This window comes from Strix aluco, chromosome 1 (genome assembly GCF_031877795.1).
Source record: "Strix aluco isolate bStrAlu1 chromosome 1, bStrAlu1.hap1, whole genome shotgun sequence".
NCBI lineage: Eukaryota > Metazoa > Chordata > Aves > Strigiformes > Strigidae > Strix > Strix aluco.
Window position 1 is genome coordinate 39558266 of NC_133931.1, and position 72089 is coordinate 39630354.

Below are 72089 nucleotides of genomic sequence, written 5' to 3' on the forward strand. Positions count from 1 at the left end.
TGTTACTCCTTCCTCTCCTACCTTCACCTTCTACCTGTTACCCCTCTCTTCCTTTGGATTTGAACTTTGCATATCATTTTTATCCAACAAGGATGGGAAAGTACATTCCCTCCCACCCCCCACCCCCCTTATTCTGTTAATTGGAGTGAGGGCTAAGGGTATCTGCATATTTGAGACACACACATATGCTTCTATGGGCAAACTTTTTATTCACAGGTAGGTTTTAATGGGGAATAGAAAAATAATGCTCAAATTCTTATTTCACCTTGGATGCAGTGAAATCATTTGCACTTTAAGTACAACATACCTCCTTCTCTGTAATACACTACATAAATTCTCTCTCAAAATGGCAGCGCCATCAAAAATTAAAAGGCATAGTACAAAGCAAACAATATTGGAGCTACATAAGCATGCTGATAATTCACGTGAACAGTTTTCACTATTTACAGAAAGCATTGACTGATACAGTTCGCTGGCCCCATGAGCACTATGTTAAATCATTAAAGCGTGAGTAGCCTTTATTTGTATTGCAATAATATTCTGTATTCCCAGCCTAGAATGCTGGTGTGCTCAGTGCTGTACAAACAACAACCAAATCATGATCTGTATTTGAGCATGATTTTTTTCCCCTTAAAAAACTGATTTAATCTTTGACAACTCCTCATTTTTCTACATATTTTCAGTTATTTTGAAGCATAAATTGACTTGCAGGCTACCAAGTCGAAGTCAGAATTCCTCCACATAAGTCCTGCAACAAACATTGAAATAAGTTGAAGATACTAACTATTGCATATTTCAGAAAGACCAGTAACCTATATAAATTTCACAATACATAAGCAATTACATGCTTGGCTTTAGCTGATAAGAGATATGTGGCAACAGGACTGTTTGGTGCCTCTTGCTCCCCAGGAAAATGAGTGTGAAAAACATTTTCCTCAAAAAAAATTCTGAATTCAAGACCAAAGCGTTTTTTTGTAGCAGCTGGTACTTATCACTGTCTCTCTAAACATGATAGAAGTTTAAAAACAACAACAGAAGTAACAACAGCTTCTTAAGTTTCAGATGCCAGTATGTACTAGGACCAGTGATTCAATACATCCTTTCTGTGGATTGCCGTCAGTTTAAATATTGTGGCCACACAGCAGTGTCATAATTTGTATTGCCATAAGAAGCAAACCCAGAGGATAAAGACAAGACAGCAAAACTAAGTAAAATTAAGGTTCTCATGTCTAATGTGGAGTCTCTCAGAAGTATTTTGTCTCATATTTAATTACACTGTCCTGGTTTCAGCTGTGATAGAGTTAATTTTCTTCTTAGTAGCTAGAATAGTGCTGTGTTTTAGATTCAGTATGGTATTTGGTATGAGAAGAATGCTGATAATACATTGATGTTTTCAGTTGTTGCTAAGAGATCAAGGACTTTCCAACTCCTTATGTTCTGCCCTTATGCAGTTGTACAAGAAGCTGGGAGGGAGCACAACCAGAGCACTGGACACAAATTGGCCAATGAAATATTCCATATCATGTAACATCAAGCTCAGTACATAAAGGAGGGTTAGCCAGGAAGGAGGGGGCATTCACTCTCGCTTCCAGGATTGCAATTGCAGGATCTTGGTATTTTGGGATCACTAGCCGGGAACAGGCTGGGTATCAGGTGGTGGATGGTAAGCAATTGCATTGTGCACTACCTGTTTGTACTTTTTATTATTGTTATTGCTTTATTCTATTTCAATTATTAAACTGTTTTTATCTCAACCTATGAGTCTCCCTCTACCCCTCCAATTTTTCTACCCCATCCCTCAGGCAGGGGAAGGTGAACAAATGGCTGCATGGTGTTTGGCTGCCGGCTGGGTTTAAACCACAACATACACTTAAAAGTAAATTATATTTATATACTTACTACAATTCAGTCAGAAAACAGGGTTAGGCTAATATATAATACAGAGAAATGTGCACTTGCAATTTGTAGAGTGAATTTTTCAAGCACCTTTTCCTTGCAGATAAAATCAAGGTATTTTTTTGGCATGTGAAGGAAGAACATATCACCTGTGTCATCTTCTGCAGAAGGTAAAAAGAATACTAGTCATCTCAGCCACCTCCTACTTGAATTCCTTGATAACACCACTCACTGCTTCCCTCCCTACAGAGCCAATCATTTTTCCAGTTCCTAAAATCATCTTCTTGCAAATATTCAACCACACTCATTCAGTGCTTACCTCACTGACTTTCTGCTGAACTCTTGTCCCCTCATTTAAACATCTTCCCTAATTTCCCCTCTCCACTTGCTTTATTCTTTTCCTTTGCCTCTTTCTGCACTCCTGGCAATAAATTCAAAAGTTCATCTACAGTTAGAAATTTATCCACTATTTTCATGTTTTCATCCATACCGATAATTCTGTGCAAGACCTCCCACTTGAGTCAATTACTTATTCAACTGCCTGCCTCTCAAATTCTTTCCCAAATGAGGTTTTTTTTCCCAAATTAACTCTAGGACTATGACACTACGTGTTTGTTTTCTTCACTCAAACACCTAGCTGTGGTAGAGATTAATATCAGCTAAATTTAGCCAACAGAACAAAAAGCCTACACTGAAAGTCTAGATGCAGTACTGCAGTAGGCTAGAGACTAGTCATTTTAAACTTCTTTACACAACAAAAATGAAAAAGCCTCTGGGAGTTGTTTCCATATTCTTAAGACCCAAGTCATGACTGGAGACAACCTGTCTCTTTCCCTCATTCAACTAGGAAGAAAATTCCTCACACAGGTGTGGTGAAGTTGAGCTGAAAAATTCAAGAGCTTTTGAGAAACACTTGGAGCACTTAAGAAATAAGGTGTTATATAAAAGAGAGTCATCATGATATCAGAGTTCAGCTGCACTAAAAAGATGAGCAGAAGCAACAACTGAATTTATGAAGCACCCTATTCTGTCAGTCTTGTGTCTCACCTACTGTGTCAGGGACGTAAGCAAAGAAACACTCGATTTTCTGAATCCTGAAAAGCCTCAAGCACAAATAAGGCACTGTGATGCCTGGCACTTGCAAAATTAAAACAGTTCTGGCCTTGCATTGAACGCAATTTTAACATTTTTAATTAACATCCAAAAATCAATAAACTTTTAGAGTGCAGGTATATTCAGGTTTAGAAAGCAGCTGAGTAGGGGGTTTCAGTGTGAGGCCAAAATACTTACTTTCTGGCATCTGTATGTTGACAGGCATGACTGATCACCAAAGCACACTAGTGAAATGAGAACCCCCCTCCAGTCCTGACCTGAGTGGGAGGAAGCTGTGGAGTCAGGACCACATCACAGGAGATGAATGCAAGACCCATATCCACTCATACAAACAAGGAGTTAGCAGCTCATTATATTGCCTTCCAATAAAGCCACTCCTGATAAATGCAATGATGCATCCTTAGAAATTAAAAGTTATCAAAACAAGTTGATTTCAAATCCTGCATCACGATGCAAACAGATTTTTTTTTTTTTTAAAGACTAATTTACAAATCAGACAATGTTCACCTGGCCATTTCTAAAAGTAAAAACACTTAAAGGTGCTCAACGCTCCTGTGTTACCCGGGAAAGGCTGTGTAATAAGTATTTCTGTTTATTGTATTAGCATCCATTTTCACTAATGCCCAAGATGGTATCACTTCACACACTAGAAAGTAATTGCCAAAAACACGCTTTCAAGAATGTATCAATTGATCAGAAAATGCTGATGAGATGAATCAATTTATGCAGACCAAGGAGAAATATGTTCATAATCCCCTCGCAGCTGGAAGAGACTTAGTACACAGCAGCCTGCAAAGAGTTGTAGCAAGACCCTTTATTTTTTTTTTTGATTATTATGTTCAAACACTCCTACACCACTGCCATCTGCTGGCAAACACAAAATGAAAGTTTTAGTTTAAAAAAAAAAAAGAAAAAAAAAATTAGAAGTGTTTAACCACTAAGTTATAAGGCTGGAAAAGGAAGCACAGCTGGAAATAAAGGACTTGCAGGGTCCAGGGATGCAGCAAGGCACCCACCTTCACCATACCGCTGGAGACACCCCAAGCTTGGAAAGCACATCACCTTCCACCAGCGGCATCAGCAGCACTGAGAAACATTGCTGGTCCCTCTTTAAAAGTATTCTCCTTACTACAAGAAAAATCAAGTCTTAAATATTCCTTCATCAAAGGCAATGACAAAGCTCCTATTGACTATTACTGGAGCTACAGGTGACATTTAAAAAGCACTGACCTGTTGGATAATACTTTTTTTTTTAATATGCAAAGTCAATACACCACAACACTTTCTTCCTCTCTAGTCAGTTTAGGTTTTCCATGGAATGCAGAGGAGTCTCTGGTGACAGGCACAGCAATACATGACAGAGACCTTAACAGACTTTCCTGGTAGCTTTTTTAGTGCTGAAGTGCTACATAATTTACACAAAACATTTTCAGTGCAAGTGCTTTATGATTTGCCCTGGCCAAAGGGTGTGTCAGCTGATCAATACAGATTGAAACACCAGCAGTGAGCTTTTCTATACATTTCTTTCGGATTAGCTAACAAGAAGAAAAAACATTCAGTTCTGAAAACCCAGTTATTGCCCCCAAAACAGAGCATCCTTCATAGCTCTAGAACAGATTAAAATTTTACAATTAAAAAATTAACTTTTAGATAGGATAGAAAATTAATGATAATAACAATTATTATTATTATTAGCAAACAATTTAAGGCCAACTCTGTGACTCTCTTTTGGGAAAGGATGTAGATTTTGTGATTTAATTAAGTCTTGGGGATTTTTTAATAGAACAAGATTGTACCTTAGGAAACAACCAACCACCCTGAAACTTTTAATCTGTAAACTGACACATCTACATTATTCATATTATAACAGGATCTAGGAGACTTGGTCATGGACCAGGACTCCTTTTAGTAGTAGAACAATATAAAAACCCTTAGAAAAGAAAAAAAAAAAAAAAAATCCTTGCCTTACCATGCAGGGTTTCTAAGGTAACAGAAGAAGAAATACAATGAAGTCACAAATGGTGATTCCATCCATCAGTTGGCCAGTTAATCATCCTGGTAGCAATGGCAAGAAGTTTCTCTGAGCTGCCTTGGGTTCACATCACAGAATGCAGCAAGTTGTCCCCATGCCTTGCCATGGACAGTAGTCACTACTTATGGATGACTACTTTAAACTAGGAAGCTGTATGAAAACCAGCTGAACCTCAGCTCATGTCAGGGGAAGTACAAGGAGGTGAGATGCTGCTGGTCAGCATCAGCCTTTCTGGACACATGACCTAACAATCCTTTATAAAGGCACAGAGAAGATGAAGATTTTTGAAGAAGGGTACAGAGATAAGTTGGTAGCATCAGAAAGAATGATGGTATTTATATGAAAAAATAAAAGATAGAAAGAAATTGGCATCTTAAGCTATTTCAGAGGAAGAAGTTGGCATATCAACAGTGGAAGAAAGAAGGTGGGTAGGCTGGGAAGGAACTGTGAAATGAAGCTTGTGTCTGATGTGCTGAAGAAGTGATAGAGTCTAAGCAATGTCCTGAAAAAAAGAAGTCTTTTCAGCTGTGTCCTGCACATTTGAATAGAGTGAGGCTGCAATTCCCATGCCCAGATAGATGTTATAATAACTGACACAGAAAATCAGAAAAATTTTACCTGTGTAATTGGACTGAAAAGACCACCTCTCTCAGATATACCAGAAAAATCTGCAACAATTGGCTGTAACATGCAAAAGAGGCAAAGATGACAGCCAAAAATATACCTTCTTTTATAGGTCTGAATGAAGTAAGAAAGCAAAGTTGCCTTCAGAGATAAAAATGGGATGTGGATGGGTGAATATTTAACAGAAAGGAAAGTTTGTCTTCTTTTTATATATGTATGCCTTATATATGTGTGTGTATGTATAAAACATGTTTGCATTTATACAAATATAAAGGGTATAAATAGAGACCCTTTGGAGACGAGTTAATGATTGGGAATTCCTGACCTATCACAAAGATGGAATGAAGGGGGTTTTTTGAGTGGGGAGGAGAAGGTAGTTTGACAACGGAGAGTAAGTTTGTGAGTGTAGAAATAATTGTAGCCTCTGACAAACACAATTCAACTAAGACACCATTCTTTTCTTTTTTTTTAAAAAAAAAGGGGAGAGAAGGAATAGAGGAATAAAAGTTAAAATCAGACTGAATTTCCAAATTACACGAAGTCAAAGTCAGTATTACCACTGCTAAGAACTAGAAAGAAATCATCAGGTGCTCATGAGAGTCAGTTACAGTGAGTACAAGGGAAAGAAGCAGAATAGGAAATGTCTTAGCACAGAATTGGAAAATAAAAGCAAAACCAATAGCAGGTAGAACTTCCAGTGACCTTGGAGAAGCAAAAGTGAGAAAAAACCCAAGAGCTGAAATCAATACTGATAGATTGACAGTCATAGAGCTAGCAAGGGAGACGTACCCAATGAGCTTTGCTAGAGAAGATACTGTGATGGCTGGAAAGAGGAAATGAAGCAGTGAAGACAGAGGGCAGTTTGCTAAAGAATAAGTTAGGTGAATGATCTCTCAAGGGAAGTTTGAAACAAGATTGTAGATCAAATTAAAGTGTAAGAGAAAGAAAGCATGCAGCCAGTAGAATGGGTATTTGATACTGAAATTAAATCTGAAGTATTAATTCCCATTCAAGTCAGAGGAAAGCATATCTATGGCTTAGTTTTTTGGCCTATGATCTAGGCAGTCTCAAGAGATCAAACCCTCTCTTTGTCCAGGAGCCTGGTCTCCATGATCAAATATTAAAGCAGGTGTGTTATGGAATATAACTATATAAAGGGAACATCAGAGATAACTAAACAAGCAATATGGCCTTGAGCAGAGATCTTGCAAATGAGGGAAGAAAAATACCAGTATTTTCTTTCAGTTTGGGTCTGGAGTCAATCCTGAATTTGAATTAAGTGTCAAGATCAAACATGAGTGTAGCTAATTATTTAAAGATATGATGCTTTGGGGGAAAGCCTTGGTTTTTTGATATTTGTGACTAACTTTTAATCTTTTTTTTTTTATTACACTTTATTTTGAATAATATTTTAAGCAGTGCATCCTCTAAAGTTCCCAAGAGCTCCAATTTGACTGTGGTAAATAACATGCTTTGGAACTCAGAAATAATCTTCCATATTCCAAATATTACAAACCTGAAAATGTTGGAACACTTTTTCCTCCTTTGTTCAGTTTCTTTTTCTTCTGATAACCTTGGGGAACCATTTTGGATGTGACAGAAAATACTGTATCTCACTTCTTGTCCACTCATGCCCCTAAGCTCTATGCCCAATAGTAAAACAAGCACAAAACTACACCCTGTATTTTGAAAGTGTAATAAATGCTATAAATGTTTATTTGATTAAGTATATTTTTTCCTAATTTCCTTATCAGTGTCAGAGAAAGTGTAGCTTTTTGGTTATTTATTTATTTCTAATGTTGTTCAGAAGGATTAGCTCACTCTCCAAACTGTGAAGCACTGACATTCCCATTCAGAATATGGCTAACCTAAGGCTAAAACAGTTGAGTAATAACATGATAGCAAATCTAATGTAGAAACTGCATTTCATGATGCTTGAGCTTCTACTCTGTCCATCGGACTATATAACCTCACATTGAATGCAATGCAACCGACTGCAGCCCTTCCATCCCACTTTTCAAAAAGTAGTGCTTTACTATTCTAGTAAAATGTCCCTGGATCAAGCATTTAGAAAGCAGTCATCCCAACTGCATATCAGTATTCTTTTTCAAGTAACATGAGACATCTATCACAAGTATGAAAGCAGTAAGTAACATCAGAAGCATGATAAACTCTTCAATAGTAACTGTTTAAGACCTATTATTTGTAGTTAGAGAAAGAAAACAAATTTCTGAAGGCAAGAAGTCTCATACTGTGCTTGGCCAATGGAAAAATCTTTTAACTTAGATGAGAACTTTATTTCCTGCTCATTGTTTTTATATCTACAAATGGTCATAAAATGATCCAGCTTTTTGAAACTCAGAATTCTTTGAAGACAGAATGAATCGAATTAAACCAAACTTGACTATAACCTAATATTTCAATACTGAAACTAGTAGGAGCTACATAACCCAAACTTTATGTAACTGCATCTGGAATTGAGGTAGCATTCAGCCTTATAGAATCATAGAATGGTTTGGGTTGGAAGGGACCTTAAAGATCATCTAGTTCCAACCCCCCTGCCATGAGCAGGGACACCTTCCCCTAGATCAGGTTGCTCAAAGCCCCATCCAACTTGGCCTTCTTTAATAACATTAAAGTTGAAGGACATTGAAGATCACACAGCCAAAGTCTCTAAGAAATCAAGCAGTAGGCATCATCAAACTTTGATGCCACTGACACAGGTGACATACCTCAGCCTTTCTGAGGCACAACACAGGTCTCCAAGCACCAGAACAACCTTTTATTTTGGACATGAAGATCTAGCTCAAGATGTACCTCAAGGAGCTAACAGCACACACTAGCTCAATATCTAGAACAGGGACCACGGTTTATGGACCACAAACTTGTTCCATGAAGGACCACACCCCAGACTGGACTGACACTTTGAGCGCTTAACACCAGTCAATATTATTCTGAAGATAGCTGCAAGTTGGTTTGTTCAGTTCTTTGGTTTTGCATTGGGTTTTTTTAACTTTTTTTTTAATGCTTTGTTAATAAGCAGCTAAATTGTCCAAGTTTGTTTCCAACCTGATGATCTCATCAGTCCACATCTGCCCAGAGGAATAAAAGTGCCAGCAAGATGAGTTGTTTATCTCTGGGTCCCAATGGCAGAATACAGCTATGAAGGTCAGACATTACATTTGCAAGAAGTGACAGAGCTTCAGCATCAACTCCATAATTTTAGCAGCCGTAACTGAAAACTATCTAGACATGTGAACAGCAATAAGGAAGCACAATTGCATATGGGAAGATGAAGGTCATTGTAGTGTATAATACTGTGTCGTCGTGTATATTACTACATGACAGCTGGAACCTAACAAGGTCAACCTGTCACCAAAAAAAACCAAAAAACCACTTAAGAAAGTAATTACAATGGACAGACATGCCAGAGCACCCCAGGTTTTATTTGATGCTCTTTCTAGGAATTAAGAATTGCATGATTAGTCTCCAGAGGAAAAAAAGGAATGACATCAACAAAAGTACTGAAGTAAAAAGAAAGGTTAATTCTACTGTTGTATACTGTAAACCTGTGTATTAACCCAAATGTTGCCTAGAACACTCCTCAACCTTCTTTTCTCCACAGTTATGTTTTCTTCAAAGATTTTTTTTTTAAAATTTCTATGCTTTAGATGTGTACAGATGGAAGTATCATTTATTGTTTAGAACAAAGACTAATAGATTAATTGGAACAATAAGAATTTTTATAATTTCTGTTTAAAGAAAGCAATCATCATTTTTGGGTACAGAAATATTGCAGGATCATACCTAACAGCACACATCTCATTAATTGTATTAGAATCCTGTTGGAAAATACGAATTTCCTCCCTTCCCCAGTGATTTGTTAACAGAGATGTCAGAGCTGGACTTCTGGATTATTTTGACTGCACATGACTAATGCCCACTTTAGAATCTCTTCATGTGAGAGTGTGTGAAGCTAATTTAGATGTACTCAATACAACAGATACTACAACACGCAATATCACATTTGCACTTCTCAGATAAGGCATCACAGACATCAACATTGAACCAAGCACTCAGCTTCCCCTCATCACAATTTTCTACACACATGTCTTTTACAAGGGGGACTTTCACTCCTACCAGTTTCACAGGACAACACGTCAGTTTATTCACTTTTCTTGAGTCTGGCCAGCCACCAGCCCTACCAGATACAAGCACGGTACAGTTATGTTGCTTATTTTTTACAACTGAAAACCATTTTGGTGTCTTCCTCCATCACCTTATGTTAATTCTTACATTAACCCTTTGGTTCACGCTACAACCAGAAATCCCTTGTTCTGCTTCTTCCAAATACAATACTACACAGCTGAGCACAGATAACCCCATGAGCTCATGCCTACCCATTTAACATTTGGTAAAAATCACTCTCAGACAATCAAGACTCTTAGGTCCTCAGTATAACAGTACCTGATGTTTGTCTTCATCCCTCTTGCTATTTTCCTGTTCTTGAAAAACTTTCTAAAGTAAATTTTGAGCTAAATCTATCCTCAAACCACAAGGACTCAAGGAGCTGCTTTTTGAGCAGCATTTTAGTGCATAGTTAATAATATCCAAAACTTACAGAGGATGCAGACCTCCTCTTTAAAAGAAGTCTGGTGTACTGGGTCTGGCTGAGCCAGAATTGGTTTTCCCCTGTAGCAGCCCTCATGGTGCTGTGTTTTATGTTGGGATCTGGCAGGGTGTTGATAGCACACTGGTGGTGTGGCTACTGCTGAGTAGTGCTTACACAGCACCAAGGCTCTTTCCGACATTTCTTCCCCCAGTGGGACGGGGTGGGCAAGGTCTTGGGAGGGGACACAACCAGGACAGCTGACCCGAACTGACCAAAGGGATATTCCAGACCATACGACGTCTGCTCAGTATAAAGCTGGGAAAAAGGAGGAAGGGGATGGGGGTCACCCTTGGTCCTCCGAGGCAACCACTACGCGTATTGGAGCCCTGCTTCCTGAGAAGTCCCGACATCGCCTGTTCATGGGAAGTAGAGAATAAATCTGTTTTCTTTCTTTTGCTTCTGTGCGCGGACCTTTGCTTTGCTTATATTAAAACTGCTTTTGTTTTACCCACAAGGGTTGGCTATCTTATATTCTTTCCCCTCTTTGCTCTGTTGAGAAAGAAGGGGAAGGGGGGGGAAGTGATAGAGCGACTTGGTGGGTACCTGGCATTTAGCCAAGGTCAAACCACCACATCTGGTTACCACCTTCTTGCAGACCTTTTACCTCAATTAGCAGCGACCAGACAAGTTAACCTTATCCCTTCTAGGGAGGAGGTTTGCTGCAGCTCAGGAACTGGCATAAGCAGGACCCTGAATGCCAATACAGACCTTCTCCCAAATGAAACGCAACACGTCACAACACCACAGAGGCACCATAAGAACAACTCAGGGACAGTCTAAGGAAGATCAGACACCAGAAAGCAGAAGAGGATTAAGACAACACAAATGCCATTTAAAAATGCTCCTCTTCTCACACCACCTCTGTGCAGCAGCTCTTGAAGGAGTACATACCACGTCTCATCTACTGCACGAGGGTTCTTCATAGACCTGGAAGTCACGTACAGCAGATTTGGTTATACAGTGCACTCCAAGGAGCTTACCCTTCAGCAGCTTACTTTCCCATCTAACTTTCTATGTTTTAAAACCACTGCTAGAGCTGACATACAGAGGTTGATCACTGCACAGAAGTGGTAGAGTCAGCAAATTTGTCTCTCCCTTGCAATACCTTCAGCTCTATAGATAGAATAGAAGCAGAAATGTTAGCATGAAAGCAATATTGAGCTGTCTGGCAGCAATCAGGGCTTCTGGCATGTCCATGAGGTCTCACTTCCACATGCATTTAAATTCTGGACTCTCAATTTTTTGTGTGTATATACGAGCCTAGGTTTTCTAAACTCAGAACATAGACGTTGGACCTGAATGCATTTTTATCTCCCATTAAACCTTTTTCCACTGATGCCTAACTGATCTTCAGTTATATCTATTATTGAAGAAACACTTCATAATTTTCACTGAACTCTGGACTGACTTCAAAGATCTGACAGATCTATACAGATTTCTGTGCACTGGAACAATGACTATTAACCATTAAGGGACATAGTGACGTTTCCACTCTTCTTATACAAACACTGAAAAGCTCCAGTGCCCATTGATAACAAGACAGATCAGCATGCTGTCTGCCCACATAGGCAAATGTTAAAAAAAAAAATTAATTGTCAAAGTCCATTCCAACATCCACACTTGTTGAGAAACATTCAGTAGCTCTAGAAGGTACCCCAGAACAATTGTGAAGATAGGATGGCAAGAAAAGCACAGAAGTCTTCCCTCACTAAGACACTAGTAGTGTTCAAACATCGAATCAGCATTGTATCTTCGATGTTTTAAAAAAAAAAAAAAAAACAAAACAAACCACTGTGAAGAATAGTATCTGCTTATGAGACTGATGTGCATTCAGGATATAACTAACCAGGAGTCATCATGAAGAGTATACATGAAACTCTTACTGCTGCTATTCAAAACTAGAGAACAGGTATTGCATGATAGTGGAGTCCTGACACAAACAAAATGAAGTAAGTGTCCTAAAGACTACCATTCTAGGCAAACATTATCATCTAGCTCTAGTTTACAGGAACTAAGATGCCTGGAGTAAAATCTCAACTGGCATCGATCTGCTCTAGGCAGCTAACTTCATCTTTCCACCTCTGCTTTCTCCTCCCCTGCCACAGTTTATGCTGCACTGTTTGATTCAGGGAGCACACACCTCAATATGTGCATCGGTGCATAGCACGATGAGCTGACTTTTTTTTTGTGGTTTCTAGCAGGTAGTAAGAAGAGTCAATAATAGACATTTAAATGCCTTTTTCTTCTGACCTGTTTGCCGCAGTCCATCTGTTAATAAGTTCTTTTGAAAACATGGAAACACATTTTGTGAACACAGAGTTTGCTTTTGGAAACTTCTGTTAACATTCTTGCAAAGCCCACACAGCTCCAGGCACTGTGCAAACATATGGGAATATATAGACTGAAGTAAATACAAAGCAGTAGAAAGAAATATCGGTAGAGATAAAAATGAGGCCAGTAATAAATACAGGTTAAAAATAACATAGGTTTATAGTACAGATTTTAATAAACAATATTGCACATTCTTGTAGACACTACACGCATGTGACAAACTAATGTCATTGATTGTTTCACAGTCATGTTCTCAGAATTTCTTTACAAAGCTGCCCAAAATGCTAATATAATCAAATATCTGGAGCATCTCAAGCGACACTAGTGTAAAATGTATTGAACTAACATGAATTCCCCTCCCCCCCCCCCGCCCCTCCAAATTCTCATCTGTCTAATCAGTTAAATGTTAAGGGAAAAAGCACCCTACAACTTGAAAATCCAAGGGTTTTTTTCCTTTTAAAAAGAGAAGCAAACAAACCAAATCTCAATGGCACCCTCTGCTGTCATGTCTTAGAATTTTCATTATATTTGTAAATTCTTATTTTTTCCCCTCTGCCCCAGTCAGTGAGTATCGGGTATTTTCACAGTGTTCCAGCTCTGAAGACTCAAAGAGACCTTTTCCAAAAGTAAATTCCTCAAAGTGCGTTAAATACCTGCTTATCAAGGCTGGAACAGTAGTATCCCCAGTACTAGTAGTATATCCAGTAGTATCGGGCAAAAATGTTTATGAATAGTTTATCATCTTCACCATCAGCTTTGAGGTCAAGCTGGATTTAACAGCAGAGATATGGATTTTGTTTCTCATGAAGCCAGATCACTTTGCATGAATCAACTGTATCAAAGAGAAACAAAATTTTAAAAGCTATGGGAACCGTCCTAGAGACATTTCTAGAACACATTACTCCTAAAACAAAAAATACTCCACAACCAATTAAACAAGCTGGAGAGCTATACCACTCTGGCAAGCATTTTGCCTCACTCTTTGCCAGCCCCAGGAGACAGATGATGGAAGTCATTGAAGTTACCTGGCACAGGTGAGTAGCAAAGAAGGAATATCAAAGTGTCTTGCCAAACAGCTGACAAGGACTTGTCTGACTCTCAGCATCATGATAGGAGGCTGAGCAACAAATACTTCATTGGAGAACTAACTCCAAGCCACAGGAGTCAACAGGTCCCTCAGAAGAACCAGACCCAAAAAATTCTCTCACACTTAAAGGAAAGAATAAAGAACTCTGGAAGATGTCATCTATTCCCAGCAACATATAAAAAGCAAGGGTAGTAAAACTCAACAGTTTTCTACAGCATTCAGAAGTGTAAGTTTAAGAAGAAAGCAAAATACTTGAGTACTTCACTTTCCTAGACAGTCTGTGAAAACCACCTCTCCAGGCACATGACGTTCAGAGGGAGGCAACCACAGAGGGACTCACTTAGCAAGCACAGCGCTTCCCCGCAAGTGGTGCTCCCACCACCTTGGCCACCAGGCAGAGGCACGTGCTGCCAGGTGATAGATTCCCCTAATGCTTCCCTGAAGTATATTTGGTGCCTGAGGTTAACAGAATGACTGCAGCAAATATTTCCATACCAGTCACAGAATTTGCCCCGATTGCTTCTGTCTTCCTTCCACTCTGAACCCAATACCTCCCAAACCGGGAGCTATATTTACCGCTCACACACTGTAATGTTTGATGGTCTTATGGTTCTAAATTAAGCAGCTTCTGTCATGCCCAGGACCAGCTGTAACCCTTCTCTGTCAGGTCTCGGCATCAGACTTCTTGGTGCATTTGTGGCATCCTGTCTAAACCATACTTAGATGTACACACAAATAGTCAGTGGTCATCTCACTCATCTGGTAGTGAAACTAAGATCGCTGGATGTTCCATGCTATACTTACTCCACTTTTCATTTTGTGTGCATTTGAACTGGTGGAAGAAAGTCTCTCTCCCCAAACTGCTAAGGTAGCACTAGCAGCTACAGGCTAATTTTGCCTAAAGGTTATACCCAGCTGCATCTATCTCAACCACCTTTCTCCAGGAAACATGTTAAAAACTGTCAATGTTTCCACTCTTCCCATATCCTTGGCAGAGCTTCCCATATCCTCTGGATTTCAACTTTTATTTTCTTTTTACTTTTTCCCAGTACATTTTTACCATTATAGTAGGCTAATTCACCTACAGGAAGCAAGTCTATTTTACTCTTTGTAAAGCAATACAAACACTCTGATTTATTACTAACGACCTCTTAGCATGAAATGGCTTTGCTCTCTTGTTTTACTAGGCTGGGCTGATGCATTAAATTCTACACATTCAAGTATCAATAATACTTCTAACATCCCAGATTTAGCTTGGAGATGGACCGTTCTAATCTGACAAGAAAAAATCTGAAAGAGCTTTTGAAATATTTAAAGTGAAACATGCCAAGATAATATTAAGATTAGCTCCACATTTAAAATCTCCCAAATGCCTTCAGTTTACAATCATGGCTCTTTGCTATAAAAGTCCGTATCTGGTAAATTTAAGTCTGGTCTCATTTACCTAGATTACAAGAACAAATTACTTAATCAGTTTATTAGACGCATCAGTGGAAAAAGCCAACTAGAACGTCCAAAAAAGTTAAAGCATGATTCCTCATAAGGCACCTTGTAGCGTTATCAAATACACAGATGTAACAGAGTGGTCTGCACATTTACTTACCCCCTGGATTAAATCTTTTGACACTCGCGTTTGTAAGGAGTTGTACCTTTATTTCCTCCAGTTTAGTCCAACCGCTGCACACTTTCTGGCCTACTGGTATGACTTGCCTGACTGGCAGGTTTGGAAGGAGCAATTTTCATACAAGAATTGCTGATATTACATAGCCAAAAAAAAATTGGCAAACTTACACCTGCCCCTTCAACATATCTGATGCTGGAAAGCAAGGGGGTAGAAGAGGAATACAATTAGTTAATACAAGCAGTTAGCAAGCCAATCCTCTGTGCTTTTTTAGACAGGAGAGGGAACACAGCCTCCCAAAGCTCCTCTTGTATCTATTCCAAACTCTGCCTACAGAGCTGGAATAATTATCCTGACTTGGGATCAACTGAGTGTCAGAAAGTCTGAAACAGAAGTAGTTCATGAAACTTATCTTTACAGCACTTGCATGCTCAATTATTTCATTTTCTAACCCCTGCTAGATCAAGAAGTGCCCACGACTGACATGAATCCAAGGCATGAAGATTAAAGGATGTTTGCTGTTCAACAGAAAGTCTGAGGTGCCAAAACAGTACTAAAAAAAAAAATTAAAAAAAAAATTTAACCCTGTCCCCTCCTTTTCTATAGTGCTGTTAATCAGTGAATTAAGCCAGAAAATTGTGGATACCAAATCTTTACATCTCACCACACTGCAGATGCACTTGCTGTCCCACATACGTATCAGATGAGGTGGTCATTTTGTTTGCTGGCCCAGTGAAGGTAGGTAGACTCTTGCACATTTGAACTGATCCTGCTTCAAACTCACCAGACATGATCCAGCTGTGAGTCAGAAGCCTGCAGCAGGCCGGGGTGCTGCTGAGCTAGTCGGTCTGGCTGAAAGTAATCCAAGTAGCAAAGCTCATCACTCTGGCCCAGAACCGTGCTGATGACACTGCTCCGCAGGAGAAGCAGGCAGGCAGGCAGCAGAGGTGCAGAACAAAGTTGACAACTAGATGAGCACTTGCACAGATAACAACCTATGACCACAATGTATAAAAAGGACCTTTTCAATCCTAGCTCTCGCTCTCTCATAAATAATAAATTAATTTGGGTAAAGACATCTTTATACCAGCATTACAATAACCTGAGCTCTGTGTAAGTTTTGATACATTTGAAATTCAATCTCTTACAAAAGGGTTCTACCTCTGTAAAGGCTGAATACTCAGGTTAGTCTGTAGAATATAAGAGGTAATATCCAACAGCATCTCACTCTGGTTCTGGAAACAGAAGTTGCTGGGAAGAGAAGCTGGATTTCCAAGCACCACTTCTTTATTTCCTCCATCAATTACACTTCACCTAAAAAGGATCCAACTTCCACCTGGGAACAGGTTTTCCTCTGCTAACTCCCACAGGCCCTGACATGAGCATGAGGGAAGAAATCAACAGGAAAGAGCAAACCCAAGCCAGTAACTAACCCAACATCAAGCACATTTTGTCTTTGTACAGGGACAGAAGCACTTGATTTAGTGGGAGTGCAGCACCTGCCCCCATCTAACTCCTATATTTAGTTCTCCTGTAGGTTGCTGTAGTATGCTTCCTCTGGAATACCGAACACATTTAAAGATGGAAACTTCAACCAAATGCTCTTCAAAGGTAACTAATTGCTGGAGCTCTGAAGTGTTTTTCCAAGGGAAAACTGGAGTGTGGAAAGTCTGTGCAGTCCTTACAGACACATGTAGTAACTGAAACTTTCCAACTGCATTTCTGTCATGTGCAGTATAGACTTAATTTTGTAAAGTAAACGCCATTTTGCCTGTAGAATAACATTCCATTTATCTCAATAATTTTTCGTATTTGGTTAAACAGAGAAAATCCATGTTTAACAAGTCTTTTTGAAAAAGTTCTCAATGGACCCTTTTGTTCTTGGCTGTCAAATGAGTTATGTTTCTACTGATGATACAATAAGAATTTTTTTTAAAAAATTGAGGTTTTGCTATAGAATTCTACTTCTTTTTCTGAGCCTATTAGAAGTGCAATGAGCTATTTATTATATAACTCACAAACCATAAAGCAACTGAACTAATTCATTGAAGTAAAAATCCAGAAAGGTCCTGATTTATAAAGTCCCAGCTAGCTGGAGACTAGAGAGCACGCCAGAGGCATCTTACGCTTGCCTTGCTCTTACACTGTTCTTTGTGTTCACAATTGGTTGTGGTCAGAGGCAAGATATCAGATGAGCCAGATCTCTGGTCTAACTGGCATATCCACTCTTGTATGACACAATTTGTGGGAAGATTTTGGTTGTAAAATATCTGCAAAAAGGGCTGAGTTGAAATTTCGAACTATTTTTGCAATTAACTTATTGTACTTGTTAAAACTTAAGACTGAAGTATCTTTCTGTATTTTCTGGATCTCAATTCAGGCAATAAAATGAAATTTGGTTTTATTTATGTATGTAATGTATTTATTTTTAGGATCTTTTTTGAGCACAATGTTATGAATACTAAGACCCATGAAAGTGTAAAGTACTTTGATTTAGAAAGAATCAGGAAAAAAAAAATCAACCGAGTGCAATTTAATATGTCTTTTTTACATCCCATATTTGGTTCTTCAGAGTTCGTGGGGTAAAAGACTCCTACACATTTTTTGGGGACTACATTACAGTAAGATTTTAATTTGATCTGTATTGGGTGTTAGCCTTGGTAATATTACTGACCAAGGACTTTGGGCTAGACTTAAGTCTGTGAAGCTTTGTGCTTAAAAAGGACCTGGACCCAGAACTTTCCGCAGTATCACAGTGTCCCATACAGATTGTGAGAATCACAAAATTGGATCCAAATCAGCCAACAGTGAGCCTTTTATTATTAGTGATGCGAGCTAGATGACAGGGGAAGGCTAAAACTGTCTTAAATCTCTCCTACAAAATTTTATACTCAGAGGTTTAGTCTCCCTTAAGACTCAGCACTTCTGTTTCTTGTCTTTGAAAATCTGCAGAGAGCTCATCCTTCTTCAAATTTTGCTAGCAGATTAGTGGGTAAATTACTTACCAACCTGAATGTTTCCCCCTTGACTTCCCTCCTCAGGCAGCAGCGATTCAAGGCCAAGCTCTTACCTTTAGCAGAAAGTTGCAACCACTCAAGAACTGTTCTTTCCTCCTACCTCTATGATGAAATACCTGTGCTACAGTTCTTTTCTCCCAGTTCAAAGCAACCATAAGACTGAAAAAATCCCCATTTACTATTTATTTCAAAGACAAATTTATTTCAAGATCCGTTTGCATCCATTTCTACACCTTCTCTATCCATGATTCATCCTGTACCTCCCTCACTAAAGCCTTCTCAGTCCCTAATTCTCCTCTACCTTCAGTGTCTTTTCCCTAGTTTCCATGTATCCTGCCACTACTGATTTCTATTTAGCCCTTTTCCCACTTCATGCACACACAGAAGTAATGTATTTGCTGTCAGCACATTCTTCCCTCAACTTCCCTGTTTCCTCAGTGTGTCTTCATTACAAGCTTTCAAGTCCAGGGACATCCATTTGTGAAGAGTCTAGTGCAAGTCTCGCCCTTTGTGTGTCCTTCAACTCTCCTGTAGAAAATGTCATTTATTATAATAAGATTATTACATTATCAGTTAAATATAGATGAGTTGACGCCTGCTGATGGTTGACTAGGTATTAATATAACAATTACTGCATTACATTTGTGCATTCTAGTTAAAGATCTATTTATCTAAAACAAAGGAGAAATTTGCACATACTGATGTTTGCGGAAATAAACATTTTAAATATCACATTCAAGATTACCTTCTGACTGCCAGATTAATAACAAATATCACATTCAAGATTACCGTTTTACTGCCAAATTAATAGCAATTTCTCTTTGTCCAGCAGTATTTTGATACCAGGATTTAAGAAAATTAACTAGCTTATTTACACAAATCTTACCACACTGAACGACTTAAAAGTATAGCACAGTAAGTAGCTATTCTGTTCTGTACACCTCATCATACTATCGTCCCAGTGCTTCATTAAATCATTAATTCCCAATCCGTACCCACAGAGTGTTTTTCTCCCCTGTTGTTCATGCATCAGTTGAAAGACAAATACCCTGCAGCAGAGATGGTCTCATTTGGGGTCTCTGGTAAGTTGCTGCCTCAGTGGTACCTTAACTTCTGAGGAGCACAATTATTAAAAAGAAGCAGCTCATTTAATCCGATATTTGATAGACGTAAGCTGTGTTTCAAGTCTCTTTTCACATGCTCATCTTGAAAAGTCAGCTGCATTATCTTCCAGGGTCACCCAGGTAGCAGCATCTCAGACTGACGCTTCTCTTTGCACACTCCTTCACGGGTTGGTAGATTGCCTCTAAACTCCCAAACTTCAAGATTAATTTGCTCAAATGTCTGCTGTACATAAACTTTTTCCTGCACTGCTTGTAGATCTTTCTGGGGAAATTGAGGATGGAGGAGTAAGGAAGGACTGAGAAGTACCTGAAACTGAATTTCTCCCAACTGAAAACCAGCTTTTTATTCTTTGTTATCATTAGAACTGTAGGTTTAAGATCAGCAAACTCCTTCAATTATTAAAAAAAGCAACAAAAAACCCAACACAAACTTCACTTCATACTGAACCAACATATAAATGCATAGCAAAACAGAGTACATCTGGACAGCGTTTCCTCAATTTCCTTTTACCTTAGGCTTTGTTGGTGTGTTTGCGCCCTGCAGGTGGAAATATCACACAATTCCATCTGCTTCGCATTTTCTTGAAATATTTCCCATTATCCCTCCCACTTGTTCCAACCGAATAAACCAACAGCTCATTGTTCTTTTACACGCCATAGGTATGATTAATTGAATTGCAAGGAATGGGAGGAAAACATCAAAAGAAAAAGAAGGTAGAAAGTCAAAGTGTCCTTTCAAGTGAATTTTCTGTTGCAGAGAAAGGAGGTAAACTCACTGAATGAGATTCAAGTTACTCAATAGTCACAATCTTACTCCTAGATCTAAAGAAAGACACTAAGTGAGAAACTCCATCATGGTGCAATGCTGCAAAAAAGCTGTGTCTCAGCAGAGACTTATTCAGTCTACTTAAAAGTCTTGAACACCATTAAGGCAGATTTGGCACAGAAAGCTAACTAGAACTTTCAAGAGAGTTAAACAGTGGAAGTGTTCAAAACACAGCTTGTAGGGAAACCTTCACGGGTTTTTTTAATCTGATTTAGAACTTAATCATATTTCACTGTCTTGTCATTTAATCAGTATGAGGATAAAAAATGATGCAACTTACCAGTATAGCCTTCTCCAAAGACTAACAATTTTTCACAGAAATAAACTAGTAAGTGAATAACTTCTTCAGATAAGCAACTTAAAATAAGCAAGACTAGAAAAAGCACTGACCAGGAAATCAGCTGGGGAAGTCTAGTAAACAGCAACAATCACTTGGGGCAGGGGAATGGCCTATGCATTGCACACAACTAACCTTCGAAGCCTTGGTAAATATATGGGTTATTTAAAGAAAGTGTGAAATAGGGAACCTTATACTGGAGTGCAAGGTAACCCTAAGGCTGTAAATTCACGTAAAGCCCAGAGCAAAATCATAATGTTAAAAGTGGAAGAGATAGATATGAGATAAATGGGGGGGGGGGGGGGGGAAGACGGGGACACGGGGGACGGGAGATGGGACCACAACAACAAAAAGACCCCAAGCAGACCAAATTAGGAGTTCAACTGGACTATGTGAACACACTTAGTTTTCATTCTTTGCTCAAAAGATTCTTCCAGCATCTGAAAAGCTACACTGAAGTGTGAGTGAAGAATCAACCTCACAACAGTCTTGCCTGTTTAACATCCTTTGTTTTGTACTGCTGTTAGTTCTCTTTGGTGTTCCAGCATTTCATCTACTTCCGAGGACAAGTATTCCTGTCTCCACCTTTGACTTTCCGTTTTCCAAAAAGTCATCAGTACTCACTAGCAACCCAAAGAGCAGATATGATAGTTATTTATTAACATTTAAAATAAGCATAGATTTCAGGAACTAATAACTTCTCCGAATTGTTCTGCATGTGGTACTCTTGAAATTGAAGAAGATCAATACAACTGAAAGACCAAGCATTATCATAAAATATGAAGTTGAATGGAATACAGCTCAAGTTAATAGCAATTAAGTTACATTAACTTGAAGAAATTAAATACAGTTTTACACATTTTCTGATGAAGCACCACACTCACAAGACCCAGTGAAGCATCTCATGAGAACGAAGCTGCAAACGAGTTAAGCAACTGGAAACAAATTGGCAGCCAATTTAAGTTAAAAAAAGAAATACGGTAAGAATTTAGTAGCAGTGTTTTCCAGAGAACTAGCAGAAGAGAGATAGACTTAACATCCAATGTATTCCAGTCACACAGCACAAACATCTGAATTTTAACCAATTTAACAATTCTGTATTCCTGGAAAAACAGATCTCAGTCCTCTATTTTACATCACTGCTAATCTGAACTGATGCAAACACTTGTAAGATTCTTAGGTAATACTGAACAGCAGCTGCATATATTAATGCTTGCAAAACAAAATTTCAGCTTTTTTTTTTTAAAAAACCTCCCATCATATAGACGATTACAGTGGATAATGAAAGATCCACAATCTTTTATCTTACCCCTTTGCTGAAATGTAATAGCTTAGTTCAAACTATGCTTAAATCTCCATTTAGCTTGCTCAAAATGCTTAGTTCAGAAATTTTTATTCCTGGACTAAGCATAAAGCAAGGATTTCTTTAACATCTGAGGTTCTTTCAGATGTTTGCATAACAGGAAAGAAAGGATGCATAAATTCAGAGTTCAAGATTAAACTGTAATGCTTCACATACGAGGGCACAAATCAAGACAGCTTGTTCATCTGAAAGCCCAAAAGCCTAACTTAAAATACAGTCATCAATCTAGAGTATCTTGTTTCATTTTACATGAACATCCACTTCATTCTCAAGATGCACGTAAACTTGTGCAGGCAGATGAAACGTAACAGTATCTCTGAGTGGATGAAACTCAAAACAAAACAAAAAAAATAAAGTTTCTCAAATGTTACAAACTGATTTTACAGGCAAAGGAAGGTGACAAGTGCAAATGCACGCAGGATATGCAAACATCTTATAAACGCTCACTGTTAACACATCGGTTATCACCACCACTAAAATTCAGAAGAACACTTAAAAGTGGACCCTTGTATTTAAATAACTGTATGCCCTTTAAAATTCTAATGAAATAATGTCCCCTTCCACCTTTTGAACAAAAATGCTGCAGAATTAAAAAAAATGGTATACACCACACGGGAGACTGAATCAATTCAGTTAAAGCAGTATTTCTCTATTTACATTGCGGCAAACAGGCTGAGACAGACTGAGACAAGCTAAATTCAGCCAGAAGATTTCCTCTGTCCAGAGAAGGAAATAAGTGAAGTCTGGAACTTTTTTGTAGATTGTGAAAATAGCATCCGACACCAGGCTTCCCTCATTGGCATCCAGAGGAAGCAGCAGACAAAAGACATGACAGGAGCCTTCCCAGAAAGGGTAGGGAAGTGGGAAGGAATGCCTACTTAGATGAGAGTAAGAAATTCACTGCCTTTTGAATGTCTGACTAAGAACAGACTTCTGGAGGAAGATACTTGAAGACCCACCCATCTGCACTCTGCTTGCAATGTGGTAAAACAGTTTCTTGTAAAATACGTAGGGAAATTGATTGGAGGAGACGTCCAACTGGTGTGTGACTTCTGTTCGTTGGATTTCCACTTGTGGGGAAGGACAAGGTCAGAAAAGAACAGGTAACACAAACATTATGCATCTCCTTATATAAATAAGTTTTATTATTCATATTTGGCTTAGAGAATCCTGGACACTGGAAGTATCATTAATGTTTCAGGATTAATATGGGACAAGAAATACTGGCAAAAGCCTGGACTGGATACAAATTTAACTTTGTGAACTGAAAGGTCCATATTCATCATATTAAAATGCACTTTATTAAAATATATAAAGTAGAACAGACAGTATAGAACAGATGTTTTCAGGAAAACATGCCAGCTGTACACTAATATTTTAATTTTCTATTAGGCCAAACTCATTTACTTAAAGTTCCTATGATCCATAAAGAAATTCTTTCCTCTCCTATGTTAAACTATGGTGGATGTGCTAGGCTGAAAATAGAATATATAAGGATGTGAACAGGTTACTTTCACAGAAACTTTCAAACAGATTAAATCAGATCAAATGTTCAATTCTCATGCCAAAGAATTCTCATCCAAGTTAACATACTCTAATGCACACGAAAAACCCCAATTTAAACCAACATTTTGCTGCAACTCAATGGAAAAGAACTGCTCTTATTCTCTCTTAATTTATCAGTAAATTATATGGATCTTTACGTGGCAAAAGGATAAACAAGACATTGAAAATCTGTGTGTATTTCCTTAACAAAATGGTAGGAAAAATCAGTTCAAATGGCTTTGAAAATAACATAAAATCCATTTCTAAAGGGTTATTTGTATTTGAATGCCTAGAATTATTAATTTAAAAAGATCAGTGCTACAGAAAATTTAAAGACTGTCCACTGCACTAGAATCAGCTGAAGTATGTAAACATCTTTCTCATGAAATAGCCACCAATAATTTTCAAAAATTAAGGTAACTGCTACTTACAGAATACAAAACACTGTTGCTTCAACTCAGTTTCAGCTAGGAAAGATGCACTGACACCTGTACATCAAAATAGTTTATTTAAAACTTACTTTTTGAGAAATTATTTCAAGTGTGTAAATTCTATGAAATAGAAAGCAACTTCAAAACAGAACTTTGACTGAACAGTTAAAAATATTTAAGATGCTTCCTCTTAAATATTACGTTATTTGTACTTGACTAAGAGCTCAACATTATCTTTTGTTTGGTGCCACAGATTTGTCTGGGACAAGAATCATTTCAGGAAGTGCCTTCTGCATCTAAATTTTGCAGACAGTGCATTATGAAACTGCCAGAGTATCCAAAAAGAAGAAAACAGAGCAAGAGGATGTACAGAAGCAAGTATTTCATAAATTAAGCCTAGAATAGCAAAGACATGAAGGAGTGAAATTTGTCCAGTTGTGAATATTGAGTTTTTCCCAATCCAAGTCCCATGTTTTCCTTAAGCCAGCGACCTAAGCATTCAACTAACAGGAGTTATTTCTTGTCAAAGTCAAATACCAAAAAAACTATGTTAAAGATGCTGATGTTACAAAATCAGGAGACACTCGAGGGTTAGCAAAGCTCATACAACTTGTGTGGGCAGGACAAGCTCTTCAGCAGTAACTTTACTATATGAATTCTCAGGTCTCTTCAAAGTGGAAAAAGCAGTCAAAATGGAAAATACTTGGCATTTCTTCCCTCCAGGTATCACTAAATGTCTGGCATAACATCGTATCGCACTGTACATTACCCAAATCTTACAATGGAAACAGAATTGATTTTTTTTCTTGGGGATCCTTTCCCAGTTTTAAACATTCTGTTGCATCTCTGGTTCACCAACCCATAGGTGTGTAGTTATAGTGTAGCTAAGCCTATTCAACAGTGGATACCTGCTTCTGAAAGTACCGATCTCCTTCCTTCCCCTCCCACCATCTCCCTTCTAAACATCTAACCTCACAGAGAACTGCCCCAACCGTTAAACCAACAGAAAATGTCTTGAACTGGCTCAGTATAGATCACAGGAAAACAAACGTTGACACAGAAGAGGACGCATCAGGAACAGAAATGGGGTTCCACTGACTCCTCCATTAGCAAGTTAGCAAGCAGCCATTACAACAACTTCACTGTATTGAAAAATCAGACCAAAAAAATGTATTTCTACATTTATTTGAGATATTAAGCACCATTCCTTTTCTTTCTGGAGGAAAAGAACTCGTGCATAAGGAAGCTGAAGGCTAGAAGTTTCACATGTCCATTAACTAGTACAGCACTCCATAGCTGATTTTACAATGTTATATACTATTTTTACAGTACTTTATATGCACATAAAATTCCTTTTAATTTCAGCTGCACATACTAAACTCTCAGCAGTCAGCAAATCGGTCGCAACATGACTAACACCACCAGCAATGAAACTCTGCTATTTGTAGATTTGCTAACAATCCTGGAACAGTGTAAGAACTGTCACAGCTCTCTAAATGCAATCACCTCCTTCTCTCACAATCCTGTCTCATTTTCCAAGCTTTCAAAGTCTGCAACAGAGCAATGAACCCATTTTATACTAAACCTGATTCAATCCAAGAGCAATGCTCATGCTATTAGAATAAAAGAGGCAAAGGGTAAAGCAGGAAATACTAACAAAACCTGTGAAAATATGAATACTGCAGTGGAAGCAAAGTAAGGTTGCACATGCAATCAATTCCTGAATGCCTGACTCCAACAGTAGCTTTCTTTTAACTGGAAACTTCTGTGCATTTTCATAAGGTATTTTTGTAGCAAAGAAGCAGAAACATGCTGATCGTCTGAAGGATCATCAGAAGGACTACACTCTTTGGATGCACAACATTGACCTTTGCCACTCCAACTGATCAATGACAGTTGGAATAACAGGCAGTAATCCATAAATCAGCCAATAGAGGGAAACAAATAGCTATAAAACCTGTTAGCAAGAAACAGATATGCACGGAAGCAGCAATTTTTGGGCTCAAGCCAAATTTCACAGGGTTTGGGCTCAAAACCTTTATCTCCTAGTCTTCTCTTACAATATGCACTTTGCTTATCCCTCCGTTACCCCACTTGCTATTTGTTACACATCTGCATTTAAGTGAGATTGTTTCTTTTCTCCAAAATATGGGAGTGGCTTCCCTTCTGAGCTTCCAGAAAACTGGCAGTAAAAATTAATATTCCTATCTGCTACTCCACAGTCTCAAACATTATTTTAAATAATAAGAAAGAAGTGTGTACGGAACTTTGTGTTTGCAAGGTTAGAAGACTGCAAGGGGCTTAAGAAGAGAAAGTAAAATATAGCAAAATAGTCTGTATTCAAAACAAACCTTTGCCACTTAAGCTCCAGAACTTTGATTGCCAGAATCCGTAAATGAAGGACTCGAAACACAATATAAACATCTGTGTTGGACACTAAGACATGAAACACATTCAAATAATATGTGGTATTGCTATTTTAAGCTATAACATATCTGACTTCTACACTGCTGTTCTAAAAAGAGAAAGCTATCCCTGGAGTTTGGTACAGGCTGTTCAGTATTTTGTACAGTCAACACACCCGCTTAACATTTTTTTTAATATTCTCTTCCATCAGATAGAATGTGTTGCTATATAAACTGAAACAAAAGATATAATTTTTAGAAGTTAAAAACTAGTATAGAATTACCCAGTTTAATATGCATTCTAAAATTCTTGTTGCATGGTTTTAACAAAAATCACATTAACATAGTTATGAATATGTCATCTTCATGGATCAAAGTATTTTTTTCAAAATATTTTTGAATAGTGGAAAAAACACCTGGATGTTGGGACAATGAAACAAAAAAATCTGAGAAACAGAGTATATGCTTGCTAAACAAGAATTATGTTTATTTAGCTAGTGAATCACCTAGAGGAGTAAATTTTCACTTTCATGATAGCAATCTGTCAGGCTTGCAAACACCCAGAAATAGGAATTAAAGATTATTTTAAATGTAGTTATAAAGGTCATAAAAAGTCTGATTTAGACTGAGGTACATTTACTCAAAACTGAGATTCATCGAGTGGTAGCAAACAAACAGTTCCTCAGACAAATGCACTTTTTTCAGTATACATGTTACAGAAAAAAAATAAATGTGCATTAACTGGTGGTGTCCACCAAGCTGCATATTAATATTCTCTTACACCAAACAGTTTGAAACAAGGGAAATGTCATTCTAATATAATTTTATGTTACTTTTCATTTGGCTAAACTGCAGCTTAAAGTTGCTTTGCCATATTAAAAGATTACTACAATAATTTTCACATGAACATTTAGACTTGAGTTTTACTCCAGGACTAAATATGGCATGATTTGCTTTTAATCTGTTGAATAGCTAAAAACTGACAATTAAAAAAACTACAACAAAGAAAAAATTAAGTTGAAGCAATGTGAATCTCACATCATTGAACCACTTCTAATGGTTAAATGTTAGTATTTAACAAATTCAAAGAGTTAATGAATCCTTGCATTCGTTCGGTCTCCTGTGCCTTAGCTAGGATGCATAAATACAAAAGACAGCAGATACTGGTAAAAGCTTCAGGACAGAAAGTGCTTGACGAAGGTACAGTTCTCAAGTGTGTTTGGTGAGAGAGTATAAGGGCAGATGCACTGATGAGAACCATTACAAGAAGAGTCAATTTTGTGTTAAAGTGTTCAAAGATGTCACCTTAAGCAGAAAAAAGCTTTAATAACGTCTTCTTAGACATATTAGGCATTTCCAGAGTCTACATCATTAGTGTTGTAATTCTAGCAGGACATCTCCATATAGTTATTGTTTGTTTCTATTTCTCTCCTGAAAAAACAAAAACAAAAAGGAAAATCATGTTAATACACACAGTTTAACATTATCTGCTTTCCTCTCATTAGAGCAGTTGCATTGCTTGCAATTTCTCTAAATTAGGCAACAAGCTTTCAAGGAAAAAACTTGGCTTTTTTTCAGAAACATGAAATATCTAGTTCAAGTCAACTTCTTAAAAAGAAACACAGAAGTATATGTCAAACTAGAAGGCAAATACATCCCAAAAAACAGCTACCAAAAAGAAAAGGTTTTATTACTTTTAAATCACTTCTGATATCACACCAAGTGGACTGAGTAATGAGACCAAGGGAACTATGAACAGGGCAAGAGGTACCCTAAATCTTTTGCTTAACTTGTCAAAAAATGCTCTGCATGAATATTTAAATATTCTGCTCTCTATCCATTATATCCCTGAAAATCTAAAGACCATACTCCCAGGTATCTCTTTCAAAGTCCACTATAATGAAGTGTTCCCATGTGCTTAAGATCAAAACCTAAAGGAACAAGTTGGCCCACTACCACCTCCTCCATATGAACACACTGCTCAAATGGCAAGAAAAGTAATTAAAGGAAAAAAGCGATCAATACTTTATTTAGAAATTACTTTTAATAACAAAATGCAAAACCAGTGAAGTAGGAATGGCTGGGATAAAACCCCACTTGAATGCAAGTCTGAGTTGCAGTCAAGCACATATTCACTACAAAGCCCTCATTGGGAGATGTTGCATTTGGTGTAAAGGACAAAGCGTGTCATGTCATCTCTGTAATACAAACAATGACAAACAACTTCGTATGGGTGAGGGCTAAAATATTAATTGCACTGTATCTCTATCAGGGACTAACAAATTCTTCCACTGTATTACAAGTCTAACAGTAAATAATGCTTTCAGTGTTTTATCATCATCCTCCATTTTCTCTACTTTGTTAAACATACACTTCAGCATCATGACTACCTCTAGGAAAAAAATAAAAACAGATCAGTAAACTATATTTCATTGCCTTCATTATGTTATCTTCTAGACTGTAAAAAGACACTGTAGTTTGACTCTAAGAAACTAAGACTTTATCTTCCAATACCATTTCCTTTCTTAATACACCCAACTGAGTACATTATATAAATGTTTTAAAATACCTTAATGGAAGAGAGGTAGATTCCCTCCCCCATTTAAAAAAAGAGAACAAGAAACTCATTTCCAGTATTTTTATTATTATTGCATTACACAGCATGTTATAAATGGAACATAAACATAGCAGGGAAAACCAAAATAAACCAGGAGGCATCTGAACAATGATTTCAAAAGCACTCTATCAGATACCACGCTGAAACTTTATTATGCTAGAAACTATTTACGAGAAGTGGAAATTGGCATATGAACCCAAATAAATTCTGCCAAAAAGACACTATAATGAAAGAGGTTATTAGAGTACATCTGATGACCTAGTCCTCTCTAAGACAGAGCTCTGAGTTGCTTCAAGATGAACACCAAAAAAGTAAAGCTTGCACAGAGTTCTTGGTCACAACAAGCAGCTCACGGTCCCAGCAGTTATATAGCTAAGACTGGACATTATCTAGGGCAGAACTTCAGTATAATTAAAGCAAGAGCAATACTTCCACTATTCTGCTAGAAATAATTTTTTCCTAGTTCAAAGAGACATAACTAATATTTTCATAGTAAGACAGTATTTTTAAGAGTGAGATTGATATTATCAACCATTAATACAAACTGATACGCTAACAGTGCACATCTAAGCTGAAAACAGATGACCACTGGCCTCATGCCTCACTATGCATGTAAGGCATGTAAAAATAGCCTGCTCATGCACATCTCAAATTATTCCTCTACTACTAGCAGACTTCAACTTAAAGAACTGCACAAAGTGCTGAAAAACACTACTGCAGTATTAAGGAGGAGCCTATGAAATTGTGATGTTAAATAATGAAATACCAGTATTTTAACATTTTAAATACTACCTAAATACAAATAAAAATCATCGGTTCCTGCCCATTTGGAAGTATTACATATGTAACCACTGAGTAAAACTGTATAAAAACCCTCTCTCTGCATTGCAAAGTGTTGCACAGTGAACTGACCAATGTTGTGCTTTGTGTGGCTCCCCAACTCAAAATGCATTTAAGTGCATAAAAATTCAAAGTAGAACAGGAATGATATCATGACTATCTGCTTCCAGTGGATGAACAAAGGAAATGCTAAAAATTTTAAGTCCGTTTTGAATTCTACAGAGGACAAAGGCCTCAAAACACCACCAAGCACACCTTTGCTGTAGTCTCAAAGTTACATATTACTACATTTATATTTATGTACTTAAAGCAGACATACAAACTTGACATTTTTCAGTGCGAGTGAACGGTATGTTCTGCAGATGTTGGTATCAGTGACACTTGGCACTGTACAGCAAAACAGAGAAAACCTGATTTATTCAAGACGTATTACTCTCAAAAGCAAACTAAATCCCCCCCAGGCTAAGTCAGATCACACTTGCTAGCACTGCCTTTTCCCTTCTCAAAAAGTATTCCTCTTCTGTTTTTCTGGGTGACTTTTGTTTGGTTGTTTTTGTATAAACAGTGATTATAGACAAACTAGCAGAAAACTTTATCCCCAGCATGAGAGCAGATGAAGCTTCCAGCATAACTGACTGGATTACAATTACACTACATTTTTTGCTTTCATTGAACATCTTTTTCATTTCTTACATTCAGATGAGCAAAACCTTTGCCACATCTCTTGCAATGCTCTCGGATAAAAAGCTTCTCCAGTCAATTTAACTTCCCTGTCACCAAAGGCCAAATTCACTTCAGAACTCACCAGGGTGAGGCTACCCCGCTTCAGGGGGCATTTATGACCAGGATGTGGAAATTAAGTACCATTCGAATTAGAACAATGTGGGAATGTATGGGCTTGTTAAAGGTACCTGCCAGCTGCAGACCATGCAGTGAGGGTGAGGAGATTTCACACATGCAAATAACTTTCTACACAACCTGAGAAAACCAAGTGAAGGAGAGCCTAAAAATGCTTGGGCCTCGGAAACATGCATTGATCTAGTGCAGACAAAACTATGGAATTAACTTGGTCTGAACTGCGAGGCTGACTTCCAAATTTCAGTTCTCTGAATTCAGAGTATTAATCAAATGATCCTGTGCTGGAAAGTAACTGCAATGTAATTTATCCTCAGATTTAATGAAATCTCTATGCTAACAAAATTTCAAAATGCAAAGCAACAAAAATGTTTCCTGGTCAGATTTGAAGAAACTACTGATGTGCACACAACACTGACTTCTGAAATTTTTTGTCAAAAAGGAGGTAAATGAAAAAGCCTCATTTTAAGTAGCAAAAATGTAAATGCTAGCCTAACAACAACAACCACCTACCACAGTCCTCTGCTGTAATTTTTTTTCCAAGATCCCAAAAACTGAAGCTCAAGGTGAGGGAAAGTAGACCTGAAAGAAAGACTTTTGCTTTGCAGTTGCAAGTGCAAGCATTTCAAGGTGTCCATTTTGAAAGCTATCTAGGATTGCAAACTTGCACAGGCAAATTCCGCTCCCCCCCCCCATCACAATCAAGTATACTTGCAAAAAAAACACCTAGAGTTTTGCTAAACTTTGGCATCTTACTGCAATGTTTAAAAAGTTCATGCCTGAGCTATCTGCTTTGCCCCTCTCCCAAGAGGTTGTATTTTCACAGCAGCTTCAGTAGGGAAGGTATAGCATAGCACATTTTAGTCGCTTCACTGCAAACTGCAATTTAATCTTCAACTTAAAAGCCCTGCTTATCTGCAATGTAAGCTAACATGTCAGACTGCATTCTGTGAAGTGAGGCGCAGGCGCACATCTCCTCTGCCAACTCTGCTGTGTGGGCAGAAACACCTGGCAGAGGCAGAACAGACAGCTGTAGAGGTGGTGAGAAGAAGCCACAGAGTTCATGAGATCTCATTTACTAATAGCATCAGCCATAATCTGCGGGTTATTGCACCCCAGTGTACCATTACAGCTATGACAGCATAAACACTGACCTTAGAGCTTGAGAACCATGATGAAAAACAGATTACTGAGAAAAGGGAAAAATGCTAAAAATAATTTACTCCATTTATGACATAGATCTCATTGGCTGTTAACATGAACTACATGACTGAAACTCTAAAATGGTGTAAAATAAAGGTTCGTTTTAACTTCTCACTCTTGATTTCCAAACTAGAGACGGTGAATCTCCTGAAGACAAGAGATTACTGCAAAACCAGATAAAAATATTTAAATATATTTTCTGAGAAACACTTCTGGGAATTCTGGCAAGATGGGAGGGAAGGATCTCTAGAAGTCTTACATCAGCCTAGAAATTTTTCCTGTGGAGGTACCATAACCTCCCTAAACACTCATTTTCTTCTATTCCTTATCCCAACATGAAAACCACAAGGTACAAATTAAAAATCAAAGTCAGCATAGGAAGTCAAACAAGGTTTTATAACTCTAGAGCAGCTCCTTCTCCTGGTAAGCCTTATAAATTAATACTCATCTGAGACACTGCTGCTGCATATCGTTTGAAATCCACACAGTAAATAAGACTTTCAAGCATATAAATATTAAGAAAGTCTGAAAAGCTACTAGACCTGGACTTCTAATTTATTTATTCTTCCTATTAGTTTTGATGGCATTTTACTTATTTCAGTCTCTGAAACACAGCAATAGTAAAAATTTGAGTGAATTACAGTAAGAAGGTAAATAAATTTAAATTTGAGGAGACACATGCATTGTTATTGGAACAGACGATATTATTTTATTATGGTAACAATAAAGGCAATAAGAACTTAATTCACATCTGAAATTCCACAGCACACAAAATAATAGGGTACAAACATTCAGAAGGCAGAGGTGGGAAAAGAAACTTTAAAGATACCATATGATAACACACAAGGAAAGGCTCTGCAGAAACCAAGCTTGAACTCCGTAAGGCAGAAAAGCCCTTCCAGTCTTTTTTCCCAGGTGGGTACTTTCAGTAATAGATTGGCCAACTACAAGTAGTAAGTGCTTCCTTTCAGTGCTGTACATTGTTACACACTGAAGTATCAGATTTTAATTAGCTACAAGACAGCTATTTCACCAAGTTCATTAAAAAGTAAAAAAAAAAAAAAAAAAAAAAAAAAAATCAAGCTTCTAGATCCTCATTATTGTTTGGTAACAATGCTCACAGTACAACATCAGCTTTGGAAGACTGACAACAGATAGCTTTTAACTACATCTATGGAAATTGCATTCAGTGATGTTCACTGTCCCAGCAACAGGAGCAGAAAGATGACTCCGACACCTCAATTTTTCTCAGATGCCCATGGGCAACAACAAGATCTTATTTAATTGATCTGTAAGGAATCTATAGTAGTCTTGGAAGGGAAATGACATCCAAGGCAGGGCCTACAAAATACACTGGGGAATAATTTTACAGACAATTTTTCTTTAAGCCTCACCACTCATGCTATTTGCATGTGTAACTCAAATTCCAGTCTGCCATGAGAAACATGAACTTATTTTATCTTGGTTTCTCATGACATTCTATATGAAAGTGCAATGAACATGCAAGTTTACATTTACTTTTTCACAACTGACTATAATCCCTAGGTACAGAAGCAAAACAATAATTTTAATTGCCTGTCAATATTAAGTACTCTACCAGACCTCTGAAAAGGTGCTTATAAAGCACTGGGATCAAACAGCTTATCTGATATGAATTCTTGTACTATATCATTTCAAGTAGATGAATCTGAAGGTTAAAGCAAATCAATTTTGATTCAAAACTTAAACAATCCTAGATCAACTGAATCTACAGAAACAGCTTTAGTAGATATGCAAGATCTATATGGTTTGAAAGTGCCATCTTTTTCCAGCAAAGCACTGCCAGCAATTTTCACTCGAGTGTCTGCTACCTAGCCCATCTGTGGTATGAAACAATGAAGCAAGGCTGAAGTACTGTGTGGAGAGTCACAGAGGTTGCGACTTCCTTGCAATATGCAGGTATATTTCTTCCCTGCAAACTGCAGGAAAAGCACCAGTGTTCTACTCAATTTGTTCTTAATAGACTTGTGTAATCTGAGGAGATGTAGAAGCGAGCAGAAGGCTGCCACATGAATTTTAACAGGTATTCACGCATACTTAAGATTCTGCTTTTGCTCTGAAAGAAGAGATTTAGAATTACTCCTTTGCTTTAAAAACCACAACTTAAAAGACACAGCATTTAGAAAAGGTAGAGCTGTCACATATCCAGCTCAGCTCAAGTTCAAAGTCTTGTCTTAGGCAGCTACATTCACATTTAAGAACATTAAAGAATTAGATTCTTTGACTATGACTGGTCTCTGGAGCATAAAGGTAAATAAACCATTTGGTTGATATTCCTGGCTTTTCCAACAGGGGTCCCTATTTTACAGGAGAAATAGGGTCTTTCAAGTCCCAGAGTCAGAGAATTTAATTCACTCTGTAGAAAGGTCTCCATAGGCTTGATTTTGCAGGTAGAAATTTCAAAGCCAAAAGAAAAATGCAACAAGATCCATGCAAGTGTTGAGATGAACTAAGATCACCTGTTAGTTTAATAACATTACACCTCTTTCCTTCAACAGTCCAATACTGTATTTTTCCTATTGCACCATCTCCTCCCTTACTAGAGAAAGGCAGGACACACCACTACTCACTCTTACCTAGTCACTCTGTAAGATACTGTATTTTAACATCCAGATCTCTCCATACTATCCCCATCCTGTAATAAATTCTAAACCCTACCTCTGAAGAGAAACAATTGACTGCACCAAATGCACAGAAACCAGGCACATTTGAAATCCATGTGTCTGTAACAAGAGAACTTGCAAGTTATTTTTAAGTGTTTCCAAAAGACTGAAGATGCAAAAGCAAATGAAGACGTAGTAAATAAGCACACCATCATGGGATGAAAATTCTGGATCAGTATGTCTAAAATTATTCTAGCTCCAAATAATTCTCTTCTCCCAAGACCAGGGTACATATTCATCTCATGATTATCAAGGGAGCAAAACCATATTTTCTGTTTCTACTTTCTGACCATATTGTTTTTTCTTAAAACAGATGTCAGATGTGCAATATCACTTTCATTTATGAAGATGAACTGTAGATAAACATCAAGTTCAAGGAAATTGCAAAATAATGGCCATTAAAACATCATCAAAAGCATATAAGAAAGACACAAGTTTCTCAAAAGATACTACGTAGCCCATTTCATATACTGTTTTGAACCTCCTTAAGATGTAAATACTCAAACTTAAAGTTGTCTGGTACAACTATCATTTAACTACATTAAAAATGTTGGTCAACTACCTGTTTTCCTTGACTTGTACAAGGACTGTGGATGTTTCTATATCTGACTTTGACACTATAACCTATTAGTTGATGGTTGGGGGGTAAGGGAAGGAACAAGTGTCTACAGCTCCCTCTTAATGGATGTTTTCTCATTACCCTCTGTCTCTAAGATATTTTTAAGAAATATTAAATCAAGCATAAAGTCAGCAATGTCCTGGAGTGGAAAGGAGCTATGCTGCTTAACACTGCAGCCTAATTATGACACAATTATTAGAGAAACAGAAGTTATGTTAGTATCGGAATGAGGGAAGAGAAATTAAATTTCGAGAGTCATAAAGTTTTAGCTGTATCATCATTCCTACTACAAGACATGCAGTACAACAGGAGAAAGCCAACATTTTAAATGCTTAATTTACCTGCCATTTAAAGGCTTCCTGAAAGGTAAAAATTCCAAATGCAAATTAGATAAAAAGAAATATATACTGAGTCCCTGTATCTTCTCTCACAGATAAAAATTAATTATTTTTCTGAACTACGTCACTAAGAAAACCATCCAAAGCATTCTACAGTTATGTAGAACCATGATTTTTTTTTTTCCATTATAGGCTACAAAAGCAGAATTCTGCACTAAAAAGCACCAGACAAGTCCTAGGACAACAGGTAATTGTAGATTAGCAAGCCACGACCTGAGAGTGGATAAGTTGTAATCTTCCAACAACAGCATTTTTAATCAGAGCCACATTTCATTGTGATCCACGTATATACTGATCAGGCGCATAACTACTAATACAGATTTTCTTGAGTACTTTGTTTTCCTAACGTTATTACATGCTCTTAAATGACATATTTTAAGACTTCTGTTCCATTTTTTTACATCTTATGGCTACTGCTTTCTGTTGAAAGACAATCAAACACGTTTTTAAATAATCTGCACATTTACACCACAAAGCAGTAGTTGAAACTAAGGACTAATGCAATTTCAGATTATTTCAATATACTACTGACAGAACTCATGAAAAACATCACTGATTTCTCTGCTCCTTTGGTGAAATATCACAGCACTTGTACATTTAGAATAGAACACTGGAACCTGAGCCGTAAGAAAAGCGTGAATGATTACTGCACAAATTTGTTTCCAACTCCAGCTGCAGATACCTTACCCAGACCAGAGTCACATCAAACAGTAGTAGACACTGGAGTTCTAGTATTTATGCTTAAATAGACTATTCATAGTCATTTGCAAGTAACCTTTATCAAATGGCAAAGATATTGAAGTATCATGTTAATCACAGACTATTCATTGCACTTTTATAAGTATACTGCCATATTTTAATAAAACATACAGGTCATATTGGAAATTAATTATTGATCCCCCTGAGTTGTTAAGATTAAACTTTTACAACCAATTATTTTAAAATAAGCTAGTTGGAATGATGAACAGTTATAAAGTAAATTAAATCCATAAATCATATGCTGTTTACTATGTTTAGATCACTGGCTGTATGAAGGTCTGTTACCACCTATGCAACAACAAAACATTAACTGAACTTTAAGGAACATGTAAATGACTACTGCTGCTTGATGTATTTAATATTTTATTAACAGCAGTAAGCACATTTTTTATGACCAAAACACTGGAAACAAAGTGATTGCCACAGCTGCCACAGAAAATGGGCAAGAACTTAATTTACACAGTTCCACTGGCAGTAGAAAGCACATGAATTTAAATACAGCTTCATAAAGACCTAGCTGGCACTAGGTAATAAAGGATTACTCAATTAACCATAAACCAGAGCTTACAATACTAATTGCTGCATTTCCAAACTACTCTTGAATCATAAAAGAGTTAACAATTCTGTGTTTACAATTTAAAGACAGGTTGTTTGTATACTGTGTGATAAAAGAAGAAATCTAGAGGTTTAAAATCAACAATCATAAAAGAATGATAAGGATGATCTCTCAGTAGCTGTCATTAATTTAATTTGGACTTCCTATATTTTAAGTACATAATCATTTGCTTAAGGCCTATCTCAAAATGATCTACAAAGAGAAAACCTCACAACTACATCTGCAGCTCTAAAGTAATTTTTTATAATTTGTCACAAAACCAATTTGTGCAATGCTGCAGAAGAATCAACAACTACTATGCAAGTAGGTTGACAAGCGTGTCTTCTCTCAATAATATTGTGAAAGGTAACTTAACAGAGAAATGCAGAGTTTAGTACTTGAGTCATACAGATACTGTTTTCCCTGAAGATATTAAAGGAAACAGCAATGTTACTTTATTACACAAATATATATAATCAGACATCTAGTTAGAGACCTACTAAATACTGAATTTAGTACTTTGAATTTTAAGTTTAGCATACATAGAAACGTTACCAATAACCTATGTTCCCCCTCTTCATTACATTTCATGGCTTTCATCTATTATCAAGGGAACAAAACCCCAAATAAAATGCATTATCTTCCTGAGATGCTACGGCATGTCTGAATTATGACTCCTGTGATAACACTTTTCACAAAAGTAGACAATTTTGAAGCAAAACAGTTATTTCTGGAGTGTCTTAAAACATCAAAAATTAAGAAAATACTAAACCATGAATATTACAGAGAAACATGATAATCTTAGTCCTTCTGAAACATTACCAAAATCGCAATGACGTTGTACTAAAGCCTGAAAAAGTCGAAGGTTTCCTCTTACATTGAATATTAGTTAAGACCGCGTGACCTGTCCTCCCATCATCAAGACAGCATGGAAGTAACAATACTGATTTAGGGCATATTCAGTTTTCTTTTTTGAAAAAAAATTAAAAAGCCATTACACAGCCAACTGGGATATTCCTCTTGCCTCCAAACAGTGAAAAACTTCCAATGTGACAACATATTGCACAGCTGTGCAATAAAACTACAAAATTGATTTTGGGTATGCACTGGTCTACAGGAGATACAATGTGTGTTGAAGGATTAGGAATGTACAAAAGAGGTGGAACCACTGCAGTGCTAGAAACCTAAGAGAAGTAAGGAGGCTGTGAGCAGGCGAAATTCTTAAGCAGTCAGAATTGTGGCAGCTTCAAAAGAAGTGAACAAATTCGGGACTTCACATCCCACAAGGCCCCTAATTAGCATAAACCCTAGACTTTTGGGGTTTTTTATTCATCTTCACACACCACCTACTGAGTAGAGAGCACTACCACCACCTGCACTGATGGAAACTCCCATTTCTGAACACTTGCACATCATCTAACTGGTACAAGAGTTCCTGGAATGTTTCTAGCCATGAAACAAATCATACATTTGCAGTTACTAGCAAGCCTGGAAAGAAAATAAATACAGCAAAAGTAAATATTGTGGCCAATGGTGAACATAAGTGTTCTTAGTAAGGAGAGTACACAGAAGACAAAGCAGACAAGTACTATAAGAGATTAAACTAAATGCCTTTTCCTTTGTCTGGTTTTCTGAAATACCTCCAAAACTAAAGGTTTCTCTACCAATTTATCACAGGTATACTTTTCTTCACAGAAATGAACTACACATTACTTTTTTTTCAGGAAATGTGCTATCAGAAATGTCCAAAAAATTATTTCTGTACAAGTCATCACTATATCACTTCTGTGTTTCACAATTGTACAAAAGACAAATTGAATCAAGGGGAAAACCTGCTTTTCACAGTAATCATGTTGTGAACATTTCATTAAAGAAGAACTTGAATTGAAATGTTCTATTAAATAAAGCTTCTCCTGTAATTTCAGGTCCTTTTTGTGACATCCAGAAACCGTAAAAATCTAAACTAGAAGACTTCAGTTATGGATAATACATTCAATTCAGTTTTTGTTTACTTTGAAGGGTAAAAATATGTCAGAAGTCCACTTACGCAGGCCTGTGTAAGTATTGTGGTTAAACACATGCCTGTGTTAACAAGTTACAAGAACTTAAATCTTTTCATTAAAAGCCAGTTATATCACGTACAGACACCTTGGGTAAAAAGTACCACCTTCTGATTCAATAATTGCACACAGAAATTCCAGTTGTATGAAAGGCAAGGCTTTGAAAAACAGAAAAAATAGGAGAGCTACAATAATGACAATGATTTCTTACCCTACGCATGGCTTCCTCCTCCTCTTGACGCTTCTCATAATGTGCAAAGTCATCAAAGATTGAGGTGGTATGCTTGAAAGTAGCAATTATTTTAAGCACTTGCTTGGCTTTTTCTAGGGGTACCTCTTGAGTGTCCCTCGAGTTGGTAACTGGTTTGTTGTCATTGTTTTCCAAACGAATATGCCGCAGTTGGTTATTGGGAACGTCTTTGACAAAGATCCATTTGACATCAAACTTCCCCTTCCACTTATCCTGAGACCAGACACCAGCATATGCATTGTAGTCCACAACAGACTTCATCTCAGCCACTCCACAAAAGTGTCCACTGCCATTCACACTGAAGAGTAAATAGAGTGGGCCTTTTCCATTCAGGGAACGGTAAGCAGCATCCAAGCGCTTATTACCATGTTCAGTACTACACCAGATAGAGTACTTAATGGAGCGATGAATATCGTCCTCTGAATAACTTTTGATTATAAACACACGTCCATTCTTCAGATTCCAATCGAAGTCTTTGGGATTGTAGTTGTTTATGGCCTTTAGTTTCTCCAGCACTGGGTGCACTTCCACACCAGAAGGTGAGGAGCTAACAGATACAACACCTAAACCAAAGTTCTCACTACCAGCTCCATTGTTCTGGCTGAAGCCCACACCCCTATTACGAGGAGCTACCCAGCGGTTTTGCAGCTGTTGTTGCTGCAACTGGTGAGGCTGGGCCTGCTGCTGAGGTCCTTGTTGCTGTTGTGGTTGCTGTGGCTGAGGCTGCTGTTGAGGCAGTTGGCTTTGCACCAGTGGCGGTGGTTGAATTAATGGCTGAGGCTGCTGGATTATAGTCTGAGGAGGCAGTACTGGTTGGGCTGGGGGTGCTTTTACCACTGACCCTTTGTCATCCCAAGTTCCAATATTCATGTTGTGTTTTATAGGTGGTGGTGGTACAGCAGGTCCCCCAATGCCCACATTACCCTTAGGCTTGAGTTTCGGCTGAGGTTTAGCAGGCTTCCTTGCAATGGCAGCCCATGAGGTTGGTTTAGGTGCTGAACTGCTAACTGGGGGCACGCTGTTTGCTGCAATGCTTGTCATACCTGTACTGCTCAGAGCTGAACCTACAGTTTTTGTTACAGCAGCCGTCATATCTCCACCAATTTTCAGTCCAGTCATGCCTTGCTCAATGCTGCTAATCCCAGGCACCTTGCTCAGAGTATCACTGCCAAATCCAGCCTGTCCATCTGCTATGGCTCTCCCAAGAGAACTAGGTGGATAGCCATAGCTGCTGCTGTAAGCAGAGCTTTGCGTTGATTGTCCCTGAGATCCACTTGTCCCCCATGTAGAGAAGTCTGCATTCCCAGGAAAAAAATTAAATCCGTGCTGCCCGAGAAATGGAGGGGTATTTCCTAATGCCCCAGGTTGACTAAACACACCATCAGGTATGTAATGGTGTTCACCGTTACTCATCTGTCCATAAGTTGTCAAGTATGGCATTGGAGGGTCGCCTGCAGTTGACCACGCTGCTTCGCCTAAAGAATATGGAAATCCAATGGATGGAGCATAATAACTAGGCATATATGGGTCTGACATTGGTGGATAGCTGTTATTCTGCAAGAAAATAAAACAAAAATCAGCAATACAGATAATTAGGCTCGGGGGGGGGGGGGGGGGGGGGGGGGGGGCGGGAAGGACAACCTGTAATACAGTCCAAAACATTTTTAAGGATGATATGAACGCATTTGTAACTTCCACAGTTCCTCCCAGTGTAACAGATGAACAAGATATCTGTTAGATATGGCCATTTGTTCCTCAGTTACTGAGCTAGGCTTAAAATTCCTCCATGTCGACAGTATCGAGAAAATAATACGCTAATTTAAAAAACAAGTCATAACAACTGTAGTTTCATAAATACAGAAAAATAGCTGCAACTGTGATTTAAAGTTTTGGTATTCTTACTTTTTTTGTCAAATTTCTCACTTCTAATTGGAGACACCTGCCAGAATATTATAGCAAAAAGGATGCAAGGATGATTCTTTCCGCGAGGAAAAACAATCAAACTGTAACATTTCCACACTATTGAATGGGCACTAAGTACAATCTGTGGTCTAACAGAACAAAGTTCACTAGCTAAACTCAAATTCTACTCCCAAGACTCCTGGGAAACCAGGAAATTTACTTCTTGAGAAGATAATGTCTCCAACACATTTGAAGGACTACCCCCATATGACTGATGTTGTTTAGGGGAAAAAAACTTGCATATTATCACCCTCTAACCAATGCCTCCTTAATGCTGTATTATTTGAAAAAAATAGGAAGGCAAGCAAAATTCTCAAAGCCTTCTAATAATTTGCACTTTCTCCCTCTCTCAAGACCACTACAACGTAGAAACTTAGCTTAATGAATATTAACTTTTGACTATAGAGACAATTCACAGCTCTGAAAATAAGTCATTAACTTCCTTGTACAAGAGTTATACCAAGCTGTAGTAATACTAAGCTTCAATCTATTATGCTACGAACTCTGAGCTACTTCTACCAACTTCAAAGGAAATCATGTCCAAGCAGTTAATATTTTCACAGAGCCAATGAAACTGTTGTTTTGAACTGCATCCAACAGATGATGATTTAATGGTAAATTTAAGGTGTGGGGTTCTGTTTTGGAGTTTGTGTTTTGGGTTTTGCAATTTTTTCCTCAAGCTTCTTGTAACTGTATCTTTCTGAAGTCAGAGCACAAGAGCAAGAGATATCAGGGTATGCTTTTTAACAGAATCTTTTCCAGAATTATTAAAAAAGACTTTAGCTGTTCAAGATATCATAAGACAAGATACGATACAAAACTATATTTCAATGGCAATTGAAATATATTTCAGGCAAGTAAGTAACGCTAAGAAGTATCATCCAAAAATTAATTAAATCTGGAAGTCAGTTGAACTTCAAAATTAACCTCAAGATAGTAAACAATGTTCACTTACCTGATTTGTCTGACTACTTAGATATGGCTCAAAATCATCATCATTTACTGCATCCTTTTGATGAATCGAACCGTTTTGTACTGAAACTAAAAATAAATCTGTATTAGGTATACTCTCTGTAAGATCTATGTTGCACTTTTAATCTAGATAACACTTCTTAATTGCCTGTACACTGAAGTACTTCTGCTTGTGCTTTGTTGAGACTGAACGTATTGTTGAGGACCGCTTTGTTAAATTTAAAGAAAATAGCTCATTCTACTGATAATCCCAATCAGATCTCAGGAGATGCCTGGAAAGATAGCAACCAGAGCGTACTACTCCTGACTATTCTTTCCTGAGGTCCACAGACAGAGGAAAGATTACAGGCACACCTTATTTGCACATGCAGTAAATCCAGCGTTTCCAGAAGTACCAGACCAAGTGCAAATGTGCAGAGCAACCAGATCAGACCTATTCAGTCGGTTCAGGGAAAGTTGCAACATACAGCTTTACCCTGCCAGGAGGAAAGTCAGTTACCCACCAAGACAACCATGAAGGGCACCACTATTCAGCTGTTTAATTCTGTATTTCCTACATAAACATTATACTGTACTGCATTAGTGCTGTCTCTGAAGCTCAGAGGGTACAAAGCAAAACAGAAACAAGAGCTAAAGTCCCCAAGGGTGATTACAATCCTTTCCCAATACATATGCCACTATATGCTGGAATCTCTTCCTACCTGCTCTTCTCGGCCTCTTATTACCTTTACTTTCATCTAAGGCATTATACCTACCTGGGATTTTCCAGCTGCCCAAATTACTTGAAGTGTCTCTCCACCCTCCCCCAGGCTACTATTCAAACAAAGTCAAATTGCACAAATTTCTACTAAGTTTCATTGTTTCCCATGGTACAAAGCAGAACAGGGACTTAAACCACCAATTTGTAATTTTACAATTTGAAGATGAAGACCTCTTCTCAAAAATAAATTACTTTTCCGAATACATTTTTTTTTGTTATTTATCAGATAGGTTCAGTGAAAAAAACCACCCCACAACCAAGTTTTACAGTGATCAGCGAGGTGCACTAAGAAACAGTAACAAAACAAATTTTCTGACAGCTGGAGATACTGAGTTCGGAGCTCACTTCGTGGTATGCCTCTTTTAGCAAAAGCTTCTGAAAAGTATATACAAACCATGTAACTAAATCTTCAACTTTGTTGGAGGTAGTGTCTAACAATGGGTTTCTTCTGTTTCATTGGGGGGTTTTTTTGCCACCCAAAGTTCACATTGCAAACCAAGTGCTGCCTGGACCAAGTCACTTCAATTTTTTTCACATTTGACTAACACCTCTAAAACAAACTGCATTCAGGGAATGAAACTAGTTGAAAAAATGACAAAGGAATAGATACAATCACAAGGAATAACCAAAATTCCAGAAAACATAAGAATTTCAGACAGCGGTAAAGAGAGATGAAAATTCATAATTTAACAGAGAACAACAGAAGATTTTTTTCAAAGCAAGTATTTGGTAAGAAAGAAAGCAACTCGTGTCTCGTATCTTCCTGGAGTTTTAAAACTCAGAACTGTTGACACTTCAGTTATTACAAACCAGCACAGTGCGTTTGTATACTAGCTACAGCCAAATATGACCAGCAATGGTGAGCACAATGGATTTTAAAACTTGACAGAACAATATTTCTACATTAAATACCAAATTTAAATTAACATTAGGTGTCGGTTGGTTTTTTCCCCTCATAAATAAACAATTTCAGGTCATTAATCATCCTGAATTTACACACAATGGTAACATATTAATGACTTAGAACATTATATTCCTCTTTATATTTGGCCCAGTCACACATGGGATGAGCCTGAAAATCTTTTGTGCATGCCATGTCCATTGCCTTGGCTTAAGCAAATAGTATTCAGAGCACAATTCTCAAATACAGTTCTGTTATAATGAAAAACATAGATGGAGGCATACAAGTTTCTTGAAAGCATGCAGCCACAAATAAAGAAATAAACAGCTGCATGTCAAGACTAGAATCCTATCAAAATTAATCTCCTCATACTGACAGCTAATCTTCATAAAACATGCATCTGCTGTGTTTATTGTTTCAGAGGTATCTAAAGGTCACTTAAGACAGAATTATTTTTGGTCTGCCATTACGACTAACACAGAATATTCTTGTAAATGTATTTTCTTTCTTATTTATTCTGTATCGAGATCTTAAGTCAGTGACACAAAATAGTTGTATACCAACATCTTCCCTAGTAAATATACACATTTTCCAGTGAAATAGCATCACTAGAAGTGTGTTTCTTTGGCTTTTCATTCTAACTTTACATAATGTGTTAATAATGAAGAATGTAGCCCACACACACATTTAACAAGAGCAAACAGATTAAGATGCATGCCTCATTCCCAAAATCTCACATTAAGTGTTCCAACTGAACAGGGCAGTGAAGAATACTAATTGAAACTAATTTACAGTTACTAAAAATATCTGTATCAATCCTACCCTGAAAATACCGTATACTTCTGCAAACACTGTGAAAACATACAATGTAATTAGATATTGGGAAGAACCAACTCATAAAATAAAGTATTCTTTTAACTGCTACTATCCTTTGCATAACCACTTGCAAAATGCACAGATGATGGCCAAAGGCATAAGAATAAAATTTTCATTAGAAGCCACCGTTATACCTTAATTAACACAGAGAATAAATACTAAAAGAAACACAAACATTTCATTTTTGTTTTAAACCTAATGCTTACATTTACGCCTACTACAAATCCAAGAATTATATACATACACAAACACAAGTCAGCACTTTCCTATCACAGATGTGATATGCTGGCACAACAAACAAAAGAAAGGTGTGGGGAGGAAAAGGAGTTTCAGGAATGCCAATTTCTCCCCCCCCACACCTCACTGTAAGATATCATTTGAATGATGTCAGTACTGATGTTTTATGCCAACTGTATAGTAGTTGACAATTAGAATAAGAAAACATCCAAGACAGGATAATTTACTCGTTCAAGTCTCTGAAATACCGACATTAATATCCAACACAGCAGATGGATAGTACTGTTCTACACACTAGAACTTCAATCCCACGAATTCTGGTCAAGGAAAACAGCACAGCACACCAATTTATAATCGACTAGAATAAAGCATCAAAAACATTTTACTAGACAACACAAATCAGCTACCTTCCAGTATCATTTGCAAGTCTAGTAGTTTTTGTTCCAATATGAAAAATACTCTACTTCCATGCATACACCCCTTATACTGCTCACTCACATTCTCTCATGTGCTCTACCAGACATGGACAGTAACCTTTTTACTATCTTCTTTACCATTATTACTCTTACACATAGAACCAACTTCAGATTAGCCTGTTAACTCAGTGTTGTGGTTTAACCCCAGCCAGTAACTAAGCCCCACACAGCCACTTGCTCACTCCCCTCACAGTGGGATGGGGGAGAAATTGGAAGAGTAAAGGTGAGAAAACTCATGGATTGAGATAAATACAATTTAATAAGTAAAGCAAAAGGCACCAATGCAAGAAAAGCAAAACAAGGAATTCATTCACCACTTCCCATCAGCAGACAGGTGCTCAGCCATCTCCAGGAAAGCAGGGCTCCATCACACATAACAGCTACTTGGGAAGACAAACGCCATCACTCCAAACCTCACCCCCTTCCTTCTTCTTCCCCCAGCTTTATATGCTGAGCCTGACGTCATATGGCGTGGGATATCCCTTTGGTCAGTTGGGGTCAGCTGTCCCAGCTGTGTCCCCTCCCAACCTCTTGTGCACCCCCAGCCACCTCGCTGGTGGGATGAGAAGCGGAAAAGGCCTTGACTCTGTGTAAGCACTGCTCAGCAGTAACTAAAACATCCCTGTGCTATCAACACTGTTCTCAGCACAAATCCAAAACATAGCCCCATACTGTGAAGAAAATTAAGTCTACCCCAGCCAAAACCAGCACATTCAGTATCACATCTTCCCCTGAAGCTCCTTTAAGCTAGGACCTATCATGACACCTGAAAAAAATTACTCTCTGCTAGTATGTGGTCAGTAAGAATTGCTGATACTGACTTAGTTTATCCTCTTGAAAAGGTCTCTAACCCAAAGCCAACTACTCATGCTACACTGTGCGACCACCTTCAATCTCCTAGCCCTTTAATCTAATGCTAAATCATAACTTAGTTTCATTAAATAGACATTATACTAAATAATTTAACAGAATGGAGATTATTATTTTGTTTCAGTATAGTTTTAATTTAGGTCACATTCTCACCAATACATAGTAAGTACCCATTATTTAAAAGGATGGACTCCATAAAAATCCAAGTTCAGAAACGCAAAAATCTCTTACATCACAAACTAAGAGATGTGTTTTGATTCATTCTGCAGCATTTACAAATTACAGCACCAAAAAATACGCTAACATAAATAAGTTAAAGCTGACTCATGCATTTTTACTATTAAACAAGCTGCAACGTAACACCCAAGTAGAAATGCTTAATACTTCCCCTCCAATTCATACATAAGGAGAATAGTTCAAAAACTACTTGTATGATTCTCTAATAGATGCATCTCAATAACCTCACTACAACTGATATGTTAATTCAAACAACACGAAGACACGAACTACTTGCTAAAATGAATCTGGCTTTTCTTCAAGAGCAACACTGAAGGTATAAACACAAACTATTTCAAACACAAAAAGAAAGAGTTAAAAGCTCCAGTTTAGCAAAAAAAAAAAAAAGGTATAAGTAGTAGAATATAAGAGAACAAGTATTTAAGAATGACCAAACTGAGAAGGTCTGAGGAGTAAACACAAATTCATTTTTCTCTGAATGCAGAGAAATTAAAATGAACAGGCCAAATTCAACAAGATTCAGGAATGATGTTCCATCTCTTAAGTGATATATGTAATAAGTAGCAGATAATCTGCACGTAGACAGAGTAATAAAATAAGTACACTGCGGATAACATTAAATGACCATTCTCAGAGACCAATTAGATTAGTTCAGATAATGAACAGTGGGAGGCAAAGAGTACATGAGCTCAAAAAAAAAGTTTCTCATCTGCATGAAGAAATAATAAGCACATTAACAGACGAAGGCAGCTGTGTGCATGTTATTCTATATCTCAGCTTGCTGAGCACCTAAGAATTAAACGGGCACAAGCATACCAGTTACGCAAAAAGAATTTCCAAATAGAATATTAGTCTTTATATTGAAGATAAATTCCAGACCAGAAATAAATTGCAAGATATAATCTGAGATGCTGTTTACGACAGACTTGCCAAGAATTTGAGAGAATACTCAAGTAGTTAGTTCCTTGTTTCTCTGGGAGAGAAGAAACCCCACTGAGTACGGTATTTAAAACTAAGATGCTGACAGAAACATGGAAAAAGTAGAAAAGCTAAAGGCCTACAAACACTGAGAAAATATTCTATACTGACGCTAAAATGAGGAGAAAAGCCCACAAAATTTCTGAGAACAAGGAAGATGGTGTGTTCTGCTCACAGATATGAGTAACTAAATAGTCACGTGGCTGTTGTCTTGCAAGCTAAGGAAGCTGTTCAAAAGATCCTTCCTGATGATTCTAGTACACTGATTCTATTCACTGCACAGAAAGGCCCAAGGTGTACTGTTAAAAAGATTGTAGTAGCATATCACAAAGTCAGCTAAAAAGAAATAGCTGTGTTATCATCCAACTTCTGACATTAATCTTCATTTGCAAAATAAAACGTTTTAAATTGATGTACTGCTGTGCAGTAGTAAAAACACTGGGAAATAACATTTTGGCACACAATTTCCTGTCATCTTGCTCTGAAATAAAAGACAAGCTATAGCTACATTCTCTTCCCACAATTGTCTGAAAACACATTAACCTCCATAAACAGCAATATTAAGAGATTTATACAGAAATACAAGGAATCAACTTACCTTTATTTCCCTGTCCTTTAGGTCTCTGTATATAGGAAAGTGGAAAAAAAAAAAAGCAAAACAAGTTCAGTTAGAATCCTCTAACGTTTCCTTCAGGGTAATTCCATTTATTTGCCAATTATTAAAAACATGCTACTACAGAAATAATATAGCATTTAAAATAAAATATTACCAAAAAACAATAATCTTCGAATTGAAATAATTTCACGAAAAAAACATTGAAATATTCTTGTCTTTTAGTGCACATGAAGCTTAAATGGTGTTGAAAACCGGAATAACAAATGAATTGTGAATGCCCCCCCCCCCCCAAACGTAAGCAATAAACAAAGCATAGAGTAAAAGAACAAAGGAAGTTAGTAGTTTAAGATTACCGCCAGTATCAGAACTTCATTATTATATGTTATCTTTTAAGTTGACTGGTGAGTACTTATCAGAGGATAACCTACAATGTCTTGCTTTTAAATATACAAAGGAATATACAGCGATATTGTAAACTGAACTAAGAGTTGTGCATTCCTCATCTAGGCAATTACATTGAGAAAATGATACAGTATGCTTGAAGCTTCCACACAAGGAAATAATACCTTAAGGAGGACTTTTTTTTTTAGGATTAGTCATTACAAAACCCTGTTAATCTGTCATGCACTAAGAATCACTGTAACAGTACAAGTTACAGCATCCTTAACTCCTCTATAGCAAAATAAAATAGCTTAGAAAAACAAATGCTAGCCCATGAAAATCTAATTCATCTTACACACATGTACAACTAAGCATGAGTGGTCTCCAGGCTGCACTGCTCTCTAGCAGTTCTCAGTCCTGAAAAACTCAGTATTCAGAGGTTTAAAAGTTTAGGAGGCAGCCACCTCCATCTTACTTTTATGTGCATCTCTCTCAGAGTTACTGTAAGGCTGCTCCATCTAAAACTATGGAGAAAAACCTCTGTAACCTTAAAAACCTCAACTCATCTTTTGGGATGAATCTAATCCAGACACAAAAGCATGCAGAGACCAACAAGGGACATGCAACTAAAAAAGTTAGAAAGAAGAAGCCTTCGTGGAAGACAGAGTAATGAAAAGCTAAGAGATTACTGAAAAATAAGTGCATAAAAGGAAACTGGAGTTTGCACAGAGACAAAAGAAACGAAACATTAAAGACACAGAGAGAAAATAAAAGGGGCCAGGAGACTGCAGGGCCAAAACTTTTGGGGAGTGGCAGAGGCCCACGGAGAAAGCAGACACCAAGACAGAATAGCTCCCAGCCAGAAAGAAAGGCCAGCAGAGGCCTGGTAAAGATAAAAAATAAACTCTAAGCTCCGTGAATAACCAACTAAAAAGCGCAGCACAGAGCACGGAGAGAAACAGAGGAGAACAGCTGGAAGAAGCGGAGGCCGCGGTGAAGGAGCAGAAACCACAGCCGACGGGAGAAGAGGTGGGTGAGGAGAAAGGCACGAAGAGAAAGGATGCGGTGACGAGCAGTCAGAGAGAATGAGGGCTGCGCAGGGGAGAGGAGGCAGAGCTAGGCGCCGCGGGGAGCCCGGCGCCAAGGCTCTCCGGGAGCGGAGAGGAAGCGGGAGCCCGGAGGGGCTCGGCCGGGGAGGGCTCGCCTGCGGGTGGGGAACACACAAAGCGGGCAGGCCGGGCGGGGGGGCCGGGCCGGGCGGGCGGCGGGCCGGGAGCCGCGGGGCTGAGCGGCAGCGGGCCCTGCGGGCGGGGAGGCGGAGCGGCCCTGGCGCGGATCAGCGGTTATAAATAGGGGCTGCCAGGCTGGGAAAGGGGCCCGCCATCCCGGACGCCGCCGGCTCCGATTAATCGCCGCTCCCCATGGCGGCGGGGAGAGAATGAGGAAGGAGGCCGCGAACCGCGCCGCCCCGGCGGCGAGGGAAGGTGCAGGTGGCCGCCCGGCTGCCGCCCCCCCTCCCCCGCCGGGGCTAACGACAGGGCAGGGGAGAGGAAAGGGCAGGGAGCGGGCGGCCTCTCCCCCGCTCCACGGCCGGTACCTGGTCGACGCTGGTGGCTGACATTCTTCACGGGGAGCCGCGATCCCCTCGCTCCGCTCCGCCTGGGCCTCGAGTGATTCCGCACGCCGGGGCCGCTCGCCCGCCCGCCCGCCGCGCCGCTCGCCGCCGCCTCCTCCTCCTCCTCCTCCTCCCCACCGCCTGATTGTCGTCGCCGCCGCCGCCGCCTGGGCTCGCTGCCGCCGCTGATCGGGTTCCCGCTGGAAGGAGCCGGCCGGCCGGACACAGCGCCGCTTCCCCCCCCTGCTCTGGGCTCCGCTTCCCCACAATGGCGGACGGGCCCCGGCTCCCACTTCCGCTCCGCGGCGCCCTGACCTTCCGCTCCCCCTCCGCCGGCGTCGCCACTGACCTTTCCCTTCCCGTCCCCGCCTCCATGTCACGTGGGGGGAACTGCCCCGCGCGCGCGCGCGCCCGTCGCCGCCGCCAGCGACTCCGATGGCGCGGGGGTGGGGCCTGCGGCGCGCGCGCGGTGGGGCGCAGGCGGAAGGAGTCGGTGCCTCCCCCCGGCCCCGTCAGCCACGGAATGCGCATGCGCGGAGAGGGACCGCCGAGGAATGCGGGGGGGGGGCAGAAATAACGTTAATTGCCGCCGCTCCGCCACGCATGTGCTGCGCAGCACCTCGGAGGAGGAGGGGGTGGTGTGCGCGGCCGGTAACCGGGCTGAAGCCCGTAGTGCTGTGCGGGGTTCCGGCCCGGTGGCAGTTAGTGGCTGTTACTGCCCGTGGTAGGTTCGGGCCCGCGCAGCTCCCCCACCGCCCCCACTCGCTGTCTCCTCCCCGCGGGCAGCCGTGGCCCTGCTGCCTCCCCCGCGCGGGGCTGTACGCGGCGGCCGCGGGGGAGTCGCCGCTGCCGCACGGCGCAGCGGTCCGCGGCCTGGGGCTGGAGCCCGGACTGCGTGGGGCCTGCGGCCGGGTGAGCTCTGGGTGGCGGGATGACCGCCGGGTAACGTGGAGCCGCCGTCTGCTTACTGCGTGTGGAAGTCTTTGGGACAGGTTTGGTGGGGGAACAAACAACAGTTCGTTAAATGCGATTTTTTATATAAAGTGCTTTTGCCTCCATCATTAATGAAGTACACAGGCCTTACTCAGTGTAAACACAAGTTCAGCAATGGTATAGGGGCTTCCTGCAGCATCCGTCAGTAAAAGCCAAAACCATATCAACAGTGTTGTAGGGGAGAATTAAGGATTTATAAACTTCAATCTGAAAAGTCAGCACTGTAGTTAACGTGCTGCTGAGAGTTTTGAGGTGAGAATGCCTTAAATCCAATACCACTTGTGTAAACGTACCTGTCAAGGCAATGGGAAGGTACATCCCTCAAGACATTCAGTTGTAAGTCCCTTTTGAAACCCTTTACATGTGTTTTTTCTTCACAAAGTAAGGGGTGGTGATTTTTTTTTCACAATTGCAGAAAGTGAACCTGGGATATAACTGTGAGTAACAGTTCTGGGTGGAAGAGTCGGGTTATAGTGGATAATAATTTCTTACTATTGTCAAAAACTGAATGTTATACTCAAAATTACCCAAAATTGATGTAGGTAAGACTTACAGAGTGGTCATTTAATCTGTTGTAGGGCAGTCTGTAATTTTGACAACCACCCACCAAGAAACATGCCAGAGTCCAAAGGGAAGCAACAAGGCTGATGAAAGGTCGGGAAAACGGGTTCTAAAATAAAAGATTGAAAGAAATGTCCTTGGTTGGACTAGAAGGAGAAGAATAAGGACTAATATGAAGAAAGGAATCAAATACTTTTATGCATAGAAGTGATAATTTCTGTCTGCATTCTTTCAAACAGGACAAAATATCACGGATTTAAACTGCAGCTGGCAAGGTTAAAGTTGATCTTCTCTTATGACGCCTGGATGAACTAGTTGACCTTTAGTAGATTTGCGAACTTAACATTGGATAGGACTCCTTTAAAAAGCAAGTAAGACTGCGCCCTCAGCTCTGTAGCACCACAGTTTCAAAGCAGGTGGAACCATATTTCTCTCTCCCTTTTCCTGTTTTCCTGCTCCATAGGCAGCTATGGCACGAGGGGATTCTCACTTCTTGGTGAAGTGGTTCTAGTTTACATACAAAAAGTACAGATTGAGTAGGCAAAGGAAAAGTGAGTCAAACAGAGCACAGGCACTTCGGTGGAAAGTGCACCCACGTTAGATACTGGTAAGGACACTAAGCTAGACATTCATTTCTACCTTTGGTTTGTTGGGGGGGTTGTTTGGTTGTTTGTTTTCCTGGCATCTTCTATCCTTATTTCATTTAATCACAGTGAAATATCTTCAACCCCAGAATACATTTTGGTGCAGTGATGAGAATACCGCAATGAGAAATGTGGGTTCTAGTCTCTTCCCACTGAGGAAATAATTTAGATCTTGACATTTCTCAGGTCATGGGAACTACTGGCCATGGGTAAGTCCCACAAAGTTGTATGTTGAATATGGCATAGAAAATTCCAGTTTCATCTTAGAGACCTAAATTTGATACCGGCAACACTTGATAAGAATCTGCCACATAAGTCCATTAGGGAATCTGGGCCAATGAAACAATGGGCTTTAAACCATCTGGTTCATAGAACCTTGCTGGTTCTCAGGATTTTATCCTGAGACCTAGAAAGTGTACTTTTTTAACCCACTATCTTTGGAATCATAAAATGACATTAAAGTGACAGTTTTTTAAATGGTTTTGGCCTTCCTGATTAGACAAGTGTTGAAAGTAAGCAGCCAAGAGCTTTGAAAACAGGCGTCAGGAAAGGAGAACTCAAATTTATTATTTGTTTAAGATCTCATTGGTTTTGACCCAATGCCATTCATTTTGTGAGGCTGACAGTTGTTTTTGAATGTAAGGGTTTTGAACGATGCTCCTTTTATAGAAGTACTCTGTTGCCTTTGGGAAAGTGCTGGCCCCTAGTGACTTAACAGCATGTATTCAGTTGAATATGAAATGTAATCATGGAACAAATAAAAGCAGTAGGAATTTTGAATTCAGTTTATAACAGTTGCTATGATTTGTGTGACAAAAAGTTTAGCTTTTTATAATGTTGGTGTCTGTGCTGGGAAGTGATTCTACATTGTTCCTCCTTATCTGTACTATTAGGAATGTGGTAGAGTGAAAATTATCCTTACAGAAAGTGCAAGTTCAGCAGGAATCCAGTCTGCATTGCAAGCTTTACAAAGTCTTAGGCTCAAATGAACCTTTTTGATGGGGAATAATGCAAGCCTCTGAGGACTTGCTGGAATGTTCTGTGGCAATTAGTTCTGTAATATTATAGTTTGAGTTTCCGGCCTTACGTGGCTCTAGAGACTTTGGAAACATATATGGTTCGTTTTTCAAAATGCTTTTAGGCCTCTTCCCCCCCCCCCTCCCCCCTAATTTTGCATCATCTAATAATTCAGGAATATCATTTGTGATCTGAACTGTGATAGTTTGATTCCACCACCTTTTGCCATCAGATTAGCATAGTGAAGATTTATGTCATCCATGTGCATGACTTGCAGAGTTGGTGCAGATGGAGCTATGTCTAAGCCACTATGCCGACAGTTTTCCGAATGGACTTAATTGAACAGGGAGTGCCAACCAACAGTAGCATGCTCTTCAGGACTCCAATTCCTTGAGGTTATTTGAAACGCATACCAAACAGATGTGTGCTCATGACCCTGAAAAGGTCTTGGGGCCCTTCTAGAAATGTAGCTCTAGACTACAACAGAGCTCAGGAGGAGGACAATTCCCTTTGTTTAACTGTGAAATCAGTAGGTCCTTATCAAAGTCTTCCTTGTTACATTCAACAAAATCTTTTGGATTTTTCCATTACTGCTTTTAGTGTAGTGATTGTGCCAACTTAATGGCAAACTTAAAGGGCAAAATGATTGTGTTCACCGTTTTGAGACACATTTATTCCTTTAGCTTCACTGGACAAAACCAGAAGAACATACGTATATTAAAAATTAGGAAGACTTTATGGTAATAATTTCTTAGAAAGTGACTGAGATTTAAGACATGAGTTCTTCAGCATTCAGAAAATATAGTGAGGATTCTTATCTTAGCCAGTTAAATGTAAAAAAGACCAAGTCTGGATAACCATTATTTGCTCATACATCTCGGAGGCTGTCACTGGACTGTAAAACAGGTGCATTGTCAAGTCTTGTCTACAGATAGAAAATGCCCCCAAGAATCTTACACACTGATACGAGACAACAGACAAAGTGTAAATAGTATCATGCTTCTATTTCTCAGTGTAGCCTAACAGCACAAAAAGGATATGAAAATACGTGTTAAATAAGTAGAAACTTCTGTTTCTACTGCCTCAGAAAATACACATATAAAAAAAAGTATCAGTGGATCATGATCTAGCGATGGTAGTAGACCTCCTCCAAGCAGTAAGCTGGACTAGGTGGCCTTCAGATATCCCCACCAACCAACATTTTTATGATTATCTATGATTGAGTGAGTCTGTGACTGGTTCGTGAGACAAAGTCAAAGCTCAGGTGTAGGTCACCGCTGAGGAACATGCCTTCCAGAGTGTCCCAGTTATTACCACACCTCTAGCTGTACCTTGGCACTGCACCTGTGCTCCCTGGCTCTGGGGTCAAGAGACTGGGACACCCAACTTGATCTGGCATGAAGGATCACTCTGGTGAAAGTCCTCATAACATGGCTATAAATGAGTAAAAAACAGAACTCAACTGCACATAAATAAATGTTTTACCTCTGCATGTGAGATTTAATAGTTCTCAGCTATTAAATATAGGAATAAAGATTTTATCATACATAATTTAGTCAGTGATAATTAAACAACTACATGTTCTGCACCCTGTGTGAAAGTCAATCCTATGCTGAAGGCCAGGGCAAGTCCCAGATTCCAGCAAGCATTCTTTTCTAAGGTTTGAATAGTTTTGAATAATACATTAGTATCTATGGAACAGTGAATTTCAAAATATGCAACAGGCATTCTGGAAAATACACTGACCATAAAAGAGTGATAAAGTTGTACGATAATGTTAATGTACTTCTTGGGAATGAGGAAATACAGGCTTGCAGTTTGGAGGAAAACAGTGTAGGGAAGGACTGCAAAATTGTATGAAAGGACTGTAAATAATAGAATAAAATTCTAATTGATGGACAATTAAATAGAATGTAATAGCTAATAGCTAACACTGTGACAGAGTTAAGCAGCTAAATTGGTGTATGCTGTCTTGAGATTCTGATATTTAAACAATGATGATTTCACCTCCCAGATACTTTGATTTTTTTTCCTTTGTTATCCAGTGTGTTATTTTTGGTGGGCTCCATTATCTGGGAGCATGAGGTAAGCAGAAACCTTCTACACTGTCAAGCTCTTTTCCAGATATATACTACTGTAAAGTATTAGCATATTTGAACAGTGTGTGCTAACTAGTTTGCTTAAGGGAGCATGTAGTCACCTATTGCAGTAGGCTGGGTCCACAACAATGCTTAGTTGCTGACAGATCTTCTCTCATTAGTTCTTCTTACAAAAGACAGTCTTAAAAAAAAAAATCCTCTTTGATTCTTACATTCTCTTTCTGAAACCCTCTCTCTCCATCAGTCTGTTTTTTTGATCTAAATTTCACTCACATTTTGTGTAAAATGAATGTCTCTTGCTGCCTTTGCTCCTAATCACATAGAGCAGTCTCCCTTTTGGTGACTGACATTGCTCATCCTAACTGCATATTTGAAGCTCAGCTATGCCATCATGCTGACTGCAGCCTGGGGGGTAGGGTAACAACCAAACACTGTGCTAGAGGAGACTAACAGTGGCAATAGTTTATACAGCTGGGGTACTTCTGACCCACTTCATAGTACTTTTAAGACCATACTTTTCCTAGTTCATTAGCAAACTATATAACATCTAGGAAAACCAACAATTTTCTAATTTTAAAAAAGCAGAAATTCCTGCATGTGGCTTTAAAACACACACACTCCTGCAAGTAGCAACCTCCAGTTTCCTGAAGTGCACTGTAGACAACAGCCCATGGCCTGTTCCCACCCTGTTTCAAGTTACTTCATGTGCCAGACCAGAAAAAGCATGGAACTATTGTACAGACAGTGCTAAGATACCTTACTGTTTGTCCAAATACTTTTACGTGACCTGTAGTAAGAAAAGCTGCTCTAGTTCCATTTAGCCTGTGACATTTGTACTCCAGAACAGTTGCTTACGTGTTTCGTTCCTGTTTCAAGATTTGGCTTTGATGAGCTGTAGGTAAATGTTACATAAAGCTAGCATTTAAGGTGCTAAGCCTCACATGGTAACCTGCCTGAAAATATGCACTGAAGCAATTCTCTAAGTTTATAATTTTCTTGATGTTTAAGAAAAATTGTCATTAACTGGGTTCTGTAATTATTTCAAAGTGTGATTCCCACCTCTGACTTTAGATTCAATAATATCTTTGTAGTTAAAGCAAAGTTTACTATACCTAAGAGACATGATGTGCATTTGCTGAGACAGTCACCCATTCCATAAATTTACTTTGGCACTTACTTTGGAAAAAAAGGATTAAGTAGATTATGGAAAGGATACATGATTCTACCACCTTATTAATATTTTTCTGTACAGCCTGGTGGAAAATACCTGTAAACCTTTCTGAAATCATGTTCTGCGTGTGACTGCAGCATTTTGACTCCTGCACTCTTTGGCTATTTCATTAGATAAATGAAATATTTTTACTGCCTGGCTCTTGTCATGTCACAGGAGTGTCCTATTTTCCTTTTTTTCCCTAAACTTTTACTATTTTTTTTTTTTTGAAATGGTAGAAGCTCATGTCTTTTTCACAGGTTTCTGTGGTTTCCATTCTTGCTCAAGAAGTCCTGCATGTTTGCTCTTTCCACATCCCATTCCATTAATCTGATTCCTAAACTTGGGAAATTTTTATCAGTTTTATAACCTTACAAAACTTTCTAAAATCCTACTGTCAGTGATGCTTCCTTTTTTTCCCTAGATACTTTTTGTTATGTAGTTTGTTAGTGGTTAGATTCAAAAGTCGTATAGCATAATGTAGGAGATGTTAGCTGCTAACCAGAAGAGGAACTGGAAGGATCTCTCCAGTGCTAGCTCCAAGCTAGCTTCCTCTGACAGATCCTGTGAAAAGTAAAGTAATCCCTCTCCCCAAACCCTGTACCTGTGTCTAGACCCTGATATCTATACAGGTATGTCTATGCAAGATGAAGCCTCTATTAATGTTCTTAAACCATTTATATAATTATAGGACGTTGTCAAAATTCATTATTTATGTGACTGTTTAATGTCTACACCTACCTAAATCTTCATTGTGCTCCATAAAATTTACTGAAATTTAAACCAGTATGGTATGCTTCCTATTAGAATCAGTATTTTTCAGACTATATTTATATTTTGTATTATTCCTCCACACTTCTTTTTTCCCAAGGAAGTCAAACAAACCCTCACCATGTAAGGGTGTAAGAAGGCATTAAGTGAAGAACTGTGTTCCTGAAAGACGTTTGCCTTAAAAATATCTACAATAATTATCTTTTTTGCCTCTGTATCATGTTCTTTTGCCATCTAAGAGTATATGCTAATTTTATATACATCACTTTCTATCATCACGTTATGCATGATTATGTAGATTATCTTGTAATCTTTATTTAAGAAATATTTTAATGTTCAGAATCACCTTTTTAGAATCAAACTTTTTTACAATGAACTATGGTAACTCTTTTTGTCCTTGGATGACATACTGCACATATCTTCTTAAATGCGTCAATCTTCTGGGATGCTGGAGTATTATTAATAAATCCTGATCTGGATACAAGTTTCTGAGTCCTTGGAAGCACAGTTCTGACTGACCAGAAAGGCTGCCATTTTTCTCTGTGTACTTTGAGTGCCATGGTCTCTCACCGAACAAAAAAAACAGGAAAAAGATGTACATCTCCACTCTCCCTGAGCAATGAAAGAAGTTAAATTCAACCCTGGTATCAGTGTACAGTGTTGGTGGAATTGTGTCCATTCACACCAGGCTGAATTTGACCCTCAAAAATACAGAAGCTGCAGAAGGCAGCTTTATGATTTATATAATGTATTAGTTCTGCATTGCTAAACCATCATTACAATTTACCTTTGCAGGCACAAATCCAGACACCCACCCTTTTTATCAGTATGAAAATAAAAAGAATTAATCACCAAAGGCTGGTAGAATTTAGTTAATTTTTCTGTTTGACTATTTCCTTGACCACATTATGTAGGAGAAGGAGATGTATGAATCAGAACATATAATATTTTGTATCTGTGTTACTTTAAAATGTTTAATACAAATCTGGAGAAGGAGAAAGTTTTGTTTTCTTTGAAATACGTAAGCCCTACACCTGCTTTGTCAGCACAGCCACTCAGCATCCCCAGGATATAGGTATTTATATAATTAGGAACAAAATAAATATATGTTATTTATTTTTTATATATCTAAATACTTACAAAAGAATATAATGAGCAAATAGGCATCAAAGTGTGATTCCCCTGTTGTTATTTGTAGGAAGAATGCAACTTAAATTCTGTTTTAAAGCAGAGATATCTTGTACCACATGCAGACCAAAATAACCTAGGTAATTTCAAAATAAAGATAAAATTGTGATGATTAGTACATAGTACTTTTGGTCATTTCCATTCAGTCTGCTAAAAGTATCTACATTTCCTCATTAATGACAAATGTCTGTTCTTCATCACTCCCTGTAGATCTGTATTCCTTACAAAAATTGATCTGTTTTCAGTCATTCCTTACTGTAAAATAGCAAGTTAAATCTAGACTGTGAATTTAATGTAAAATGGGTGAAAAATACTTTCAACATACAAAAGTTAAAACTAAGCTTTTTTTCCTAAATATAATTATAATTTAAATATAAATATAATTAGATTAATTGAATAGATTAAGTATCAAATACAGCTGACTTTAATTATGTGGTGGAACCCATAACCCATTGACTATTGTGAATCCATTTTTATTTTAACAGCCTCATCAAAGAGAGATACACAATCCTTTCTACATGCTTATATTTCATTCCAGGCACAGGAGCTGTCCATTTTTTCAAGGCTTTTCATTAACCTATATGATCAAATGTCTGATCAGCCGCTGGATCAACACCATTAATTCTAGTCCACTCAAAAGTGTCTCCAGCAGAGAGAGCTCAGGATTACTTTTTCTGAGCATTGGTTTCTGCGTTCTTTCACTAATTTCTGTTTGCTACTGTTTTGATCTTTCAGCCATCAGTAACTACATCTCATAAATGGTTATGCTGATTCTGGCATGACAGTACTTTCTCTTATTGTTGACACTTCACAGTATTCTTCCTATTTTATAGTTTAGTTGCCTGATCGTGGCCATCTCTATTCCCTAATCTTAATTGCAAGGTCTGCACTGGCTGGCCCCCTAATTAGACAAGGCACAGGTACTCGGGTGCTCAACATTTGGTCCCAGCCCTGAGTCAGGGCAAACTCAGTTTACTTTGGGTGGACAACCCATCACTTTAAAGATCTCAATATTTTAATATTTTCAATCAAATCTCAGTTTCATGCAACAGTAAGTCTGAGGTCTTGCTGAAAAATGCTCTTCACAGGTAATATTTAATGTATGAATTATATATGTTATGATGCAATGCTCAGATCAAACAATTTAAATAAGTAACCATCCTTCCATACTTAAATGAACAAAACCAATAAAAGTATGAATAAACTTACTGTATTGATTCATGTTATATTATTTTTATTTTAGGAAATTGCTCAGATAGTAGGCCTATCAAGTGCTTCTAAGCATAATATACTACATTTTAAAAATTATATGTTTACATAATTATATAGCCACATTTTACTGACCAGTGAACAAGATTAGAAGTACCTTCTTTCTTTGGTTAGTTCTTTGCCATTATTAACATCATGATATATCTCAGTCTTCCTCCCTCACTTGTTTTCATTTAAAAGCAGTTCATTTTGTTTTATTCTGGGAACTCTGATCATTAAAGGACAAATCTCTCCTACTGTTTTGGGCCTAATGAGTTGGGAAGTCAGTGTCCTGTGCTGAGGCTCAGTAAGAGCCAAATTTTGTACATGGAACAGCTTGACAGACTAGTATTTTTTCACCTTTATTAATTTAGTGTTTTTCAGAGCTGCTTGCTGCTAACAAGGGATCAAATAGCAGCATTTAAAGAGGGGAGACTGAGAGCTGCCATTCCTACCTTCAAAAGCGAAAATTGGTTAAGCTTATTGGTTGGGGGTTTTTTTGGTTTATTTTAAATAGATCCACTAGGTGGTGCTTGAAATAAGCTACCCCGGTGTGACTTGCTCAGGGTCACCAAGCCCATCTCAGAAATCTAGGGGAAACTGGAAATTATTGTGGGCGTGAAATATTAAACTATAATTCATTAGTCAAAACTCCAGCAGGGATATTCTTGGCAACAGGAATAAGAGTGCTATCCAACTACTTGGGTTCCTCCTTTTCCAAAATAGTTTTCTGTTTCAGAAGTAAAACTAAATGTTCACTATTATGGAAATGTACTGCTCTCCATTATAAATTTCAATGTTTCTTCACCTTTGGTACTCTAAAAATAGATCATTTACCATTAGTATTTTTGACATTTGAAGAAAAATTTTATGTCCAGATTCAGAGTGATTTGGATAACTAGTTCTTTAAATATATTAAATAAAGTTGAAGCTTGGCATTACCCGAGTATTTCATCAGTCCTGAAAGAAGTTTAACTTTCAATAAGAAAGGAAGAAAGACTGTTGTGATGTTACTGCCATGTGGCTGGGGAAAGGGGCAGAAAGACATGTATGGCCAGTTATGTAGGTATGAATTACGGACGCTGTGCCAAATTCCTTGTGGAGACCAAGGCTTGTTTTCTCAGGTTATTCTTTAGCCATTTGCTGTGCAATCACTCTTCCTAATGTAAACCAACTTCTTCAGAGCTTTAAAAAAACCACAGCCGCTACAGACTTCTCGGTCAGCTAGGCACCAGTCAGTTGCTGGATAATTCCCCTAATTATCATTAATGACATAATTATTTGTTCCTGACATTGCTTCTCTATCAAAGATGGCATTAGTCCTGCCACACACCTGCCCAGGTGGGAGCTCCAGAGCCCCTCCAGCTGCCAGAAGAAGCTGTGACAACTTCAGCCCTTGGGCTACTCTGATTTCCTGTCCCTTCAAGGTGAAATTCTGGTGATCCAGGCTTCTCTCGGTATGTGGTTTTGAGGGAAGTGCCCCTCAGAAGGCATTTCTCAGTTCTTTGCAGACCCCAGGAGAACAAACTCCTTTAACCCATATGGCGAGTGGGGGATAGATGGAGAAGAAGGGGAAGGAAACATGATGAACTTGTTCCTACCCCTTTTGCCTGCCTTTTGGTGGCAGGCAGGTGGCTGAGGGCAGCTGCCTGGTCTGTACCCATGCAGTGCTGACACTCACACAGCCTGTGCAAGTCTTGCCTGAGAAGTAGGCCAGCAAAGGTGAGACCCATGAGAGGGTTCTGATTGCCAGGGCAGGTCTAGGAGGGCTTCAGGTTTGGGGTGAGGGAGCTGGAGAACTGAAGTGGCGGAGCCTGGTGGGAAAGTGAAGGTAATACTAAGGGCTGGGCAGGAATCAGGAGTGCTGCAGTAGTAGCTATTGAGGATTAGAAAATTGAAAATTTAATTGTATTTAATTGAAATTTAACTGTATGAGTTTCAATAAGGCCAAATGCTGGGTGCTGCGCTTCGGCCACAACAACCCCCAGCAGCGCTACAGGCCTGGGGAGGAGTGGCTGGAGAGCTGCCATTCAGAGAGGGACCTGGGGGTGTTGATTGACAGCCGGCTGAACATGAGCCAGCAGTGTGCCCAGGTGGCCAAGAAGGCCAATGGCATCCTGGCTTGTATCAGAAATAGAGTGGCCAGCAGGGACAGGGAAGGGATCTTACCCCTGGACTTTGCACTGGTGAGGCTGCACCTCGATTCCTGTGTTCAGTTTTGGGCCCCTCACTACAAAAAGGACATTGAATTACTCGAGCGTGTTCAGGGAAGGGCAACGATGCTGGTGAAGGGTCTGGAGCACATGTCCTACGAGGAGCGGCTGAGGGAACTGGGGGTGTTTAGTCTGGAGAAGAGGAGGCTGAGGGGAGACCTCATCGCCCTCTACAGCTGTCTGAAAGGAGGTTGCAGAGAGCTGGGGATGAGTCTCTTTAACCAAGTAACAAGCGACAGGACAAGAGGTAATGGCCTCAAGTTGCACCAGGGAAGGTTTAGACTGGATGTTAGGAAGCATTTCTTTATAGAATGGGTTGTTAGGAGTTGGAACGGGCTGCCCAAGGCAGAGGTGGAGTCCCCATCCCTGGAGGTGTTTAAGAGTCGGGTTGACATAGCACTGAGGGATATGGTGTAGTTGAGAATGGTCAGTGTTAGGTTAATGGTTGGACTGCATGATCTTCAAGGTCTTTTCCAATCTAGATGATTCTGTGATTCTGTGAAAGTAACCACCGTTGGAATAGTTTGAGACACAGGGCAAATTTAGAGTAAGCCAGACTTCTGTTACTCATAGAAAAAATCTTTAAAATTACTGTTGAGGCAGGGTATGAAGGAAAAGCCTGTGTGAATTGCCAGTGGAAAAGACTCTGTATAGTCTATTATAAAAGTCTCTGAAGGGTGCACACATAAACCCAGAAAATTCAGGCCTAGTTATTGATAAATGCACTGCAGTCAAATGTAATGTGTCATTTGCATGTAATGAAAAGTCTGTTTTGCTCATGGCCAAAGCACAAAGGCTCTTTCACCAGAAGGGTGGGGAGTAGGATATATAAGCTAGGGTGATGTATACAAGAAGCTAATCTTTCACCCTTAGTATGCCTATATCATGTCAGGTATTTTTCATGTTTAAAACATAGTGTATGAAGAAACAGCCGAAGGATATTGATGTCACAGAAAAAAAAAGAAGGATTTGGGTCACTGGTAAGCTATAGAGAAGAAATTAATCACAAACTCAGCATTTTGTGCAAAGATGATTTATATGACATGAAAAAATAGGCTTAATTATCTGCAGTGCATCTTGGAATACTGCTGATATCAGTAATCTGAAATATGCAGATTAGAAAATGCTAGTGCAACCCTCAATTAATATGAAGTTGATAGTTCAAGGTTTCCTCCCTTGTTATTGTAGTTCTGAAATGGATATGCAAATTTTATATACATACTCTTTTATTTCTTCAGTTTGTTGTTGCTGCTGAAGTTTAACACTAGTTTTAGTTTTGTATCTGAGTATCTTCATCTTTCAGTATGTATATTGTCAAAAATTAAAGTCTTTCTTTTAAACCAGAAGTCAAATTTGGGTTGATCAAGTTAGTTGATTTTATTGTTTAATTAGCTGATGTATTTATTCGGTTTGTGGGGGTTTTTAACAACCTAATTCTTATTTTATGACTTCTGTTTCATTTGCATGAGAGGAGACTGATGAAATACTTGTTCAAGGCATTGTGAGTCTGCCACATAGGCAGAGCCAGAACTGCAGGTGGCCATCTCAGCAGAGAGCCAAGAAAGAAGCTCTTGGCTCTGTGAGTCTTCAAAGTAAGGAGGGAGCTTCTCCCTGTGCCAGGCTCAGGATAGAGTGTCTCCAAATCCAGATGCAGAAGTAACATACTCTGATGTCTATGCTTTCACATCGCAATTACTGTTATCAGCCGTCAAGTAATTTTAAGAGAGAGAATTCATGTTCAAGAGCCGAAAAAAGCTCCTGAAAACAGATCTTACTTGCCTTGGTAGGACCTCAGCCAGGAACAGGAAAAGTGAATTTCTATTTTACTGGCATAAGGTTATGTACATTTTCACTTGTTTAAACAAGTGTTTTAGTTAGTTTGTCATAATTTCTTGTAAAAAGAACTAAAAGCACTAACTAAATTTCAGGATCAAAAGAAGAAAATACATTTTTTTAGTATTTAATGTTAAGGTAGGACAAGTAATGTTTTCTTCAGTTAGTCTGCAAGTTTTCCAGTGCACGCTAACTAGAAAAATGTTTAGGTTAAGTAAGGATTTTTTTTCCTGCCATGTTCTGAAATTGCTATTAGTTTTGAACTAGGCCAAATTCATTCTTGGTGTAACTCCACACAACTGAACGATGTCAGTGTTTTAGAAACATTTTCTGGGGTGATCTGTGAGACAGAAAATGGAAAGTTTAGAGAGAAGTCAGTCTGAGGACAGAACTGCAGAAATATATCTTGGTTGAAAACCAGACCAACATGGCCTTTGCAAAGGGGAAGAAAAGCACTTTTCTTTGCAGGCTTTTTAAAAGCTAGTGAAATAGCAGGTAAAGATGTACTAAAAGCATAGTTTCTGTAGTTTTTCAACAGGCTCTCACAGAATGAAGATGATTAAAGAGGATGAATAACATCAAATATGTAAGGAAAACAGACAAGCAAACAAACAAAAAGCTAGACTGAATGGCTCTTTCTCCAAATAGAAGGTTAGTAACAGGCCATCCCAGGGTTCTGCATTAAGACCATATTATTTTTGTTGGGAAGCAAAATTTTTTACCCATGTAGTCTAAAAATAGGCTAATATGAGATGGAAATAACTGTTAGAAATAAAAAATGAGATACCTTACCCATTTGCAACAAGACAGAGTTGACTAATAACTGTTCTGAGATAGAGTATGGTATGTACCCTGTTCTGTGGTTCTATTGGCTTCTCAGATACATATCAAATACCATTTATTTCTATGCAATTGGTCATAGTCTTTTAGGATTATCACATCCACTTCTCACCTCCAAAACATTTATCACTGGCAACTAAAATATTATTATGTCTTCTTGGCTTCCTCTCATGGTTGATTAGCCAACAGTCTCCCCATCACAGCCCAACCCTCCTCTGCCTCCTCTTTGATGCCGTGGCAGATGTCATCTCTCTGCCTGTCATTTTGGCTATACCTGAACATCTATCAGGCTCCTCTCTATCTTCATCCCTAGTTCATACCTCTTTTTTTGCTAATTCCCTCTGCATAACATGTCCAGGATAGAATTCTCTTTGTCTACTCAAAACTGAAGTTCTCATTCATGTTATGGTTGTCTCATTTATTGAGACCTTTTTCTGGTCTTGTCAAATTCAGTCTTGCCCTGCTCACACCTACCCATGAGGCTGCTGTAAAGATTGCTTTTTGTGCACACCTGAAAGTGTTAGCTCTCTCCGTGCATCCTTATACTCCCATTTCTCTGTCACATCAAACCTAAGATGCTTATCCTCAAATCAAAGCACTTTTTACTGTTGCCATCTAGCCTATGGCACCAGCTTTTCTTTAGCAGTGAGTTAGAATTAAGTGCATAAGTTAGAATTAAGTTAGAATTAAGTTAGAAGTAAGTGCAGGCCCCCTTTTGCTCTCACTGTTGGGAAAAGCTCCACAAAAGTAGTTTTCTCCTTTCAGTACCTCTTTGAAGCTCTTGTCTGGGACATTTTCAGGCTGCTTAAGACCTAGGTTGCAGACCTGTAATAATTTAGGCTTACAGTGTCACTGTTTTCTTATCCTTTGTCTAACTGTCTTTTTGTGTCTTTTTCATATGTAGATGCAGGCTCCCTGAGGCCAGGGACCAACTTGTTCTGTGTCTGCACAGAACCTAAGAGAATAGGGTAATGCAATAACATCAACCATAGTAGTAATACCATCAGTGCATACATAATATTTATCTTGCATGTTTTTTAGGAATCATAGACATCTTTTTGGGTTAACCACATCATTAACCTTCTCAGTCCTTCTGTGCTCATGCCTTTCATTGAATTTCACTATTATGATACCAAGTTTCCCTACCTGGACAGCTGAAAGGACATCTCAGGGAAGGACTATTTCATTGTCGAAGGATAGCTCTGTCCTTTGGCTACCTTCAAGCACTAAAAGAAAGGAAAACATTGACAGAAGATAGAAATGGATCTAGTATGCTCTTTTCAGTAGTGTTACTATAGAGACTCTGAATATGATAGTATAGGCAATATAGACAGCATCATCATTCTTTTTAGTTGAATTCACTGAAGAAATGGTAAAGAAAATCAAGAATAAAAATACCTAATTCATTTATTAACTCAGCTGAGTCAGTGGATACCCAGTGATTGCCAACCTGGATTAAAGTTTATATGTCATTCAAGAACTCAAATATTGTTTCATTTGGCAGGCAAGGGCCTAAGTAAACAGGATTTCCCTGAAGGTAGCAAGGAATGATGATGCAATGTGGTTATTTATTAGCTTTGGTTTTACTGTCAGGAAGATGGGCAAATAATGCCCTAATGCTTAGAATTTAAATGGGTGAAACTATTTGCACTGCTTAGTCTCTGCCCAACTTCTTTTTAAGTTCCTAGAGATAAGCTTCTCAATAAACATTATAATTTTCAGAAGTCCTTTATCCTCTTTTGGTACTTTGTGCCAGTTTAAGCACTTTTGAAAATCACACCATTCATTTAGGTTTTGCAGTAAGACTACTCAGAACCATTTCTTTGCATAAGATATTCCTCATTGAAACTCAAAGCTTTCACAGAGATCTACCAATCTGCTTGCACAGAGATCTACCAGTTTGGATAGAGTTTTTTCCTGAAATGTCTCATGTTGACTGTCTAGTCACTGCAAGTGCAATATCTAAATATACATCTGACATTTTAAATCCAAATACAAATATTTTGACACAGTATGGTCTCATAGGTTTTGGGTTTTACAGTGTAAAATGAAAGCAAATTTTGTAATCTTGGAATGCAGTAAATGGATGGTTGTCCTCTGGACAGATTTATTTACATCCCTAGCTTAAATTGGTTATTTGAAAAACTTATAAAAAAGCCCTTCTCAGTTTAAAAAAATAACAATTTAAAACTAATTAGTCTTCTTCTTAAAAAGTAACTTTATGGGAAAAAATAAATACTGAGGGTGAGATGTTGGATCCACTGATGGAATCTGCTTTCCATTTGACTAGGAGAAATTAATTTTGATAGTGGTGCACACCAGTCTTACTTTCACGATGCCCAGCAGACACAAGTATCACATCTCTACTTATAGTCACTCTGCCCACTTTCCTCTACAATCCTTCTTGCAGATAGTTATCAGCCAGAATTTGCTCTCAGATCTTGACAGCGTCACTACACTTTACCTACCATGGCATATGGCTCACATGTAGAAGTAATGCAAACCAAATGAAGACGTGCCTTGACCGTGCCTTTGCAACATTTCATGGGTCTTCTCTGACATACTATATATTTTAACTGGCTACAGAAAATGGGAGATCTCTTATCCAGTATTTTTTTTATTTGCCTGGATCAATGTAAAAACTTGTGGGAACATTGCTTCAGTGTTGACTGTTTGGCACCAGTCTAAGGCTTTGTTTTCCTGGTGACATTTTGCCATTAAGACAAAGCATGTGAATTAAAGCATCCGATATTGTAACTTTATTTCTTTCAAGTTTTTCAGGCATTATCATTGCTTTTATGCAAGCTTTATAAAATGATAGACTTCTAAATCACTGCCAAAACTACTATCATCTACCATTTTAAAATACAGCAAGTGGGATTAAGGCTACTCAAGTGATACAGCAAATGCTATTAAACTCATTTAGGTTAGACTTCTAATGTTACTTAGGTACGTAATTCTCCTTTTATCTGAGTTAAGATGAAGTGCATAAATAAATTTGCCGTTCTGGATTTTAGGAGCTTTTGAAAATCCCACCCACCAACATACAATCCATAGTTTTGCATATGACTTATAGATCTGATTTCTCAAGGAAATAACTGGGATCGCATGCCTGCCTATCTGTCTGTTTGTCAGTCAGTCTCTGACCTGTCTCTCCCCCTCATAACTTTTGAACCTGAGAGCTAATGTCAATTACATTTGACAGAAAGGCAAGGGCTCAAATGTATTAAGTCCTCACAAAGTATAAGGATTAGAGAAAGGGCAGAGACAACCTTCTGTCTCCCCTTGAGAGCTGCAGCATGAGCTCAGCTGTCCTCACTGCTCTCTTGTCAGCTAAGGTTCACTGGTCAGCACATGTGTTGGTCACAGCCAGCACAGCATCACCGTCTCTGCCAGACAGAGGGTCTCAACTCGGCTCCAGAAACAAACTACACAGAAAAGGCAGCCAGCACTGCTCTTTTGAGGATGGTGGAGGAACCTGAAACACACATCCACTGGAAACTAGGCTGCATTGGTTTCATTGTCTAAAAACAGTCACTTGCTGACTTCCAATAGCCAACAGTGAAGAGTAGCTTCTCAACACAGCTTCTGGAAAAATGCTCCTGAAAACCACATATTTCCTCTAAAATGGCATCAACAGAATTTATTTAAAACTAGTTGTTTTCTGGACCTCCTCAATTTTTCTGTCTTGCAAAGGGCAGAAAATTTTGATGTGTCCCACTAGCAGCAGCTGTACTGAAGTGCTGACATCAGTGCCTACCAATGCCAACCAGTGCCTACCATTCCTACCTCAGATCAGATTAGGAAAGATAAAACCCTGATAAAATTAAATCTGGCCAGGAACATCAAGGGAAACAAGAAAAGCATCTACAGGTACAGCAGTGACAAAAGGAAGACGAGGAAAAATATGGGCCTTCTCCAGAAGGAAATGGGAGACCTGGTTAGCTGGGACATGGTGAAGGCTGAGGTACTAAATGACTTTTTTGCCTCAGTCTTCACTGGCAAGTGTGGCAACTGAGGCGCGGACTTTCCATGAAGTGCAGAAGGAAAGAGAGTTTATTATTACAATGGTACATACTTATGCTCTCGCATGCTGTCGGTAAAGCTCTTAATTCATAGTTAACAAATCAGCAATTAGACAGCTATCAACCTTTTCTCCTAGCAGCATAAGACCACTCTAACAGGCGCTGTGCAGACCAATCACCTTCTTGTTCACGCACTGTTCATGTGGCGGTAACTTCTCACAGTTTAGTACTCTTCCACAGTTTAGTGTTGCAGCTGTCCGTTGTTTTTCCCTGCCACCTTGGCTCAACTCAGCAGTTTCTTATCTTTCTTCCAAGGCCTGTTTTTCATCAAAGCCTAGCTATTTCTCAGAGGCTGTGCAAGGCTGACAGGCCAATGTCTCCCACAGGCAAGTGCTCTGGCCACATCACCCAACTTGCAGAAGACAAAGGCAGGGACTGGGAGAATGAAGAACCACCCACTGTAGGAGAATCACAGATCACAGAATCGTCTAGGTTGGAAAAGACCTTGAGGATCATGCAGTCCAACCATTAACCTAACACTGACCATTCTCAACTACACCATATCCCTCAGTGCTATGTCAACCCGACTCTTAAACACCTCCTGGGATGGGGACTCCACCACCTCCCTGGGCAGCCCATTCTGACACCTAACAACCCATTCTGTAAAGAAATGTTTCCTAATATCCAGTCTAAACCTTCCCTGGCACAACTTGAGGCCATTCCCTCTTGTCCTATCGCTTGTTACTTGGTTAAAGAGACTCATCCCCAGCTCTCTGCAACCTCCTTTCAGACAGCTGTAGAGGGCGATGAGGTCTCCCCTCAGCCTCTTCTTCTCCAGACTAAACACCCCCAGTTCCCTCAGCCGCTCCTCGTAGGACATGTGCTCCAGACCCTTCACCAGCGTCGTTGCCCTTCTCTGAACACGCTCGAATAATTCAATGTCCTTTTTGTAGTGAGGGGCCCAAAACTGAACACAGGAATCGAGGTGCAGCCTCACCAGTGCAAAGTCCAGGGGTAAGATCCCTTCCCTGTCCCTGCTGGCCACTCTATTTCTGATACAAGCCAGGATGCCATTGGCCTTCTTGGCCACCTGGGCACACTGCTGGCTCATGTTCAGCCGGCTGTCAATCAACATGCCCAGGTCCCTCTCTGACTGGCAGCTCTCCAGCCACTCCTCCCCAAGCCTGTAGCGCTGCTGGGGGTTGTTGTGGCCGAAGTGCAGCACCCGGCATTTGGCCTTATTGAAACTCATGCAGTTGGCTTTAGCCCATCGTTCCAGCCTGTCCAGGTCTCTCTGCAGAGCCTCCCTACCCTCGAGCAGATCAACACTCCCACCCAACTTGGTGTCATCTGCAAACTTACTGAGGGTGCACTCGATCCCCTCATCTAGATCATCAATAAAGATGTTAAACAGGAGTGGCCCCAAAACCGAGCCCTGGGGGACACCACTCCTGACCAGCCACCAACTGGATTTAACTCCATTCACCACTACTCTTTGGGCCCAGCCATCCAGCCAGTTTTTTACCCAGCAAAGCGTGTGCCCATCCAAGCCACGAGCAGCCAGTTTCACCAGGAGAATGCTGTGGGAAATGGTGTCAAAGGCCTTACTGAAGTCAAGGTAAACAACATCCACAGCCTTTCCTTCATCCAATAAGCGGGTCGCCCTGTCATAGAAGGAGATCAGGTTTGTCAAGCAGGACCTGCCTTTCATAAACCCATGCTGACTGGGCCTGATCGTCTGGTTGTCCCGCATGTGTTGTATGATGGTACTCAGGATGAGCTGCTCCATCAGCTTCCCGAGCACCGAAGTCAAGCTGACAGGCCTGTAATTTCCCGGATCATCCTTCTGACCATTCTTATATATGGGCGTCACATTGGCCAGTTTCCAATCAGTCAGGACCTCCCCAGACAGCCAGGACTGCTGGTAAATGATGGAAAGTGGCTTGGTGAGCATCCCAGCCAGCTCCTTCAGAACCCTCAGGTGTATCCCATCCGGTCCCATAGACTTGTGTATGTCTATGTGATGCAGTAGGTCACTGACTATCTCCTCCTGGATTGTGGGCGAGTCGTTCTTCCAGTCTGTCTTCTGTCTGAGGAGGCTGGATTCCCTCAGTACAACTAGTCTTGTTATTAAAGACTGAGGCAAAGAAGGCATTAAGCACCTCAGCCTTTTCCTCATCACTCATTGTCATGTTTCCTCCTGCGTCTAGCAGGGGATGGAGGCTCTCCCTGGTCTTTCTTTTGCTGTTGGCGTACTTATAGAAATATTTCTTGTTATCCTTGACTACTGAAGCCAGATTAATTTCCAGCTGAGCTTTAGACCTCCTGATTTCCACCCTGCATAGCCTCACAGCCTCTTTCCACTGTGAATGGCTAGCCCCTTCTTCGAAAGGCTGTAAACTCTCCTTTTCTCCCTGAGTTGCAGCCAAAGCTCCCTGTTTAGCCAAGGTGGTCTTCTCTGTCACTGGCTTCTCTTACAGCACCTGGGGACCACCTGCTCCTGAGCCATTAACACTTCCTTCTTAAAGAGTGCCCAGCCTTCCTGGACCCCTATACCCTTCAGGACCATCTCCCAAGGGATCCTGTCAAGCAGGTGCCCAAACAAGACAAAGTCAGCCCTTTGGAAGTCCAGGATGTCAGTTCTGCTGCCCCCTCTCCTGGCGTCTCTAAGAACAGAAAACTCTATTATTTCATGATCGCTGTACCCTAGTCGGCCTCCAACCTCCACATCATCCACCAGTCCTTCTCTGTTCACAAAGAGGAGATCCAGCAGGGCACCTTCTCTGGTCGGTTCACTCACCAGCTGCGTCAGGAAGTTATCTGCCACACATTCCAGGAATCTCCGGGACTGGTCTCGCTCTGCTGTGTTGTATTTCCAGCAGATATCTGGGAAGTTAAAGTCTCCCACAAGAACAAGGGCAAGCGATCGTGAGATTTCTCCTAAATGCCTATAGAATATTTCATCCACCTCTCTGTCCTGGGTGGGTGGCCTATAGTAGACTCCTACTACAACATCTGCCCTGTTGGCCTTCCCCCTGATTCTAACGCAAAGACACTCTACCCTGCCTTCACTACACTTGTACTCAAAGCAATCATAACAGTCCCTAACATACAGCGCCACCCCACCACCTCTCCTTCCTTGTCTATCCCTCCTAAAGAGCTTGTAGCCATCAATTGGTACACTCCAGTCATGGGAGACATCCCACAATGTTTCTGTTACAGCCACTACATCATAATTTTCCTG

General features: G+C 39.2%; 1 protein-coding gene across 1 annotated transcript; it reads right to left on the reverse strand.

Moving 5' to 3' along the window:
* Positions 1–26887: 26887 nt before the first annotated feature.
* YTHDF3 (YTH N6-methyladenosine RNA binding protein F3) lies at positions 26888–50535 on the reverse strand. Its single transcript, XM_074818373.1, has 5 exons — positions 50186–50535; positions 48190–48214; positions 42240–42325; positions 39284–40876; positions 26888–27855 (listed from the first exon to the last, which is right to left on the reverse strand). The coding sequence occupies exons 1-5, from the start codon at positions 50207–50209 to the stop codon at positions 27832–27834; spliced, it is 1752 nt and encodes a 583-aa protein (XP_074674474.1). The 5' UTR covers positions 50210–50535; the 3' UTR covers positions 26888–27831.
* Between the last annotated feature and the right edge of the window lie 21554 nt (positions 50536–72089).

Bases quoted from the DNA above. Each gene is read 5' to 3' on its own strand.
- YTHDF3 (XM_074818373.1), bottom strand. From the start codon at position 50,209: ATGTCAGCCACCAGCGTCGACCAG. The intron at 42,326-48,189 runs GTAAGTTGATTC...ATTTATTTTTAG, and splicing joins TAAAGGACAGGGAAATAAAG to TTTCAGTACAAAACGGTTCG. The intron at 27,856-39,283 runs GTAAGAAATCAT...TTGTTTTTTCAG, and splicing joins AGGAGGAAGCCATGCGTAGG to GAGAGAAATAGAAACAAACA.